Source organism: Musca vetustissima, unplaced genomic scaffold, assembly GCF_032173495.1.
Source record: "Musca vetustissima isolate MV318-11 ecotype Yass unplaced genomic scaffold, APGP_CSIRO_Mvet_v1 utg742, whole genome shotgun sequence".
NCBI lineage: Eukaryota > Metazoa > Arthropoda > Insecta > Diptera > Muscidae > Musca > Musca vetustissima.
In genome coordinates this window covers 115190-187278 of record NW_026880304.1, presented here as the reverse complement: position 1 = coordinate 187278, position 72089 = coordinate 115190, and the positions used below count along the sequence as shown (strand labels likewise).

The 72089-nt window shown below is 32.1% G+C and overlaps 1 protein-coding gene across 6 annotated transcripts; it reads left to right on the top strand.

Moving 5' to 3' along the window:
- Nucleotides 1-19895: 19895 nt before the first annotated feature.
- Nucleotides 19896-38896, top strand: LOC133325858 (homeotic protein antennapedia). 6 transcript variants are annotated; one of them, XM_061534564.1, is made up of 5 exons: nt 19896-20531; nt 21525-21563; nt 21833-21871; nt 22253-22469; nt 38641-38896. In XM_061534564.1, the coding sequence occupies exons 1-5, from the start codon at nt 19902-19904 to the stop codon at nt 38889-38891; spliced, it is 1176 nt and encodes a 391-aa protein (XP_061390548.1). In that variant the 5' UTR covers nt 19896-19901; the 3' UTR covers nt 38892-38896. The 6 variants fall into 6 exon arrangements, with proteins under 6 accessions (XP_061390548.1, XP_061390547.1, XP_061390550.1 ...); XM_061534563.1 differs by having other exon boundaries at nt 22253-22481; XM_061534566.1 differs by lacking the exon at nt 21525-21563.
- The last annotated feature ends 33193 nt before the right edge of the window (nt 38897-72089 follow it).

The window sequence follows — 72089 nt, the reverse complement described above, 5'->3', positions numbered from 1 at the left end:
GTGATATATTCAAAGAATATTAAGGTGGATTGTCATCGAATTCCAAAATTAGATTTTGTTAATGCCTATAATGGCACAATTTTTGTGAAAATATGAAGAGAAAAATTTTACAAAGGAAATTAAATTTTGATATGACATAGTCATAGAAAAAAGTTTAACACAACACAAGTTGAAGACCATGAAATTACAGTCTGATTTTGTAAAATTAAAAAAAAACAAATCCGAGTAGCAAGACAAATTTGTATTTAAAAATATTTGTTTTTTGTTCGTTGTAAAAAAATATATTTATCTTTAGTGTGATATATTCAAGGAATACTAGAGTAAATTGTCATTGGTAAAAATTAATTTCAAAATGATATTTGGCTATAGCCTTTCTGATAGATCCCTGTAGGCCTATTCTGTAACTTTTAACAACATTCGATATTGTTCAATTTTCTTTTGTTATTGTAAAAACAACAAAACAAACAAATGAAATTGTTGTAAAATAAACAATGTCGAATGTTGGTAAAAAATAACAGAATAGGCCTACTGAAAACCTTATTGTAGTTTCATAATTTTTGTGAAAATATGAAGAGAAATATTTTACTAAGAATTAATTAATTAAGCATTAATAATAGAAAGTTGAAGATTATAAATTTAAAAAATCAAATTTTAAAATTTGACTGCCATTTTCTGTAAATTCGAATTCTAACGAATTCAAACATTCATTCATTCTTGAAAAATATTTTATCTATTTTTGTATTATATTAAATATTTTTTAGTCCACACATTTTCAATTAAATATTTTTAGTCATTCACTCGAATTCTTGTATTAAAATATTGGGAATGCTTTTTTTATTTTTTTTATTTTAATGTCTTACAAAAAAACTGATTTTAAATTTTCATGGACACGATTATTTATAATTTTTGCAACCCACTTTAATATATCATTAAAATATATTTTACAAATGTATTTTTGCCTCAGTATTACCTACGTCATATATAAATTTATGTAAGGGATGATTTTTTTCTTCTTTTTCAACTGAAATTCTTGTTTGTTGTTGTTTATTTCGTACAGTTGGTATTGATTTCGAAAAAAATCGACATTCGTTTTAGTTGAAGTGTAAGCCGGTGGTAAAATGGCAAATGAAACCCTCCCTCCTTTCATGGAAAATGATTGTAAGTTGAAACTGAACTAAATTGGTATCGAATTACAAGAATGGCGTTGTAATTTACAAAAACAATTGCCACAATTGTAATGTGGTGTATCAGTCTTTGGAAGCCTGGTTCTTTTCCAAAGGCCTCTTAGAATATCTGTTAAAATTTTTGGTAAGACATCTTTGGAAATAGTCATCAAAAACTGTGCTGTTAAAGCTATGATAATTCTCCAAAAATAATTAGAAGTATTACACATCGGACTTTTTATAATATTTCAAGAAATATTGGATTAGAACTGTAATGGACCTACGTAAATGATTAAACAACACATTATTTAATTTAAACACTACTTAAAAATATCAAAAATTTCGTTTGAAATGCAAATTCAAACAAAAGAAGACCTATTCTTTCCAAGTTATTTTTGAAAACTCAAAACTTTGCATTAAAATCGTGCCAAAATATCAGGCAAAAAGGCAATTAGATTTCTTTATAACACATATTTCCGACTCTTCTTGATAAAATATAATCTGTCGTCCAAGATCAACTGAAATATACTGCTGTAGCACAATATTTGTCCATTGTTCATCTTTCCAGAAACGTCATTTTGCCGTATTTTGCATAGAGGCCCGAATGCTTATTCAATGAACAGAAGAAATCAAACCGGTCTGCCGATCATAACCAACGTTATGCCTTTGCTAATTGGGTCCTTTAAATCCATGTAAATCACATGAAATTCCATCGTAAAATCATCCTTATGAATCCAATTTCCTCAGCAAGCAAAATTGTCATAATTGACTCTAGGGAACCCCAAAAGTGTGACTGTTTTAATAACTGTTTAAAGTTTGCGATCACAATTGGCCACAGAGATCTAATGATCTAAAAACTTGCGGTTTTTTATTTATTATTATTATTATTTTGGAAGCCAACTGAATGATAAGTTGTACATCAACAATCCAGTTCTCCCCTCAATACCTCAAATATATCATACGTGAGTCTATTCAGGACATAGGTCATTTGTTGTTAAATTTTGCAGTGGTTGTAAAACCATTCTTCCTATTTCTATGTTTTAATTTAAAGCAAACCTAATTAACTAGCTACATTTATTTCCCTTGTGGCTGTCTTTTAACCCACAGAGTAGGAAGAAACCATCAAACAAGCAACCAACCAGCCAAGCACATTCCCACGTTACCATTTGCTGTTAGCTGTTTCGTTTCGTTTGGCTCTTATTTTTTCTTTCGTATTCATTACGAAAACGCAAACAAACAAGGTTGACATTTTATTTAATAAGCGTAATTTTGCATTAAGACAGATTACACATTACTTGTATGCCAACTAATGTAGCTTTTTTTCATTTTTTTAATGGGCGTATGTGTAGATGGCCAAAAGACTGGCCAACTCATTCACTATGTGTTTGTGTGTTTGAGTTGTATGGCCATGTATGGCATAGATTCGCATTACAACACAGCACAACATTACATTTCATTTAACTTCACTTCATCATGTTGCCAACTAAACAAATTTTATGAAAGTTGACATAACCAACACGATCACACACACTCACACATACATAAATGCAAAAAGGCATTGGCTGGACAGCCATCCTAGAGATTGTTGCGTCCCCCAACAAAACAAAAAAAAAAACACGTCAAGACCTCCCAGCCCCAACTACACAACATATATAGAGTTAAAAACAAACCTACTACTACTAAACATTAGCAACAACCACAGCCATGACATAACAACAACAGCAACTATATGTGTGTGTGTGTTTGTACTCCAAAAAACCCGGTAGTTAAGCTTAAATATCCATTTGCCTATGTAGTGGGGTTAAAAAACTGTCTAAAATACCCCATGGATTTTGGTGGGACCGTAGGTTTTTCTGGGAGTTTGCCCTGGTTGACTGGTTGGTGGCGGGCCATGATGGCTGGTTGGTTGCCTGCATACTTGGTTTGTTGGATGTTATGTAGGAGATGTTGTTTTTCTTTTGTGTTGACTGAATTAACATTGACGTGTGCTATTTTGTTGGACAGAGCCTTGGCCAAAAACTCAACTCAACTAACAAACTAGTCATACTTTGGCCTCTTCCGCTCTGATTATCTCTTGTTGTTGCTGTTGATGGTATGTAAATACATACAAACACACTTTTGTTTATATGTCGTCGGTGTTGTTGTTTGTGTACTCCGAGGAGAACATTACTTTTACATTACAATTTATTTTTTTTTCTCTGTGTTCTGTTTGGTTTTTGTAGGATCCCCAGTATAGAGTTGATGATTATATGTGTGTTGTATATAAAACAAAGTGCAAATGTGTGTGTGTGTAAAGTTTATTTTGTTGGTAAATGTAGGTTTACCACATCACATAACATAATTATCAAATTAGTGTGCAACCAATGGAGGCTAATGAGTTTGTGGTTAACACATTTGTAGCTTTAAAACCAAAACAGTTGAAGTTGGTTTGGTTACAGTTTTGTTGAGGGAATTTTGTTTACAGGTTGCTGCTGTTGTTGTTATTATTGTTTTATATTTTTTGTAACAAGTAATTAAAAGTTTTTTATTGTTTCAACAAATAGTAAGTTTATGGACTAATGTTAGATGATGTATTTATTACGGATATGAACTTCTAATAGGAGAAAATGTAGGCATGTTTGGATAACAAATTTTGTTATTTTGGGGAGTTTGGTCTTGACAACAAAATTTGGTATACTTTATTAGTTAGGATTTTCATTAGGTAGAAAATCTCCCTACCAAAATTAACTTAAGTTTTGGGAAACCCTGAAAATACTTCATATTAGGGGCGATATTTGGGCGCCATACCAAAACATGGGCTATATTGATAATTTTTGGTATGAAAATTTTACAGCCAATGAAAACCCAAAATATCAATTTGGAGCCTATTCGGGTGACAAACATGACCAAGCCCTTAAAACACTTATTAATACCCAAAATAATAAATTAAAGTCCCTTCGAATAAAAAACAATACAAAACCCTTAAAAATGATCGAGGACTGTCACCCAAACTTGGGCCAATAATGATAATTTTTGAAACAATGAATGTCTTCAAATATAAAAATATATTTTTTCTTAATTTAAAAAATATATTACAATTAAAAAAATATTACCCCTTCTTATTTTTTAATCCATAATAATTATTTTATTTATTTTTTTACTAAACAATGATTTTTTTCTTCTAAAATAAAAATATGTTTTTTATTTATTTAAAAAAAAATATTTTAACATTTTTCTTAATAGCAAATATATTTATCACCCCTTCTTTGAGAATTTTTTTATTATTTTTTTAATCTTTTCCCCCTGACATTCACTTAATCCCTTTTTGATATTCACATTCATTTATTTCATATTTATTTTTGTATTTCTCATATTTAATGTCAACATCATCAACAAAAAAAGCCTACTCAAAATATGTCAAATGCTTTGTGTTACAAAATCCAACAGCAACAACAACAAATAAGCCAACAATAAATAGAAACAAACAAACCGAATTATACATATAAATAAATAAAAGAACAGAAATGTCAAAAAATAGCGAAAAATAGTTGAAAGAAATTATAATATTCTTGGCACCATTTCATGAAACAAAACTGACAAATATTTTGTTGCATGTTTTCAGTTGAATACTTTGTTGTTGCTGTTTTTATTTTCTTAGTCAGGGTGTCAGTGACGTTGCTTTAGTTTTTATTTTTTATTTGCCTTCTCTTTGAGTAACTTCTTAAAGAAAAATAAAATAAAATTTTTGTACTCTGAACTGTCAGTTGCTATTGTTGTTGTAGTTGTTCACATGGCTGTGCTTTTTTCTTTTTTTTTTTTTTTTTTTTTTGCTTTTGCTCTCCATATTTAAAGACTTAAATAATTCATTTATAGAGTGTGTCAGTTTGCTGTATTGTTGGCTGTCTGTCTGTCCGTCCGTCCATTCGTTTCGTATTTTTTCTTTTCCTCTATAAACCACTCAGTGTATTGTTGTGTGTGTGTGTGTGAGTATATCTTAAGTCTAGAAGATTTGCTTATGCTTGTCTTACTGAAGGCTGACATTTCTGTGACAGGCCATGAGCAACCAAAAAACAAAAGCACTGAAGCAACATAACAACAAAGCAACACACAAGAAATTTTACGAAAAACAAAAACACAACTTTTGCTTTTTCCTTTTGTTTTGTTTTTCTTCCTCCATTTGTGATGACTGCTGCTACTAATGTTATTTCCTTTTTGGACTACCTTGATGTGTGTAGATGTGAGTCTGTGTGTGTGTCTATCCCCCATGAGGGGTAGAAAACAACAAATGACACTGTCACTGGAGGTATCGCCTTCCTCCCCCATCCCACCTTGTTGGGGGATAAGTAAAGATTTTGGTTAGCAAATCAAATGAATTGGAAAAGAATGAAAAAGTGTAGCTTAAATTAACAAAAATTCCATTTACGTCGTTCAATTCCTCTTGACGCGAAGGTTTTTTTGCAAACTTCTTATTCGTTTAACTTTGTTTGACAGATCTTCGAAAGTTGTTTATTCCATTTTTTCTATTGTGGGAATGAAAGGCAAATTGATGATTTGGTATTAAAATGCAACACATTAAAATAAAATCAGAAAAAACTCATGTCAGATCAACCGGAAGTCGGGGTTTAAAACACATATTGTCGGTCCACAGAGCGTAAATGACGCTCTTTATACCCTCCTGCATAGGAGGACATTTAAAATATCGGTCAAAATGTTGACTTATATTCATAATTTTTGGTATTCATTCACTTTTGATATTCATTCAATTTGGATGAAAAAATTTTGGAAACTCTTAAAAATACCAAAAATAGGGGATAGTGATATTTTGGCGCCATACCAAAAAACTTGAACCAATATTGATCATTTTTGGTAGGAAAATTTGACACCCAATGAGAATCCAAAATAATAAATTAGAGCCCCTTCAATTAAAAAGGTGTCCAAACCCCTTAAAACTGGTCGATGGTTGCCACAAAACTTGGGCCAATAATGAAAATTTTTGGTAAGAAGCTTTATTGCTAACCAATAAAAAAGGAACATTCGATTTCCAGTCAATTTAGTTCAAAAACTTGCAAAACTGTCAAAAATATCGAAATTTGGAATGTACCGACATATCGGCGGCTTATCTAGAATTGACGTGTAACAATCAACTATTGAACTAGAAATAAATAAATGAATGACCGTGTTCCTGTTCCGTAGCGAAACAAAAAAGAACGAACCGCTTCAGGAGCGAAATGGAACTAAAAGGAACTATGGAACTAAATGAACGAACTAGTTCCAATTCCGAAAATAATTGACGTGTACCAATTAACTATTGAATTAAAAGGAACTAAATTTTCCGTAGCCAGCCAATGAACAATATTGAACTACAGGGAACTAAATAAATGAAGTAGTTCCTTTTTTGGGGTGAACATAAAAAAATCAAACTGTTTCAGGAAAGAGATTGGTATAACTCTGGTATTGGTACATGCGGCAGATATTTCTGTGCTTTGTTTTCCACCTTACATTTCGAAATCAAATGTTCTACATATTGTATGACACTCAGGAACAAAACTTATCTAAGCAGTAGTGATAAATTTAAAAACAAATTGGTAAAGTCCTTCAAAGAAAGTTGTGAGTATGACAGCCTTTTATTTTCTACATTGAGGAGAAATTAGACGAATATAAAATAATATAAGTAAAATATTTAATAAAGTGTGGTGCATACTTTTAGGCCAACATATGCTATTAGAAAGGAAATTCTCTTTTATATGAAAATATACATAAAGATTGGAACTTATGGTGGATAATATTATTAGCCAATATAACAATTAGGTATAGCACTATACACAATAGGGGAAATCAAGCGATCTATGTAAAATATTCAATAAAAAGAAGTGCATACTTTTAGGCCCCATATGTTAGTAAGACGATAAGTGATCTTTGCCGGTTTATATTCGACATTTAATCCCTACGCTAAATTTTTGTATTGACCAACCAATATTCTTTTCTCACGTAAAATAAATATCCCAGGCTTTAATAGTTCGGTGATATAGCTGTCATCTCTGATTCCCACATTTCATTTTTCTCATCAGTTAAATTTTTTAATCCCAATTAAATAAATGAATGTAAAAATGTTTAATTACACACATAATTACCCAATATCACATTAATATTTATGTAGTATCGATATATCTACCACTGGCTACATGTCCTAATCTATCATTCATAACAATCTCGGATTCTGAGTTTTTTCACCTCATTTTGATTTCTGCTAGCAGCATATTGATGTGAATGTGACAATTAGATTTATTATCACAAAATGTTGTTTAACTCTGATGCACTGTCAAAGATAATATTGCGATGTTGTTGTCTCCTGCAGACAGATCAGCCTGGCCAATGATTACAGATCGCAAAAATTGTTGATGATGTTGATGATAATTTTCGTTGTATTTTTTAACTTTAACTGTCTTAAATGACTGCTGTTGTGTTGTTGTTGTAGTATTTCAGATTACGTTTGGTGTTTTTTGTTTGGCGTGTGATTTTCGTATTGTTTTCATAACTTTGTGCACACGCGTTATAAAAATACCCTTAAAGAAAGAAATCCCCCAGCCAGTAAGCTGTCTTTAAGGTACGCTTCTCGTTTTCTTACTTTTCATGTTCATATATTATTCCCAATGGTAATAATGTTACATCTTGTGTTTTGTCTAGCAAAATATCGCAAAAAAAAAACGCACACACATGGACTTGCAACGCATGAAACAAAAAGCTTGCAGCTATCTTTAAGATGCACGTCTTGATTCGTGGTGTTTTTTTCGCAAAAAGGCAACGAAATGAATAAAAATGAAATGCAGCAGCAGCAGGAGTAGAAGAAACTGAAAAAGTAAAACAAAAACAATCTAGACTTTGTTGCTTTTCCCCTGACGCAATCATTTAGTAAAGCTTAACTCTCGAAAAACGCTTAGCTAAAGAACCTTGCTCCATACAGTCCAGTCTTTGGCGAAACAACAGAGGCCAGCAACAAACTCTCTTTTCTGGCAAGCATTGCATTAATGCTAAAGTATATTAACTGTCAAACTTTGACAGCGCATACTGATTGTGTGAAGTGGTGTTGAACGAACTTTTAAACAGGTGCAAGCAGAGATTGTCTGCTATATTCTCAGCCAAACTCACTCCCATGGCTGTGGCAAACAGGCAGATTGGCTGGCACATATCGTAAGCGAGCTGCTAGTTAGTTACTCATACAATGTGCTGATGATGGTGTTGCTGCTATTGCTTGCTAGTGGCCACTAGTCAAACGTTCAAGTTCCTTGTTTTGTTGATTTTTAGTCTGTCATTTGTGGCAGTTTGAAAACTCTTTATGGTTATAAAAGTCGCCTTTTCGCTTTCATAGGCTGTGTGTGTGTTTGCGTCTGGAGTTTTTTTCCTTCTCCTTCTAGTTTTTTTCTGCAGTCCTTTGCCGTATGTCAATCTTCGATTGCCATTTGTTGGTGTCATTTACTATTTATAATTTAATACAATTATCAAATAAAAATCATGTATATTATTTCGCACAGTTTGATTTCAACATTGAGACCCGGGAATGATTGATTGTATTTACCATTTTTAAATGCTAATTTTTCTGTTCACTCTGTATTGGATATCCAGCCAATTAAAGGACTTTGGGAAAAAGGGAGCTAAGGAGTAGTGATAAATTTGGAGAAAAAAAGTGGTAAAGGCAAGGTGTTATTGTGTGAAACTTCTAAGGAAGTTGTGAATATTGAAGTTGTTTCCACATATAATGTCAATATAACTGTCAGTTTGAGTATGGGGAACAGTGAAGAGAAATTAGACGAACATAAAATAATATAATTAAAATATTTTATAAAGTGTGGTGCATACTTTTAGGCGACCAAATATTATTGGAATATAAAATGTTGATAATCTAAAATTTATGTAATATATATATATATATATATTCACAAGGCACAGTAGGAGACATAATTTCAAACAAAATTATTATTATATTAGTTATATGAGAACTTCAATATAAAGGGGTGTATTTATAATATTCACCAAAGTGTGTTGCATACTTTTAGGCAATGCTATTAAATTGATGTACAACTACAAATTCTTGTGTGATGAAAAAAATATGTTTCTCTCATTAAGTCACTTTAATAAATTATATTTATTTTTATTATAAATTATATTATATATTAAATACATTTTTTCCGTACTGCATACTTTTAGGCAAACATATTCTTACATTTCTTACTCGTTTTTTACCATTACTATTCAATTAATATATGAAAACTACTTGTCATAAATTGTCATAGCTTTATAATTATAACATTTTAATAAAACTCCCAACAAATCCTCTTTCAAAATTAAATATTGCAATGAAAAACGCTGACAGTTCCTCAAAAAAGCAATCATTGCAGCTATCCATCCATGCATTTACCTCTCAATTGATCACATTCGCTCGATCACATTACAAGCAATAGCTCAACCAAAGCAGCAAAAAACAATAGCTCTCCAAAACAAGATCGATAACCGGGTTGGTTATTTAGTTGCAATTTAAGCTTACGACAGGGCAGAGACACATATACGAACAGCTATGATGTGTTATTGTGTTTGCTGTCTGTTTTGTCCACACTCGCGCTACGGAAAGCGCCTTTCAATGGATGGATGCCTTCAGAGACAACAGATCCCTACTCGTATATAATAATGTAACTTCATCATGGCATATTGATTGGCACATGAGCACGTTTGCAATGACCAAGACACAAACAGACAGACGGACAAGAAACATGAAAATTTCCAAAACAGAATACAAAAGAACACGCCACATAAGAACGCTCGCGACACAGCAAAAAAAAAAGAAACAAAACATATAGCTTGGCCAGCCAGCCAGCACGAATGTGATTTGATTTGTGTGAGATCTTTTCATTAAAGGCCCAAAAACTCTTAGCTTGTTGAAGCAACATTCTTTTTATAGATATTAAGAAGTTAACGTTTTTTGTTCCGCAGAGTAAAAAATCGTTCAAACTCACACGCACACACAAAGCCAAAATAATACGTCATCATTGAAATAACATCATGATCCTTTAGCTTATACACCAACAACTTTAACATTATCTGCCAACCGACCGGACGGACAAATTTATTTAAGCGAAAGATCAACAACATCAACGTAAGAAGGAAAGAACGAAGAAGAAGAACAAAAAACGCGCCAGTTGAAAGAAACCTTAACAGCAATGCGTAAAAACACGCATTGCTTAAACAGCTTTACAATTTTTTTATTTAATTTTGGAGTGGCTGTGCCATTACAGCACACACAGTGTTTCGGTATTAAAAAAAGTTTATGGATTGCCTACATTTAGGCTGCAGGTGTAAAGCAGATGTTTAGATATAATTTTTTAGTTTTTAGTTACACATAAAAAGCCGAAAACATAAATCAGCTGTTTCCAAAATAGTTTTTATTTAATTTTTAATGCATACTTTTAGTCTGAAATATTAGTCAACAATCTCTTTTTTCAGAAAATTCGAAGAATTTTTTTTTATAAAAAATACCTTTCTTATATAATTACATTTATTATATTTTGTGTCGGCTTCATTGTATTAGCAAAAAAATCCTACTCTCAAAAATAACCACTGTAACCCCACATTCACTCTACTATGATCGCTCCCTAAACTATGACATTGATACACACAAACAAACAGCCTACAAGTTGTTTGATGCTATTTAATGGCTTTTTAAGTGTTCTATCAAAAGTTAAAGAAATAACAAAACGAATCCCCTTACCACAATAATAATAAGGCCTGCTTGTTTGCCTGGTGACCAATTGAAATGTTTGGGTGATTAAAAAAAAATATTTTTTTTCATACAACAGTTGGTTTTTTTATTAAAATAAATATATTGTTATAGTCGTTGGACGGTATCATGTGGTGACTAAGGCGCTGAAGAAGACAATGATTGCGTGCGAAAATGTTTGCCTTGCCTGCCTGATTATAGTAACTATAGAGCCAGCCAGCCTTCCTGGGCCATGCTATGTCACATATTTTCCTAATCGCCAATTCAGTCACTCACACAGTTCGTGTAGAATTTTCTTCTTTTGTTGTTGTAATTCTCGATGATTTTGTTAAATTGAACTTACACAATTAAGTGAGAACATTATTGAACGTTTTCATTAAAATCGCTTGAGAACTGAGGAAAAAAATTATCAACGAGTTTTGTTGATTTTGTGTTTGTGTTTTTTTTTCATTCCACAAAGTTTGAGCTGATTAAGCACACATTGCATGAATGTCATGTAATTATTGTTTGTTTTTTCTTTTTGTTGTTGGTTGATATTGGACAAAGGCGCCTTAAATTGAAATGAAATGTAAAAAAATGCGGATTTTGAAAATTTCAACATGCAATCGTTTTGCAAAAATTGTCAGCATCAAGAACAATTAATCGAGCTTAAATTAATAGATTTTTAATAAAATACTTTTATTGTAAATAATTTTTATAAACAAAAATAATATTTTTATTTTGTTTTTAATAGTTCCTTAAATATTTATAGTTTTCATTGTTAAAAAGGCTAAATTGGAATATTATATTTTATTCGTTTTTTGCGACACCATTTATAACGAGACTGAAAAGTTCTGTCCTAAATTTCATATCGTTTATAACGATATATCGCTCATAGCGATCAATTTCGACGGTTCCTTGGCACAAAAAAAAACAATTACCCCTTCCCAGAAACCAAGAATTTTTTCTTTGTAGCTTTCAGTTGTGTTTTAAGATTTCAACTGTAGTTTTATAGTCGAATTTCTTCATCAATTAAATTCATAATAAGAATTCTTAACCAGAAAATTCTCTATAATTATTTTTCTACTCAATATGAACATTTTTAATTCTTAAATTTTTAAAATATGTCTTATAACTTCAAACTAATAAGCCAAATTACTGAAATTTCATTGTAATAACATTTCCAACATTTTAAATTTTATTTCTTGATAAAAATTTATTTTTGTAACAATTTTTTATTTTCAAAAATTGCCCATAAATGGAAACATATGAATTATTAATTAGTATAACTTTATTCATATTCCCATTATTTTCACAACTTCCTTTTATTCCTTTTCTTACTAAAAATGATTTTTAATAATTAATTGTTATTCTCAAAATCTCCCAAGCGCGTCTGATAATAATTTATATAAATTAACAATTAATATTTAAATTGCTTTTTCCTCAAATTTCCTATTATGAAACGTTTTGTTAAAGAGAACCCATTTTTATTTACCGTCGGCGGCCATTATTTCATGCATGATTTGTAAATAGCCAAGACAATAACCCAAAATGCTATGCAAGTGTGCGTGGCTGGTTTTAACCCAACCCACTTTTAGTAGTCATACCTCATCAACAATACAACAACAAACAAGAGAATGAAATCCCGTATGTTTACGCTCTCATTAATTATTTTGAAATATATGACAACAACAATTTACCGTTCCCATGACAAGCTATCTCTTTTCAAATGGAACTGTTAATCTACTTGTTACAATAATAGCAAAAAGAAAGAACGAAAAAAAACAAACAAGTTATTAATAATGACAAAGCTTTAATTAAAACTTGGCTTAAATCATTATTACCCGAACAACAGCAACAACAACAAAATCAGTTGTCTTGTTTTTGCTTTGAATTTATAATAGAAATATGTACATCATCTCTTTGCCACCACACATTCCCTCCAAAAACACACAACAACGAGACATCAACAACAAATCATTTCGTTGTGAGCAAAAGAGATGGACTATCTGAGAATGACCATTCTGCGCCTCACACACTCTTTCATATGACATGTGAATGCTCACTCTCTTTAAGACAATCAATCATTCCTCATTCATTCGCATTCATAACGACGATAAACGATGGAACAATAACAACAAAAACAACAACAAACAATTCGTACAGAGTTAAATCAACCAACCAAACGAAACGAATGTGTATTTTGTTTTTGTATGACTGTGAGAAAATAAAACAACACATCAAAAAATCACACACATGTGCATGCATGTGTATAGTTTTATGAGAGCTTTGTTGTTGTTTCTTTGGCTTTTGTTTGCCTATGAGACTCATTGCTAATGTTTAACTAAGGCTATGAGCCAATGCAAAGTATGAATATTTGACATGGCCATTGTTAGACAAATAAGGCGTCGCAAAAGGGGAGGGGTTTTCTGGAGACAAAAATATTAAATTAAGATATCAATGGAATTTGTGAGATCTGTGTTTATGTGGGGAATAAATTATATGGTAATATGATGAAATGCTGTATGTTTTGAAGAGCTAAAGTTCAGATACAAAAAAATATATTTATTTTTCGTGGGATGAGGAATTTGGATACGAAACTAGTTCAGGAAATAATGAGATATAAGAAATATGAAGATAATGACCATAAAAAAACACTGCTCATATAATAGTAATAGTCGGAAAGGAGAAATTTTGTATATGAATGGTAAGGTGCGATTTCATAACTCACAACCTTAAAAGTGAATTTAAGGGGTATAAGAATACGATATATGAATAAGAATTGAAATCAACATAGATATTTCACAGTTTTATATAAGAGACTTTCTAGAGGATCTAGTAATATTTATTTATTTTAGAAAATATTAAAAAAAAAACTAAAATAATTTTTGTATATTTTAAATTTTCTTTAAAATCTCCAATTCTGCATCTTAAACATTATTATTGTTATCCATTACCACCTCCTCCCATTTCGCAAACATTCATTCTACGTTTATGATGACTTGCTTTAATTTTTCTGTTCTGTTTTTTTTTTCATCTCACTTCTGTTCCTGATTCTCTGTTTTTGCCTGGCTGTGACACTCAGACATCATTTGATTGAAGTCGAATGAACGATTACAAGTTTTACTACTACGTTTGTTTAGAGGCTCTAAAATGTTTGTATGTACGAGTACGATATTTTGCGATATGCTCTGTTTGAATGATGGTGACTGCTTTTCATTTCAGCGATTTTTTCACTCTCTGATACTATTCCGAGCAATTCCAAAACCGACTTGGCTCCCCGGTCTTTTGGTGTGTGTTTTGCTTTTTCACAAACATTTAACTATCAGCCATTTTGATTTACGACTTTAGTGTATTGTTGTGTAGAAGCGTAAAAACTCAGTGATGCGTCGTCGTCATCATCATCGTCATCGCCACCACTATTGTTGTTCATCGTCATAGCCAGACGCCACCAACTAACCATTCATCCAACCAACCAGCCATCCATCCGTCCATCTCTAGTCTTGTGTGAGTGTGGTGAGGGCAAGTTAATGGAATATACCGTTCATCTTCTATTATTTCTTTGAGGGTTTCTTATTCTGCCTTCTCACCACACATCTATTGTTAAATCTCTAACGTTTTCATTTTTTTCTTCTTGTGTTTCAAACATTTGCCTTTACTGACGTCTAGGGCCACATTGTATTTAACATTTATGCTTGGCTTGAAATAGAAATTTTTGACTTGCCTATAATTTTGTTGGTTTCCACACTCCACGGAGGAGGAAATCATTGAGAATTTCATTGTTTGTTGGGCGCCAAGATAAATTAAATTAGTTACTGAGTTAAGAAACTAATTTTATTTATTTTTTTTTTTGTTCCGCGTTGAGGTTAAAAAATATAATTATGAGACTTGAAAAACTCATACTTCCGTAAGAAAAATTAATTCAACTTTTTTGCTTTAGAATATTAAATGGCTTTGGAAATCATACTGTATATTACGTATACAGTAACCAATCCCATATGCCACCGTTTTTCAAAATTTAAAATGTTTCATGAATTATAATTTTTTTATCATATTTCTTATATATCTAAAATAATTTTAAATATAAATAAATACTGCTGTTTTAAATTTTAAAGAGTAAACAAATAGTTTCTTTAAAACAATCTGCATTAATCCCACTTTGTTAATTTCATTAAATATTTTTTGCTGTAAAAATATTATTTGTGACGAACGGAGATGTCGTTATTCGTATATTTGTTCTTTTCTTTATAACCATTTTTTATTATTTTTCGTAATTTTACCGCCACCAATTCGAAATTGTAGGCGTTCGCCGCCTTACATTCCCTGCCATGACCAGCTTGCTGTTCCATAACAAAAGGTTTCAATATTTTGCTAATTTTAGCTTGTGAGAACATTCACATATGTTGCTCATTTCGTTTGATTTCTTAAAGGTTGAAATTAAAGCGTTTATCGAACAAAAGAGGATTTTGTTACACACCACGTTACAGCAATTATCGATACAGTTCAACATAATGAAAACGCCCTCGAATGGAACTAAATTTTGATTTCAAAAATTTTTAATGTTAAGGGTAAAATATTAATTTCACGGACATTGGCCATGAAGTGTAGTTGTTGAAAATTTATTTTTTTATTTAATATTGAATTTGACTTACTTGGTTAAATTTTTTTCCTACAAAATTTTTGAATTTAATATTGAGATTTTTTTAAATCATAATGAATAAATATAAAAAAATAATAACTTAATCTGTCTTGACTGAATCAATCAATCACATCAGCTTTTTATTAATTAATATAATCACCTGTATGTTGTGTCATATTTTACAGCAATTGACTTTTAATTGTCTTACCTTATTAATTTGTCATTAAATAGTTAAAAGTGGATAAATTTTCTAATTAATCTTTGTTAAATAATTTTTATTCCATCTCAAATCCCCATATTTAGAATAGGCAGCATTTATTTAAAATTTAATTATCAAAAAAAAAAAATTCTAAAAATTCTTCGTTCAAACGCCTTTGATTTTTAAAATAACGCAGTCATATTTTTTAAAACAGATAAATAAAATATTTTATGTATTATTCGGTTTTAGCGAAAAATTATTTTACTCTCAAATAATTGTATAATTTCTTCGAAAAAGTAAAATAATTACAAAAATTTTTCCTTGAGTGTAACCATACCGCCACCTATACACACATAGCCAGCACACACCACCCAATTCCTCAACCACAGGCCAACCATTTAGTCGATTCATGAATGATATAACTGTGACATATTGACACTAGAGGGCAAAGTCTTTAACTTATTGCATACATCCCCTAAAGTATACTTTAGTTTTTGTTACTTTGTCATTAATGTAAAAACTCCATGGCTACGGATTTTATTTTGGGTGAAATAGACGATGTGTTATCTTAATTTTTCAACTCCAATGATTTTATGAAAGAAAGCAACAACAACAACAGAATATTGATATATCCATGGGAGAAGAAAAAATGTCCCCATCACTTTCACATTATAGTTATGACAATAGATATTCTTGTTATTTGCTACAACAACAAAAATATGAGAAATCGTTGGGTAGAATGACAAAGAGAACAAATTGAAAATCTTGGAAATTTGATAAAAAAAAACAATTTGACCAAATACAGAAATGTTAGAATTTGCATATATTCAAGATTTTTTAGATATCAGACTATACAACCACCTATACTAGGGCAATGTGTCGTATCCTATTTTTAGTTTCACAGAAACCAGGATGATATGTGAGGTCTTCTTATATTAGAGTTGGTAGTTCCGGAACGAACTAGTTCATTGGAACTACCCAAGAAAGTTCTATATCGTTCATTTTTCTGATCTCGTCCCAATATTTCATCTCGCCGTTAGTGATCTCGTCATTTTCACTGATCTCGTTCGATTCTCGATAGTTTTTCAGATGCTTTCACATTGCGAAAAAAAGTAAATAATAAAATTATTTATGAAAATAATGTAGATAAATAAAAAATATTTTGTGATTATCGTAGGCAGTGGAATTCTGTAGCATCTGAATATTCCACTAAATAGGAGTTAATTGAAATCAAAAAAGAACGTTGAAAGATAAATTCAGAGGAACTATCTAGGAGTCCGAAATGTATGGAGCAAAAGAACTATGTAAGGGAATTAGTTACATTAAAAAAGAACGTCGATGCAATCCGTGAACTATAGTGCCCAACTCTATCTTATATATAATATATGAACTGGATTCTTATTTTAGATAACATAACGGAAATTGACGAAATTTATATAAACAAATGTCTAGTAAATATTCTGTTGAACCCAAAGAGGATTTAAATATTTTCACGATTTCACATATTCATCTTTTATTTATTTATTTTTGCCTCAAAACGACTTATCCTAAATCGTTTTTCAATCTCAGTTAAATACAGCAAAAAAACAACCTCTTCCTTATTTCCCCTTCAAACATCGGCACATGACTGGGTATGGCACACATACACCTCCAGAAAAGCTGATAACTTTATGGATGGCAGACATTAGCCAGCATCCGTTTATACGCTCACCTACACCAACCCCGACAAACATAGATATTGTCGTCGTGATATGAATATTTGCAATCTTTGTATAAATGGAATGGCATGAATGAAAGAATGAGTGACCACCAAAATGAAACGTCGTCTATTCAATTGTGTGTGTGTGTGTCTGGCGTGTTCATTCTTTTATTGTCCATTTTTGTTGAAAAGTGGGAGAAAGAAATGAAAAGTATGATGAGGTTTAAATGCCTGGATGCCATTATTATTACCATTGTTTGCCTTGTGTAGGATCGGAGTTTGTTGGCTGATTGTTGTTGCTGACATTGTTGTTGTCGTCGTCGCATATTTGTTTCCGGTTCGGCATTGTTCTGCCATAACGGTATTCACAATAATTGAAACGGAAGCTTTGGTTTTTGGTTTTGTCATGTTTCCACATACCATGTCTCGATAGCAGAGAACAGCCGTAGTAATGTCCTACTCCTCTCCTCCGCACAAAACTTACCTTTGTAGATGTTATATGGTGTATTGTGGGATTGTGAGGAAGATAAAGAGAAAGTAGGAGATTTTTTTTAGATTTCTTCTATTTGGAAGGGTAAGAAAGAAAGGGGGATAGAGAAATTAAAGGAAATCTATAAAAACTATTAACACATAATTTTTATGTAAATATTTGAGCTTTTTTCTAAATTTATTTAAACATTTTCATTTCAACTTTATCGCTTTTTTAGCATCCTTCCAGTGGGCTTCTGCCCACATTTTTTAAATAATATTTTTTATTTTCTTTTTGAACGTTTCACCTTGGTAGAAATGAGAAATCCATTTAAATTTCATAAATTCCATTCATATGCTTCTGTTTGTCTGCCTGTCTGACTGTCAGTGTGTGTTCCTGTTCTCTGGTTATTGTGTGAACATTTTATGATTTATGAGGTCAAATGCCATGTTAATAAAAGGTCTGGAGAATGTAATCGAATGTGAGCGTAAGGATGTTTGGGGTTAATCATATAATAATTATAAATGATAATCGATTTGAAATAATTTAGTGAAGTGGGAAATCATAGGGTGTTGAATTCATTCTAATATTTGTCAAATCAAGGTTTCTATGAGAGTATGAGCGTCTAATACCCCAAAATATCTCAATTAGGGGAAAATGTCATTCTACTGGCAACACTACCTCAAATACCAGACTGAAATGTGAACTGCCTTAATATACAACAACTAGTGTGACCAACAATACTACAAACTTGGTTTTATGCCAAGACATCAACCCTCAAGCCTAACTTCGGGTAGTATTCAACCTTTGGCACATATGATGGCAACATTACTTAGACTACTGCTCAACCCTAATATAAATTTAGTGTAGCCAAATAAATAATTCAACATTAACAATTCACAATGAATGAAAATTACCATGGTTATTTTCTTGGATAAATAACGAAAATGTTGTCACAGAACTGAAAATAAAGATGGCAACCTTATATCAGTATTGATCTCTTCCTAAAGATGCAAATTACCAACTGAAATTTAAAACCTGACTTGACGTTTAGCTGAGAAAACAACCTTGGTTATATATTTCTCAAACTCCGTGATTTGAAATGTTGCCAGAATTAATCTTGAAAAATATCTATTAAAGACAATAACCTTTTCCAAAATTATCTTTACTAACATAAAATCATATTACACTGAAAGAATTTTAATATATTTTTATAAAGCTATATTTTATTGAATTTAATTGAACAAAAATGTTTTTATATTTGAATCTCTTTTCTAACATTTCCTTTCTTTTTTCTTTCTCTTTGCAGAGTTTCACAATCAAAACACCTCTTTTTTGGATAACTATATCACTGGAAAGCCTGAACATATTCTAAAACATAACTAATTTTTGGAAAGATTTTATTGCTATCCCGCCCTTAAATACAATTAGTTACAATTTTCTACAACTGCTGCTGATTTTCATTCACATTTCCTATTTTTCACTTGGGAGAATTTCTACGCAACTATCCAAAAGAAAAACAAACAACCATCATACAAGGACTAGACAAAGCCGAGCAACTAAAAGGAACATCGGATAAAACGTAATCATTTTTATACCTCAACACTTTTAAATTGTAAATTTTTGTACTTAAGTGTTAAAATTAAGGTAAGTATATATCATAATAACCCACAAGGATTGCTTATTAAAAATAATTTTATTTGCAGATTTACACAAGCCACTGAGAGAAATATTTAAAACTAAACAAAAAATCAACATCATAAATTATATTTTAAATATAAGATTGTATAGACAAGAAAAGAAAAACAAAAAAAAAAAACAATTAGCTTCAAGCAACTTTTCAAACTGCTAGTTTGTAAATTCTTGTGAAAACCCAACCGGAACAATAAGTAAAAACAAAAACAACTTGCTTTCTAGCAAAAGAAGTCATTAGCTCCTAAGTATCACCAAAAAAACTCCTACACAACTCACACACACAACACCACAAACCAACCAACCAAGCTTCAAGATGACTATGAGTACAAATAACTGCGAAAGTATGACGTCATACTTTACAAACACCTATATGGGTGCCGATATGCACCATGGTCACTATCCGGGTAACGGTGTAGCCGATCTCGATGCCCAACAAATGCATCACTACAGTCAGACACCAAATCATCAGGGCAATATGCCTTATCCACGTTTCCCGCCTTATGATCGTATGCCCTACTACAATGGCCAGGGTATGGACCAGCATGGTGTCTACTCCCGACCTGATAGTCCATCGAGTCAGGTGGGTGGCTGTGTGCCACCAACGCAGGCGAATGGTGCACAAATGATACCAACACAACAACAGGGTCCACCGCAGCAAACGTTAAACGATGCCCACCAACAACATCATCCGCAAGTGACGCAACAACAGGTCACACAACAGCAACAACAAATACCGGCGCATCAACAACATCCACAACAACAACAGCAGCAGCAACAACATCAGCCTGTCGTCTATGCCAGTTGTAAACTGCAAGCGGCTGTCGGCGGTTTGGGTATGGTACATGAGGGCGGTTCACCACCGTTGGCGGATCAAATGGTTGGCGGTCATCATATGAATCCACAAATGGCCATGCAACATCATATGCAGCATTCACAGGCTCAGGTGAGATGATGATGATAATAATGAACATTTTTTTGTTTATAGGTTATTTAATTAAAATAAAAATACAGAAGGGACAATAGGTGCGGGTACAACATCAATGGTTAAAATTCAGATTGGTAAAATATCGAAATAATTATATACGATACCATTGGATCTGAATTTCGTCTGGTAAAAAAATGTTCTGAAATAGATATCTTCAACTTCTGTAATACATATACTCAACAAACAAATTCTATGTGAAATTCTTCATATGAAATTTAATTTAGACAGTTAGTATTATTCTGTAATTCCGTATATGAACGAAAATTTCGAAAAATAATATGAAAATCTCATTCGAGATATGTTAACCCAACTTTTTGCACATATAATTTCCAAAAAAAAAAAAAAAAAAAAAAAATGAAAAGAAAAGAAAAAAATTGAGCTGAATCTCTTATGAAAGTAGGTCGCTACGACATTAGATTTCAAATCGATGTGCTCTATTCGAGCTGGGAAATATTGTTCTTGCTCGCTCAACAAAGGGAACTAGTTCATTCATTTAGTTCCATAATTACTTTTCGTTCAATGAACGGAAAGATCTATATGAACGACTGGATCAAAAGGAACTAAATGATCGGAAGCAAGAAATAAATAGATGAGCGAAGGAACCGGACCTAGTACTGAATAGGAATTAGGTCTTTAGGTTCTAGTTGAGCGAATGAGAGCAAAATGAACGATCCTGTACCGATCGTTCCTTTTGTAGAATAGTTTCGTTAAACATGTTCGTTTCGGAACGACATACTCTAGAGTTGGTCAATTTTTCGAACGCCTTATTTAAAAATAGTACAGACTTGAATCCCTCAAACTATTGAGAATTTCGATTTAAATAAGATCGGGTTCTACCTTTGTTCTGTATTATTTCTTTTTTCTGTTTCATTTTCGTGTCTGTTTTATTTTTTTTTATAAACTGCGAAATAAATTTACTCAAATCCCGATCTTCTTTGCATATTCTTTTAGTTGGGTTACAATGATGTCGTAGTACCCGATGTTACGGAGGTAAGAAAATGTCAAAAACAAAAAGTAAATAACAGCATGATTTTTTATGTATACAATCACTTGACTCTAGATTTTTGTGTTCTTATTTGGCGCCCAATGGATGCCTCGATAGGTTTTTTTATTTCAGTTCGAAATGTTGAAAAACATTTCAACCACGGAGTCAAGTTTTAAGTTTTTAATTCGACAAAATATATATCTAAAAAATATGTCTATAAATGTTTAAAATATCTATTCACATCGCGTTTCTTTTGTCTGCATATTTATTTTAGTTGGGTTACAATGATGTCGGAGTACCCGATGTTACGGAGGTAAGATAACATTTTCTTTTCGAACTATGTAAATAACCCGAAGTAGAAAAATATTATGTTTTTTTGTAGTGATTGGATTTTTGATTTCCTTAACATCGATTTGGTAGTCATATCATATATGTATTTAAAACTGATTCTAAAATATTTTCGAAAAAGAATATGCCTTTACTTGACATTTACTTTCGACTGGGAAGTTAATTTCCGTTCAGTTCGAAAAGAGTGAAAATACAACTGAAGGCTAACAAATCACGGAAATATTTATTTTGAATTTACTTTCTTTTTGTAGTTTAGCATTTTCTTTTTATTTGTAGTTATTGGAACACTTGTGTTTTTCATATTAATAACAGTAAAATATACTAATCAAACTCTTTTACAATATAGGTTCATCAAAATCATCACAACATGGGCATGTATGGTCAGCAGCAAACCGGCGTACCCCAAGTTGGCGGCCCACCTCAGGGTATGATGCATCAGGGCCAAGGGCCACCACAAATGCATCAAGGACACCCCGGCCAGCATACACCACCATCACAAAATCCAAATTCACAACCATCAGGGATGCCTTCGCCTCTGTATCCCTGGATGCGAAGTCAATTTGGTAAGTGTCAAGGAAAGTGATCGCCATTCCACACAAAGTAGTGGAATTTTTTTCTTCTTCTTCAAAGAGTAGATGTTTGAGTGTAGTTAGTGATGATTTTTTTTGGTTAGTTAGTTTTTTGATTTTTGTTGCTGGTAAACGGTTGCACAAAAAATAACAAAAAATGCGGAAAAATATGGGATGCCAAATTTTAGGTCATGGGGTTTTCGAGATTTTGGAGTCTTTAGAAAGGTCTTATAATGTGTATTAAAGCAGAAAAAATAATATAAATAAGATTATTTTATATAAATAGCTGAGTTGGAAAACCAAAACTGGATCAATAGGAACTAGGCGAACGTGAAAGGAAATGTACAACTGGAGCAAAAGGCACTAGATAAATGAATGAACCGTACCTAGTACCGATCGTTCCGTTTGCTGAATAGTTCCTTTGAACTAGTTGTTTCCGAAATGACACAAAATCAAAGTGGAATCTAAATGTGTCCCATTAAAGTGGCATTAAAATTATAGAAAAAATCGATGGAATTTCCAGAACAAGTAAGGAATGGTACCTGCAACCTGTCGCGCATCTAATCAATAAGGAGTATTTAAAAAATCTTATAAAATATTAAATTAAATGGAAGTGTTTCAGTATTTATTTGGGCATATCTTTCCTCCCGTTGATATTTTTCCTCCAATGGTCCATATTTTGCTAATCTTAGTTAAGAGAATATCTTCATTATGCTGCAATGCATTTATTATAAATTTATTTTTAATTACCATCCAATTTGGCATCCCTATATTTTTTCTAAACAATTTTTAAAAGTAGTATTTGATTTAAAAAATTGTTATTTGAATTAAAAAGTCGTAGTTTTGTTATATTTTTTGTAAATTAAACAATTTTAATTTTTAAAATCGAAAATGAAAAAAATATTTCTTCGCAAATTAAAATTTTGTTAGGAGAATTTTTTTAAGTGTAGTTATTTTTGATTTAAATAAGTAGTTTTGATTTTTATGTTTATATTTAAAATTTATTTTTTTTTAATTTTAAATATTTTTTCCTGATTTATATTAGCCGAGTTTACTTGCGGCAATTATTCACTTTTGAAGTTGCGTCATGCGTCTATACAAGGCAATTCGGTTTCGAAAATATTTCTTTTTTCATTTGATATCAATAGTTTTTTCACATTTAAATAAATATAAAATGTTTACGAAATTCACAAAACGAATTGCGACATATTTTTTCCAAACAAAAAAAATTAATAGGCATTTGCATTTGCCATTGTAGTGATTTTTCAGCTCCATTGTTTTTTTTTTCTAATTAGAATGATATATAGATCCATTAATGAAATACAATGGAAATGAAAATCTGCGGAATATAATGGAAATGAAAATGTGTATGTGGTTGATGTCTTTGCTAACACCAGCTAATATTGGTTAATTGAAATGCCACTGGGAGGTGTTAGTGTACATCACAGTGGTGTAGGTAATTAAAAAATGCTGATGGTACTAAATAGGATATATTCGAAGACATTTTGAAGAAAGGGGAAACAAATTTCAAACTTGAGGTTTATATGTTTATAATAGGCAACTTTTTGTCTTTTTATATATAAATTTTATTTTTATATTTTTTATATATTTTATATAATTTTTTGTATATTTTGGTATACATGTTTATAGGGAATGTTCCCCAAAATTCTCTATGATGTATGTCAAGGCATGTTTGTATTTTCTTCATAGCAGATTTATGCCTGACATATGTCAGTCATTGCAAAATTTCACATAACAACTGTCTGCAGCTCTTCCCTCTCCCTTTCTTTCAAAAGGCAAATACAAACACACACATGTATTGTCTACTTGCATTTTCCAGCAATTACATTAGTTACGCTCTAGTTTTAGACCAATATAATACATTGGTAAAATTTGCCTCCTTTTTTCTAAACATTGCCTATTTGGTTTTGTGTGGCTGTGTGTGTACGAGTGTATTTATTGTCATTATCCTTTTTAGAGTTAAATACCTTTAATCCTATTTTTACAAGAATGGGTTTTGTTACAATTTTCACTTTTATTGCCATTTGCAAAAGGAGGTAAGTGCGAGAGTGTGTGTGCGTTGGTATATTTTTGCAAATGTCAGGTATTCTGGTTGTCTGTGGTCGGTGTGTTTCATTATTTCGAAAAGTTGTTTTTTCTCAACTATTGATTGATTGGTGAAGGTCCATAAATTTTCTCGGCATTGTTGCTGTTGCTGCTGTTTTTTTCTTTTTCATTTTGCCACATCAAGGCTAAATGTAAAGACATTTATTTTAAGTCAAGGTTAAAAAGGATTCATTATTTTTATGTCTGTGTTCGGCTAGGGTTATGCTGTGTGATAGTGTGAAGGATTGTAGGTGGCTGCGGGATGGGTGGGCTGTATTGGTTTCACAAAGAATTTAATTAAATAATTTTAAATTATTTCCAGGGAGGAAAGAGAAAAATTAAGTAATTAAATAGACTAAAATGGGGAATAAGGATCTGCAACTGACCTGGAAAAATATAAATAAATTCTAGTAAAAGACAATAAATAATTAATCATGTTCCGATAGAACTACGACAATTAAGTAATCAAAAAATCAGTATGGAGAAATAAATTCAGTTGTCTCTAAATGTCCTGAATATAACAAAAAATATCTTGTAGAAGGCAAGAAATATATAAAAGAACGTTCTAAAATAATTTTACATTTTTTTAAATGAAATAATTAAAAAGTGTTGTATTTTTTCCGGTTCTGCAACAGGACAACGACTTTTCATTAATGCCTTAACATTTTTTATTAATTTTTCATCCAATTTAATAAGGCCCTTTTACAAAATTATTTAAAGTTTTCAATTTATTTTATGTAACTATGCATTTCCAATCCTTTATTAATAATATAATAATACATATATTCGAAAACTTCCTTCCTTCCTTGTCATCCCAATTTGTTTGTGTTGTCCCATATCATATCTGACCCCATATAACAATTTTTCCTACAATTCGTTATTAATGTCTCAACCGAATGATTGTCCATGCGACCATCCATGGCCCCCTTACATGCTTCTCTCCGATGGTCCCACAATTCTCCAAACATTCCTTTGGAATAGTTGTATACCTATTTTTTAGACAGGATTCTCATTTGTTTACTTTTTTGCGCCTTCCATTTGATTGCTGTATCTGTTTGTCTGTTTGTCTGATTCCATTTTTTTTATTTTGTTGTTCTCTATTTTCAGAGTTCAGGGATATGTCATTGTGTTGTTGCTGTTTATATTCCTTGCTCTCACTCTCCTTCTCTTTCTCTGCCATTTCTGTTTGTAGATTGAGATGTAAAGCAAAATTGATTACAGCCATTAGTTACACGTTATGTGCAATGGATGCCATCAATTTATTAATCTTTGGAACACGACGGTTCGCGTTTTTATATAGCTTTTTTTTTTTTTTGTATTTTTTGTTTGGTTTATACTTTACTCTCGCTGGCCGTTTTGCCTGTTATATTTGTTTGTTTGCTGGCTGGCTGGCCTGTTTGACTTTATCCTTTTGTCCATACAAATTCATTTATTCATTCATGTTTTTCTGCCAAGTTCGAGCGCTTATTCTCAAGTTTTAACTCACGCATTGTCCGCTGGAATGGATGCTGCGCTGAAGTGTAGATCGCTTGTGGCCCAAAAGAAAAAAATCAGCAAAGACGACAATAAAAAAAATCAAAAATATCCAAATGAACAACAAACTTAAAATTCATAAGTTTTTAATTGTAACCCAGTAAAGAATTTTGGAGCTGAAAAGCCCAGGGAATGAGCTGGGTTCAAACGCTGACAGAAATATTCAATTTTCAGTGGCTGCTGAAGCCTTTATCCAGATACCATTTCGGAATGTATCAGACTGGTAAACTTTACTATGGATGGTGTTTTAGTATGTTCGGCCGTTTGGACTTGAAAGAGTTTCCCTAATTGAATCGATCTGTATCTACTAAAGTAGATATTTTGTTAATCTTAGATATTCCGAAGATGTGGTCATTAGAGTCCACTTCATGATTTTCCTGGCGTTAATCCATCCCCACTTGGACATATGGCCATCTTTCTCTGTGATTGCAAACTGATGAATTGACCGTTTTTTTTAATTTACGCCAACGTAAATTCTTGAAAATATATTTTTTAAAAATATCCGCCTATAAAAATCCTTAAAAAATATTTTTTTAAAAAATCTACGGCTATAAAAATCCTTGAAAAAATATTTTTAATGTCATAATTTCTTCACTGTCGAACTTATCGACATTTACACTACTTTATGTGAAAAAAATGTAATGTATTACCTTGCTTCTACTTTCTTTGCTGGGTTATTGCAATAACAAAAAATCATACCATCTTCAAACCACAGGCTATCTGTAGCTTATATATTTTTGTTGAATTCACTTTTTTGGTTAATTTTTTGTTCATCTGAACAGTGTTTCACTTTATACGAAATTCTTATGAATTTCAGCATAGACGTTAACGGCCAAAAACGAATCACTATGACTGACTAAAAACCATGCCACAGTGTCTTTGTCGTTTATAACCACTTAACGCCTGTTTAAGTTGCCATGTATCCATTAAAATTATTAATGGCCGGCTATGGGTCTCCAATATCACCAAAATGAAAAAAAAAATAAAACGAAAAAAAATCGCAAAGAGATATACCAGCGTTGCTTTAGTTTTACAAACGTGACTAAGTTCTAAAATATGTTAAAAACAGCAACACCAACGACCAACACTAGCAATAAAAAAGAAGTAGTCATGGTACAGAACTGCTCATAAGGTGTATTTTTTCATCCTCTTTCTTTTCTTTGAACTATAAGGTCACGATTTTAAGTGAACGAAGAAAAAACTATTGCAAACTGAAACTCTTCCTAAATTGAGTTGTTCGTGTAAATAGTTTTTCCGCCAACAACAACAACAACGAATTTTATAAAAAAAAAATAAAATAATATACCCTGATCTCAAATTTAAACAGAAGGCAGATGTTGCTATTGTTATTACGCCGTGATATAACAATTTTAAATGTAATTTAAAAATTAACGGAAGTTTGAGAGATGAAATTGTAGGAAAGTGTGTGGAGAATTAGTCGGATCATAAGGTAATCAGTACCCAAAGCATAAGATATTAAGTGATCTTTTTTAGCTCTTCTTTAGATGCAGGTTTTATCTCTTCAATAATAGCGTAAAGTCGGCATTTATTGGGTCACTTCAATTTTGGGAAAACCCCATAGGTGGCAAGGTCTGGGGAAAATATAGGTCTAAAGAAAAATTTACAATCGAAGAAAACCGACGAATAACCTTCAAATTCCATCCAACTTTATAATATTGGCTTATTCGGCAGCTTCCACTAGGAATATTGGGTCATACCCTTGTAAGACACATCATCAATCAAAAATAATTGTCGAATAACCCTCAAATTCCACGGAACTTGATAGGATTGGCTCATTCGACAGGTTTCATTAGGAATATTGGGTCATTTACAAGGGTATGTACATGTTTTAAATATTATCTTATAATTAAAGCCTGTATTACAACCAATATTCACATTCTATATCCACTAATCTTCCAATAGTCTACCTCTCATTCAATCCGCAATTATTTCCCCCTTACCTTCCTCATTCTTTGAGCGTACTCGAAAATTTTGAAGATTATTATAAATATGCATTTTATAGACCGACTTCAGAAACTTTTTTCCTTTCTTCTTTTTTTGCTTTTTATTTTTCCCAACGATTCAAAGTCAACATTAAGTTTTTTAGTTGAAGTTTTCAACGCTCTGTAACAAAAACAATGCCACTGGCAATAAGCAGAAAAATAAAAAATTCTAAAACTTTACTGCTTTGTCAGTTTTTGTTGCTCTTCGTCACTTCTAAACTTTCCATTGGCTGCCACCCCGCCCCATGTTTATTCTCTCAGTTCTCTTTGATTCACTTTGGCCAGTAAAATATATTTCAAAACTTCATTGCTTTTTAAGGATTTTGGCCTTAACTACTTAAAGCTATTGTTTTGAACACAACCGCCCTCCTCCTCCCACCAAAAAAACATGCTGGCAGAACATTTCAACGTTTATATCAAGGATATTCTTGAACGACAACGACGACAACAACTACTTAAGGCAATGATTTTCTTCTGCTAAGCTTGAAAGTTTGAAGTTTGAAAGTACTGAAGAAGTATGAAAAGCTAGCATAAATGTAGACACTAGAAACTTTAGTTTAATATGATTTGAAAAAAAAAAGAAAAAAATATGAAAAAATCTTCCCAATATCGTTAGAAAATGTCATTGTTTTTGTTTTTCTTTATTTTTTTTATGAAAACATCAATCATTGTTTGGAGTTAGCATCATTACTATGTTGTTGTTGGCTTTGTTGAAAGTCTCAATATGATTACCCTCCGAAAATTCCGCCATTAACTTTAATGTTGATTGTCTCTTGTTAAGTCATGGTTTTTCCTCTGCTAGTTTCCGTTTCCTTTTAGTTTTGCTCATACTTAAGTAGCAAAAGGGGATCAAAAGATAATTTTCAAGTTGCGTGAAGATTTGCTGATAGTTTTTTATCTGCTACACTTTGCGGTTTCTTACTTATTTCGGGAGTGGGAGCAGTTGGAAGTTTATATTTTTTTATTGGAAAATTTTGGTTTTTGTCTTGAAATTTAATCATGAATTTCAAATAGTTTTTAGTTTGGTAAGGGTGGTAAGAGGACAATCTGTGAAATTTGAAAATTTTGTTTTTGCAAAATAGTCAGGCTGAATCCCAGTTGTTTTGTTGTTTTTATAAAAACAACTATTTATTAGAGGGGAATGTATGGCATATGGCCGAGGGATAAGGCAGAGACGACTATAGTTTCGGATCACGCCACTGATCCTCATCACGTTAAAATTTCAAAACATCTTGCCAATGAAAATGAAATTAGAAATTATTTTAAATTTATTTTTTTAGTATTTTTTCAATGCAATTTTTTCTATTTCTATTTTTTTTTTTTTAATTTTGATTAATTCTTATGAACTTCTCAACTATTTGTTCTTAATTTCAAAACATTCCATTACAATTTTGCTTTCTACTTGACACCCTTTCAATTAATTAATATTTTTCTCTATATGTCTAACCCTTTCAATGCAATTTTTCTTCATTTGTTTAATAAACAAAAATCATCAAAACTTGTCATTGCCCCCCCATCACCCACTATAGTAAAAAAATTAATTCTAAGCTAGGTAAGAGCTATACCAAACCTCTTTTTTCGATGATGATTACCAGCCATGCTGCTACTCAAAATGGCCGGGGAAAAGACTGAACGGGATGGTTGGTTGGTTACACAAACACAGTCAGCCATAGTTTTAAAAAATTTAGTTTAGTTGCCACTGCTTCTTTAGTCTTCTTATATGGTGTCCTGTAGTAGTTGTTGTTTTTTCTGTGTACGCTCTATTATTTTGTTTGTGCGCTTCACTGGACGCTTCGCAATGGGACATGGCTTCACATGGCATGTTTTAGTCAGCTGTCAAATGTTTTGACATGGGTTCCACAAGACAAGCTGAAAAATTCCAAAATGGTATTGTATTTTTTGGTATTATGGCATGTATGGGTGTATAAATGTGTATGTATGTGTGTGTGCGTGTTTTGGTATCTTAAAACTAGAATATTTCTCCAAATGAACGAATGATGAAAAACCATACAAATTAACAAAGATATGAAATGCAAAGTAAGAAGAAAAAAAAACGACCCTTTGAAGGGAAATATTTTCTCTCTCACACACAGATAATTTGGGTTTCCATTTGATTTTCTTCTGTTTCATTAAATCCTGATTTGATAAGAAAACCGAGACAGGAAAATTAGTAATTTTTAAAAAAAAAGAAAGAGCAGACAGAAAAACAGGTTGTTTTAACAAAATAAATCCCATTTCGGCCTGAGAAATTAAATTATAAACAACAATGACTAAGGTGATTTTTTTAAATCAAATAGCCGAATATTTGTCTTCCCTCCTACTCCTTCATTCAAAACAACAAAAAAATCTTAATTAAATTCAGGAATATTTCCTTTGTTTATTTATTAACAAAAATTTATGAAAATTAAAAAAGAGAGAACATATTTTTTTAGCTTAACACCAAATCCCTGGAAATGTCCTGCAAATGAAATTAACAATTTTTTGCAGTAAGGAATAAAAAACTGAGGGAAAATGAATTTATTTACCCAGCATATCACTTTGGGATGTCCTTTTGCATCCACCACCCCCACCATTTCCATGGTTGAACTTGATGGATATCACAACCCATATTGGTGTTTGTTTTTTTTTCTATTCTCTTTGTTTTTTGGTGTAAAAATTTCGTTTCGCTCTCGGATATGCTATGGTCAGACACTGTCAAGAGGCATCAAACCATTTTTGCATTTGTTACAATTTTTGTTCATCCTCCCTCCTGTTACAGTTACTCAAATAAAAAATTATATGACATGCGAGACAGGAGCGACCAACCTTTGGTAAAATTTAATTCGAATGGATTTTTTTGTTGTCTACAAAAGGAATTAATTTAGGAACATAATTTGTTTAAAAAAAATCATAGAAAATTGCTCAATATCTTCTCCTAACCTCAAACCATTTCAAATACTTTTTGGAGGGAACTTGCTTGTTAGGGTATTAAAAGAATGTGTGACCCGAGAATTTGTAAAGCCCCTATATATTAGTCCCAGACCTTTTTTTAGTATACCGATTATCATACCTATCGACTAGCAGAATTTATTTAGCCATGTGTGTTCGTCTGTCAGCTCATTATTACTAGTAATCAGCCCGCAGTTCTTGATCAATCGTCACGAAATTTTGCATATAGGTCCGATTTTGTCCCAAAAGGATAACTGTAACTTTGATAATTTTCATAAATGTCATATGACTTTTCCTCGGATTCTGCATTTGCGTCTTTAAACTTCATTTCACCATGTGCCTAATATTGTCCCTCTCAGAGTTCATAGATAAAATAGCCTTGGTTTGGTGTTAGGTTTTTGTGTGCTTTCCTTTTTTTGATTTCAAGTGAAATGAACAAAAACGAACACCCTTCAAAAAAGTATCTCACATAAAGTTAACATAACAGCTGAAATGTGTCAAAAAACTAAAATGAAAGTTTTTTTTGTAGCAATTTGGGAGGAAGTTGACTTTGGGGAATACAAAGAGTTGGGGAAATGAATGTAACAAAACCTAAACTACAAAAAAGTAGAAGAAAAAAAATTGAAATATATATGGAAAAATATTAGGCAAACCATACATGTGCATACACACACTCACTAGTTATATATCCTTAGAGTATAATATCCAAAAAAGGGGCAAATGAAAATAAATATTTGTATGAGCGAGAGTGTGTCTATGTGTGATCTTCCCCATTGTAGGTCTCAAAAGGTTAAAAGTGATTTGTTTTCCCCTGCTTTTTTCTGCATTGTTTTCTATTTTATTTATTTTTACATTTCATTTATTTAAATAATGAAATAACATTTCTCGCCAATGATTCCCTCTCATAGCTCATTTTTCACAATGTTCATTCGAGGTTTTTGTGCTTTGCTTATTATTTTGCAATCACAATTAAAAAAAATTCTTTATTAGTTTTTAATCGCTGTGGCAAGTGTTGTTTTCTGTCCACACAAAGATCGTCGACGTCGTTGTGGTCGTCGCCGTCATCATCATCAGTTTCATCGCTTCTTATTTCCTTGGAGTATCTGCTGACATTGTTACTAAATGATCTTGGTTTATACCCCTCTGCTTGCCGCTTTTTTTCGATCAAGTATCCGCCAAGTCAAAATGATTTTGCAGGTTTGGATTTTTTTTCTGTCTTCATACATTTCTTTGAAATTGAATGTTGCATCTTTTGTTTGCCGCCAAGTTGCCCATTTGCTGTAACTGAGTGTGTGTGTTTGTGTGTATGTTGATGACATTACAAATGCCACACACGAATTGTTATATTCTTTTGCGAAATGTTTTTTTCTTTTAGTTTTTGTTGTTGTTAGTTAATAATAAATTTTTACACATTAATAATGTCTGTTGTTACATGCAATTTAAAGGTTTGGGTGTTCTTTTTTTTTGCATTGGAATATTTGGGAGATTTCATGTGAAATTAGCATGACAAGTGAAAGTTCTTTTCGAAAAAAGCTTACAAAAGTCTTACAAAATTAATCCCAGATCTTTGTTCTTAGTTGAAAATTTATTAATGAAGAACCCAGTTATAATGAAGAACCCAGTTAACATCTAAAGGGAATTTCTCATATATGTGAATGGTATATCACTGTTGTAGGTCTGCATTGTTCTGCAGCAGTGACTAAGGAATTGTGATGACATTTCACTCATATTTATGTTCTATTTTTTATTTTAATTTCCGCAATTAATGTAAAAGAAAATTAGAAATTAAAAAAATATTGGTTCGAAAATAATTTTGCTTTCGAATATAAAATACAAAAATATCCCAGTTTGTTGTTTTTATAAAAAACAACTATTTATTAGTGGGGAATGTATGGCATTGTCCGCCGAAGGGTAAGGCAGGGAAGACTATAGTTTCGGATCTCGCCACTGATCCTCATCAGTTCCCTTAGTTTTTTGTTGGGATATTCTCCCCAGAAGCCTGACTATTTTGCAAAAACAAAATACAAATGGTATCCCAAATAACCCGCCAAACACTACTGAAAAATACAAAAATACTTTTTTTCTTAGAGCAAAGAATGAGTTTTATAAAGATTTTATGGAAGAGACATATGCTTTTATTCGGTAAAGGTGGTAGGGAGGATAGGAGAATAAAAAAGTCTATTTTGTTTTTTAGCTTAGATCAGGGATTTTCAGAAGGAGTATTATCTTGCTATGAACATTAGACTGATTTATCCAGCTCTTAAAAATCGGAGTATCTAAATTGAAACTTTGAGTATCTGCTTTCCCAGAAAGAGGGATTATCCTAGAGGGGCTACAATTATTTATAAACTATTGAAACACCAATGAAGGTTCGCCAAATTTTTTCTAACTATTGTCAACCTACAAAACCACACCACACCCTTCCTTTCCTTTTCTAATAAATAATATAGTTGAAGCAGTTCACTGCATACCGTTGCTTATTGTTTTAATAATTAAACTAATGATTGCCATTATGCGGGTGGTGATTTTGTTGTTGATATTTTTCTCTCTATTATTTTGTATTTGCTTTTTTTGGTGGAAAGATAGAAATTTGATAATATTTACCTTCAAGACGAATGACATTTATATGACATTGACAATGGCTACAGCTACACAACAACGGAAAAATTATAAATGTAATTATGGCGCCCAACATTAAAGAAAATGAAACAAAATGTCAATCGTGGGATTTTCATCAGACATTTTGTTTTGTATTTTTTTTAATTTCTTCTCTTTTCGGGTTTTGTTTTTCTGTTTGAATTACTTTGTGTTGCGGAAAATAAGGTTAATTATATGAAAGGTAACATTTTGAAATACAAAGAAATATATGAAAAAAAATTATTTCGTATTCTTTTGTAATATGGCCACGCCATTTAGTAATCAAGCAACAACAATAATTTCTTTTGTATACACAAAGAATATTTTTGTTGTTTTTTGTGGTACTGAGCTTTAACGAAAATTTCATGGATTCACATTTCCTGTGAGTGGGGGGAGAACCTTAGATTTCATTTTGCAGATGTTTTGTTGCCGGCTAGAGGTTTGGGGTTAATATGAGTTGTAATTCAAATTAGAGATTTTTCGGGTTTTTTGTTTCAATATTTTTGATATAAAGAAGAGTGGTTTCGAATTTGGGGCAATTTTTGTTAATGGCAATTTTCCTTTATAAGTTTTTGTATGGAACTTTGAATTAAGAGGATTAAAATTATTTATCCTTTGATTTAGAAGAAAATTAGGAAAATTGTGGGAAATATTTTTTTAATCGTCTAAAATTGCAATTGCTTTATTCTGTGAAAAATTTAAAACAAATCGGTCAACTACTAATTACATTGTCCCGATATTAAAATTTAACACCCTTGTCCACATTTTCATAGAATAAAAATGTTACAATTGTGGGACTAGGACTATTTTTTTAACGATAAGGAATCATTACACAAGAGTTTAGATAATAATTCCTTCTCTTTAAAAAAACGTAGTCATTGGCCTACTATGGCAATATTTTTATTCTTTGTTTTTTTTTACTTTTAATTTTAATATTTTCAAATTAAGATCGAGTTATTTACAAAACATCAAAGGCCGAGATATCATCTTTGATAGCTTTTGGTTTATATCAATACCAACCCTCAATTTGATATGCTGGTGGCTTGTTTCAGTTATTTGATTATTTTTCTGCCATTGAATTTTTTCCCCCAGCTACCTTCAAATGAAATGACTGACCGACTGTCTTAAATACACTTGATAAATTACGCAAAAAATCTTATGAAATCATAAAGAAAACATTATAAATATGAGTTTTACACCTTGGATTATATTGGCCCTTACCACCTAGTGTTTTGTCCCCCAGATTTTTGGTCTTCCTTGCTATATACGTTTTTGTTTTCATTTTGCTGGACCTTTTTTTCTTCTTCTCCAAGAAATGAATAAGACTTTGTCTTAAGGCAGGCAATTTGGGTTTGCCGTGTATATTTTGGTTTTGGGGGGTAGAGCCACCATAAGCGAAATTACATTTTAATGACTCTGGCTTAGGAGCAACTGGCCAGGCCAGACACAATGAGAGATGACCTGTGTGTTTGGTTGAAAAAAAAAAAACCAACCAAATCTAAAAATATAATAAATTTCCTTATGGCACAAGGCGCCTTTAACGCGTTAATCATTTTTTTATTTTTAAATATATTTTTGTTGTTGTTGGGTTTACTTTGTTGTGGCCTTCATTTTCTTCGCCCCTTTGCAAATGTTTCATTTCTTTCTTTCTGTTTTGGGTTTTGGTTAAAGACAAAGTGATAAATTTGATTAAATTGATATTGTTCATCAAACTTCAAACGTCAAACACCAGTCTGTAGCGGGAAAAAATGTTAGTAGATTTTTTTTAGAAGCGGCATTTTTTATTCTTCAAGTTTTTTTTACTGCTTTCAAAAATATTTTGAAATGAAAAATCACTTGAAAGGCATTAAACACTGGCGGGTAAAAAAACGTAATAATAACGAGGCAAAAAGTATTTATGTGATTCAATGCTCACGCATCAAATGTTATTATACATATATATGAAGCTTAAAAAAGAACCGTCAAATAGTTAAAGCAAAAAAAAAAAAAAAACTAGAAATAATAAAAATGATTCAGAATTAAATAGAGTTTTGCGTTATACACTTTTATTCAGGTTGTTGTTGCTTGCTGTTGTTACTCTGGTGTAATGTTGTTTTGTGTTTTTTTTTTTTCATTTTGATATGAAAGCATATTGTAATTAAATAGCGATTAGGCCACCATTTTGGTATAAAGGCCAACAACTACAACAAATTTCAGTAGTTTTCGAACCCCTCTCCGCCTCTGAATGACCAACCAACCGACCACCATCACTTCCATTTCTTTAATATCCAAATACCATTCTCCATATTAATTTGACTGACAGACCGCCCGACCAACCGGCCAGGCATTTGTTGGGGCCCAATGTTAGAGAGTAACCACTAACATTTTGTTGTTTTTGTTGTTATTACTGTTGATGATGATATGAAAGGTAAATGGGTGCGTTTGCTTTGGTCTGAATGTTGTTGTAGCAAAACTTAAACTCAAAGGAAATCATTAAAAATAATTACATTTTATGGGGTTTTGCTATATAAATTAATATTACTTTTTAATTATGGTTGAATTAAAGAATAAAGAAAGGAAGAGAAGGGAAGGGAAAGAAATGAGAAAAAAATTAAAAAGAAAAAGAGAAATATATGTAAAGGCTAAATAGTAAAGACTCTGATCGCACTATTTTAGCAGAAATCAGGATCAACAGGTAAAAGATTTCTCCCTGACCATAGGGATTGTCAACTCAACCCACTAATATTAGGACTATTATCAGAAAATTTACCAACAGAAGAGAGCCCAGAGAGGGCTTTACAAATTGCCACATGAGAGTCGTTACAATCTGGTCAATACTTGCGAAAAAAATGTAAGTGTGTGAGTATGAAAGGACTTACACAAACTTTTCTCAGAGTAACTAGTTCCTATGATTGAGCAGAAATGTCCTATAGACAGTCATACGAGATTCTATAGACCAGTAATGCACAAAATAGTACGATAGCGGTTAGCCATCACCGCGTATTCTCTTTTATCTTTTTTTGGTCAAACAATACTGCTATAGACAATCAATACAATTCAATACTGCTATAGACAATCAGTTTTTATAAACAAAAGGAGAGAGTGCCAGGATCAAAAGAGAGTCTCCACTAGAAAACCAATAAATGTAGGAGAATATAGTAGTTACAGCAAAGGGGAGTCCTCAGAAGTTACTGAAGGATATTTTTATAGACTGAATATTATGGGATTCCTTACAGACGAACTGTAATCTGAAGGGAGGCTTTATGAAGTATTATAGCCTATGAAAGTGATGCTCATCCATGGAAACAGGTTACCCTGACTAAGCAGTCTACCACTGCGTTTTCTATTTCTTTAGGTGTTTCATATGGAGTTTTAAAATGCTCTGGTCTTTGGTTAGACAGATCACCATGTTTTACGCTCTTTTTCTCAAATTACACTCAAAAGGGGCACACGTGCGGGGGTTTTCTGGTCTTTTTAAAACTGGGTAGACAGAGCACCATGTTGTACGCTCTTTTTCACAAATTACACTCAAAAGGAGCACGCGTGCGGGGTTTTCCTGATGCGAATTTAAAACATCGCCAGGCAGAGACTAAAAAAATTGTGTTCTCTCATGTTAATCATTTTGGGAGTCAATGATTTTTCAGTTGTGTATGAAAGTAAAAAGATAATAAGGTTAGCCGAGAGCAGGCGTGCGGGTAAATGGCTGAACTAGATTTAAAACATGTTATTTTTATGCTAATGCTGATCATTTTTTAATTTCATAATTTTTGGCAGATTTTTTTTCTCGTACTTTTTTAATTTTATAAACATTATTTTTACTAATTGTCTGCATTATTTATATCATCGAAGTAGTGCATTTTCAAAGGAGTATCATAGAAAAATTTTATAGGAATTCAGGACAATGATTATCTGACTTCTCCCGTAGTTACATGAGATTCTGGGACTTCTCCCATTAATTAACACAATTTTAATTGGCAATTGTGAAATATTGAAAATTTCTTTTATTTAGTGAATATTTTATAGATGGTCAAAATATTGTTGAACCGTATGGTCATTGAAATGTTTCTTTTTTTTGCCAAATGTTATATTTACCACATCATAAATCTTTTGCGAAAATCACATCAAATAAAAATATATGTTTTTTTTATAAGGACTCATGTGATGTGGATGATGGTGTTCATCATTTTCATTATGTGACACTTGCATACAGAAATCTTGATTGATTACAAATGTCTAAGAAACCGTGCAAAGTGCATATAGCATTTCTAGGTAGCAGACCTAGAGGCAGCATCCCATGTCATCCACATCAAATCACAACCATTACAAATCCGCGTGGTGGAATGGTAACAGTTTTAATAAATGTCTTAAGGCTATGCATATAATTAGTTAAAGTTTTTGATTTGAATGTGGAGAGGGAGGGATGTTGAAGGTCTTCCCTCCTTAACAGCAGCACCACCACCACCAGCATATTATTATTATTCTTGTTATTCAGGCAGCGTGTTTGATGTTTTAAACGAAAAAAAAAATTAAAAACAAAATGCACGCTCCCTGCATTTGAGGAGGATGATGACTGTGTTATAATCCACATATGATTTTATATGGTGTGCTGCTGCTTCTTCCACTTTGTTTTTTGATAATAAGCATAAAATACCATTTTGGATTACAAGAAAGATGAAAAAGACAAAACGAAAGAGAAAATAAAGAAGCCCCATATTATTTTTTTCTTTCAAAAAAGCAACACATGTTGAGAATTTGACAAGTATAAATATGATTGGAGGCCATAGACTCCAGAAATGGAGAACAAAAAAAATTGAAATTTTTTTGTTACTTTTTTGGTTGTTGGTATAATATTTTGAGATTTTTTTTCAAATACATTTTTTTCTTTGGCATGTTTTTTTGGTAGTGTAATTGTTATATAATATAAAATTTTAAAGCAAATAAAATAATTTTCGGTATTTTTTTCAATTTCTCCCCCACAGAACGCAAACGTGGCCGTCAAACCTATACTCGCTATCAAACTTTGGAACTGGAGAAAGAATTTCATTTCAATCGTTATCTGACACGCAGAAGACGTATTGAAATTGCCCATGCCCTGTGCTTGACGGAGAGACAAATTAAAATCTGGTTCCAAAATCGCCGCATGAAGTGGAAAAAGGAGAACAAGACCAAGGGAGAACCCGGTTCAGGTGGTGAAGGTGATGAGATTACACCACCAAATAGTCCACAATAAAACTGCAGAGAAATTCAGTAGAAATTGGAAGCTGGAAATCTTATTTACTCTACATCTTGACAAAGAAAAAACCATAGGCAAAATTTAAAAAAGAAAAACAAATTTCTTTTGATTTGGAAATGAGAAAATTTATTTATTTTGTTTTGTAAAAAAAATATAAGCACACAATTTGGTTAAACATAATTTATGGTCAATACTCTTGATTTTTGAAATTTTAAATTCCTTAAAATATTAAAAACAATGATTGGAAAAAAATTACAGAAAAGGCAGATATTATTTTATAATGCGTTTTTTATAAAATTTTTGTTTTTGTTTTAGATATATAAACATAAACAATTTTAATATTCTAAAACAAAAAAATACAATTTTACTTAAGAACAAATATTAGATCAATATCTGCTTATGGCTTTCTTTGTTATTTTTTTATTATTATTCTCCTTTACCAAAACTATTTCCTACAATTTCAATATTTTTCATAACTTTGTGTTTCCTTTCTTACTAAAATTTTGTAAAAATATTCATTTAATTTAAAAAATTATAAAAAATAAATAATAACAGTAAAGTAAACTCAAACAAAACCAACTCATGTGACCTCAAATTTGTATAAGTTATTTAATGATAATTATACTAAACAAAAAAATAAGAAAAAAAGAAAAACATACACACAAAACAACAAAAAAAATTGTAATAATTTTTATTTATAATATAGCTATAAGTAAACTATTACATAAATAATAAAAAAACAAAACACAACAAACACCCACTTAGGCTTAGATTTAATCTTAGTGAAAGATGATAAAACAAGTTACTTATAACAAAAACAAACAAACAAACGAAAAACAGTTGCAATGTATAAACAAACAGAAAATAATAATAATTAATTAATAATGGTGTATTAAAACAAAAACAAATCTATTTATATTTATAAAAAAAAGAACTAAATCATAATTTAAACAAAAACAAATTGTAATGTATTAATATTTAAAAAGAAAAAATATATATATTATTAATTACCACAAAAATTTAACAAAAAAGAGCATGCAAAACAATAAAAGAAGGCGGCATGCACTTTTGTAAAATTTACACATTAAAACACATACACAAGCAAACCACACCACAACATACACACAATAAGTTAAATTAAAAAAAAGATTATACATTTAGACAAAGATATACCAAACGATATACAATAATAATTATTAAATAAATTTATTATAAAAAAATAAAAACAAAAAAAAACTTTTTTCTTTTCTTCAAAACACACATACATACAACAAATATTTTCTCCCCCAAACAAAGAAACAATTTAGCACAAAGAAAATAATTTTTGTTTGGTTCTTGAATTGGCTTTATATATTCTTAGATCCTGTTTCGATATCCACACATATATTTTAAGGAAGAAAATAAACAAAATGAACAAAAACAAACAAAAAAAGTATGATGAAAAAGTATATTACCAGGATATTATGTATACCGAATTAGACAAGTTAATCTCATTAAAAATCCAAAACAAAAAAGGAAATTTCCACATTCTTAATGAATGTTTTTCGTTTTGTATTATTTTTATATTTTTTTCATTACATTTCAATTTTATTTTTTAATTTTAACATTGTTTTTGTCTTTAGTTTCTAAAGATATTTTTTAATTTAGAAATATCTTGTTTTCTATTCAATACCAAAGTTTAAATAAATTTTCTATTTGTAGAAAATTTGTAAATAAAATTTAAACAAATCTACATTTGCCAGTAATATTAAATATTTTCAAATGCTGTTCTTAAGAGGGGTACAATGTTAAAAACAAGAATTTAAGTCCATTTAAATATTGAACACAATTTCTCGACATATATTGGACAAATGGCATGAACTTATTTGCACAAACAAATTTTCAGTGTTGTCTACATTAGAATATTTATTCATATCAGGTAATTTGAAGTTATTTTTAGCAGCCGGTTGTGATTTGCAGACCATCCACCATAATATTGAGGATATATTAAATATATGTGGTAATAAATTAAAAAAATGTCGAACTCAAATTCTCATAAAATACTTAGACGATTTAGACTTTAGACGATTTTTTTGGAATTGAAAATGGTATATATCCATCCATGCTTCAGAAAATTTCCCATAAACATTTTTAATAAATGTGGCATTCATTTTGCTTACAGCGTTTGTTGATATTAACCGTGGTTTGGATCAAGACTGAATCAGACTCTTTAAAAATGGTGAAGATTAGTCCAGATTTACATACCACTCTCATATATATTTTCGTTTGATTTGTAAATTGTGTACTATGACCGCTCTGACTGGCCGATCAAAAGGTACATATGAGTCGTTTATTTTGAAAGTGGCTTAAGTCAATTTTTTATATCATTTTGATGACAAATGCTGTGTATCACAGATTTCCCTTGCTACCCTTTTCCATCAGCTCTCTTCAGTATTCTATAAAAGAAGCTGAGGACTTTAGCTATTCTACAGAAGAAGAAGATGTCTTCACCTCTTCAATAGCAGTAGCCCAGGTCTTCAGCTATTCAACAGAAGAAGCTCAAGCCTACAGATCATATATAGAAGAAGCTCAGGTCTTCAGTTATTCTATAGAAGAGGCCAGGTCTTCAGCTCTTTTATATAAGAATTTTAAGTCAGCTCTTCTTTAGAAGAAGCTGATATGGAAAAAGCACAGGTCTCTACCTTTTCTATATTGAGAATTGGACCTTCAGTTATTTTCTGGAAATAATTGAAGTTTTCGGCTCGTATATAGAAGAAGCTCATGTCTTGAAATGGAAAAACACAGGTGTCTACCTTTTCTATATTGAGAATGGGACATTCAATTATTTTCTGGAAATAACTGACGTTTTCGGCTTTAATATAGAAGAAGCTCATATCATGAGCTCTTCCTTAGAAGAAGCTCGGGCCTTCAGCTCTTCTATAGAAGAAGCTCAGGTCTTCAGCTCTTCTATAGAAGAAGCTCAGGTCTTCAGCTCTTCTATAGAAGAAGCTCAGGTCTTCAGCTCTTCTATAGAAGAAGCTCAGGTCTTAAGCTCTTCTATAGAAGAAGCTCAGGTCTTCAACTCTTCAATAGAAGAAGCTCAAGTCATATTTTTTGACGGGTTTGGCAATGCTTTGCTTTTCCAAAAAAATAATCCTCTCTGCGCTTCCAAGGAAGTGTAAGGAAGGCCACGGGATAAAACACAAACGTTTTTGGAAGGCTTCCAGAACTGTTATCCGATAACGTCCGAGATTATTAAGCAAGTGAAACCGGAAAATCCAAAATACTATTTTTTTGACACGTTTCCAAACCCCCCAATATATCAAAATTTAGGATATCCCGTTATATGGGGGATACCTTAAAAACTAGGCCTATATTGACCATTTGTAACCAAATTGTTAAAATACTGCCAATTCTCTTAAATACCGTCCTCAAAATCCCGAAAATTTGAAGTATCGATATATGGGACTATACCAACCGATTTTCAATACCAATCTTCCTAGGAGTAGTAGCATTGTAAATGTAAAATTCAAATGGGCATGATTAAATGTTCTGATCATATGGGGCCATTATGGGGTCTTCTGTATTTGTATATGGTCTTCTGTGATTATTTGAAAACATAATGACAATTTAAATATATACTGAATCTTATAGTGGTAGATATGTACATGCTATTTAATTAATGTATTTATTTATAAAAAAATTAACGGACCACCCGAATATGGGACTTTTTTGGGAATATCATACATATAGCCACATTTTTCCAATAGAAGGGGTTTTTTGCAGGCATTTAAGTTTGTTTTTAAGCGGCATACAAATACAATTGATTAAGAACGGAAAATAATAATGAGATGGATTTGCATTTTCTTATATCGGAAATTCAGTTAATTTTTTCGCACCTAAATGCAAAAAATGAAGTTCAACATTGATCTGTCAATTCCCTATGTTTATGATATCTGCTGATCCAATACCACAACCGGCCTGAATTTCAGCCTTCTTACAGAAACGCATGTATCTGTATGTCATACCTGGTTGCCTAACGTTTCATTCAACAACGTGCATTCTCAAATATTTATTTGTACATCTTTTAAGACACAGCATTGAAAAATATTATTTTATTCGGCAAAATTGAAAGATTTTTGTATGTTATATACAAAATATGTAATTTTTCATTTTAAATTCCAACAAACAATAAAAAGGATGAATTTTAATTTAATAAAACCAATAAAAATGTAATAAATGTGATTGTTTCCTTAAAATAAAATAAAAAACAAACCAATATTATGATATGGCTATTGAATTTTGTTCTATTGTAATTGTGATGTAGTAAAACAATTGGAATTAAATCATGAAAAAAAAAATAAAAACAACTAAACAAAAATCTATAAAAAAATTGGTAAACCCCATTAATAACAAATATTGATTTTCAAAATTATTATCAGAAAATAAATTAACAAACATAAATTGATTTTTCAATAAAATTTAAAAAAGATTTGGCACCAGAAAAAAACTAATGTGAAATCCTCCCGAAAATACGTAAATCTTTAGGCCTATTTCTATAAGAAAATATCAATAATGAAAATAAAAAACAACAAATTATAAAGCATTTTACAAAAAAATAAAAAAGAAAACAAAACAAAATGAATAAATAGTAAACACTCTAAATGTATTTACATACAAAAATAAATTTAAACAAAATGAACAAATATTTGTAATATTATTTAACAGATAAAGAAAAACAAAACTACAAATAAACCTATTATTGTAAATATAATTTTTAGAATAAAGAAAATAAAAAGAATAAAAATATTAAAATATAATCAAAGTGTTTCATGAACCATGGGCGGACAAATTTTAGTTTTTTTCAAAATAATTAAAACTAGGGCGAACTTATAGAATTGAATTCCGCCAGGTTTTTATACTTGTCATTTTTATACCCTACACAACTATGTTGTCAGGGTATTATAGCTTTGTGCAGCCCCAAAAGTTTGCAACGCCGCGAAATATTGGTCCTAGACCCACCTTTAAGTATACCGATCGTCATATCCGACTAGCTGAGTCGATCTAGACATGTGTGTCCGTCCGTCCGTCTGTCTGTCCATTATAATTTGTAAACACGATACAGGCTACAGTTATGGACCAATCTTCACGAAATTTTGCATGTAGGATGGGTTCTGGCCAATGAAGACCCCTATTGTTTTTGGAAAAGATCGGTTAATATTTAGGGGATGAAATGGACCAAAAACTTTATTTTTGTCGGTTTTTCTGGTCGCTCCAGAGGCCGCAATTATGGCCCAAACACCGCGAATTTTTGCATGGAGAAGGGGATCGGGCCAAAGAATAAGCATGCCTGTTTTGATAAAGATCGGTCAATATTTAGCGGGTCAAATGGACCCTAACTTTTGTGTGAAAAATGACAAAATTTGTATTCTATAGCGTATATATTTACCTTTGAAGGACATAGACCCGAGAAATTGATAGTATATCAAAGAGGAGTGGTTGACCTTTAAATTGATACCAATTATATTGTCGTAGGTACTCGGATGCGGGACTTACACTTAAATATTTACAGGTGATTACGAATTCATATATTATTTAGTAAATCATTATCACACTGGAGGGCGGAATTAAAGCGCTGATCGCTTTGAAATGTTCCATGAGGTTCCAGTTATGGCCCAGGACAACGCCTAAAATGTTAGGTGATGATCAGAAAATATTTTTCGGATGAAATGGACCGAAAACGCAATTATTTGTACTTTTCGAGTCGAAAGCCGAACATCACAACACAACCCACGGTGAAGGGAATCTGTACATGTAATTAGAGGTGCTGTACTGATTATTAGTAACATTTGCTGACCTCTAGCCAGTCAAAAGTGTGCGAATATCGCGAAATATTGCCCAATCTCAGAATATAGAACCACAGAAAGTTAGATTTTCATGGAAGTTGTGTAGGGTATCGTATGGTCGGCCCCGTCCGACTATACTGCTACGCTCACTAGTTAAATTTATCATTCCGTTTGCAACACCTCGAAATATTCACCGGAAACGTCAATATATAGGGGAGAGGGGGGCACCTTTGAAGGTGGTGCACCTTTGAACAGCGGTCATAAAATCTTGGTTTAAATTTTTTCCGACCCGCGACCACATTTTTGTATATGACAATCTTGTTCTATATCTGCGTAAACCACTTTGGCTAGCTTCTTCAGTTGTCGACAAATTTTGCATGGGTGACCAGGTTTTCGCAGTGTCATTGTAAACTTTTATTCTTTTGGTTGTAAGGGCGCAGGAAGAATTCAGTGATAGTTTTCTTTCGTTAAACAAATGTTTTCCTTTCCAACAATTATTTCAAACATAACTAATGTATTTTCTTTCATACATATTTTCTACAAAAAACAGTTATTCGCCCATGTGCTGCATTTCGAGTTTGCTCGAATGTGAAACATTTTCCCAAATTTTGTGTGCTCCATTCCAAATTCCCACAAAAATATTGGGAATATAATTCGAGCACATATAGCCTTGTGGATTGAAAACGAAATGAGATCGTACGTGTTTATCTGAGCACGTACAAGTTGAAAAAGAACGCTGAAGTAATATTTAACGTGTTTTTACAATATTTATTTAAAAAATACAGTATTTACATTAGTTTTTATAGTAAAATTAAAGAAAATAAAAAAGGGCTCCTCCTGGTCTGCAGCTGTCCACAGCTTGCACACACTTTGTCTTCCAGGACTTTCATTACTCTCCACAATATTTTACACATTGTTGTGCGATCAACGCTTATTTTTAAATCATTAGCCTCTACCCTCTGAAATCCACCAACAGCCAGGAATCTTAAGGTAGCTGCTAACTGCAGGCTTTCGGGAATGGTACCCTTGTGTATGAAAGGACCAACTTCTCTCAAAATATCCATAAATGCTTTTTTAACACGTTCCAGTATCATTAGACTTTTTCTGGTAGAAACCAGGGCAATTAATAAGCCAGCAGGCATATTTTTTCTTAATTTTGTTTTTAAACAAATTGCAAATTCCAATGAAACATATGTTTTTTTATTGACCACATTTCGTAACATATTGAACACAGCTATGTTTTCGAGCCGCACTTTCGCTCGAAATTGAGCCCACCATTTTGCACAACATGGGAATTTAAAAAAGTATGGGAATTCAAAAACTCTCGAAACATGTCACATGGGCGATTATAAATTTCCGTAAAATACCACAGGTGGGGCACCTTTGAACATACCCAGTAAACTCCATTAAAAAACTGAATTTTTAACGTTTGGCTTCGATTTCTCAAAAATTTCAAATGGACTAATAAGATTAGCTTTATTTTTCACCATATAAATTCTTGTTTTTAAGTCGTTTTATGTTTTAAGGGGACCCCCCTATTCTCGGGGTCAAAATTTGTTGACTTAATTCCAATCTAAACTAATTCAAGAATGTCCCTGCAAAATTTCAAGTAAAAATCTCAAGAACTCTTGAAGATATAGCCGATTTATTGTGTCAGCATCAAGTGACGGCTGAAGGGCTTCTCAAACTTTAAACGCGTTTTTCTCTAAACATTTTTTTGCGAATGGCGGGCACGATAACTCAAAAACTAATAACCCAATCGATTTCAAATTTTTACACGTTTCTCTGTGAGTGTATAGCTATCGTATGAACTAGGATAAAGCCAATCGGTGAAGATCTTCCTTATTTTTTAACTTGGTTTTTGTTAAAAAATCGGCGATTTTCCAAAAATATTTTTTCAAAGGTCCGCCATTTTGTTAATTTTAGAGCGAAGTCAATAATCCTAGTTCATACGAGAGCCAGACATGTACTCTTTCTAACACCGTTGGAATTTTCGGATTCCGATGTTCCAGTGAGGAGTTATCATGCCCGCCATCAAAAATAAGGACTTTTCTTTTTCTTTTTTTCAACAAAATTTTTTTGTAAATTATTTTTCTTCCTCTTTAAATCTTCAAATATATATGTGCAAAGTTACAAACCTTAACAAGCATTGGTATTCATTTACCAGCCCATTTAAAACTTAAAAATAAAAAATCGAGAATGGGGGGGGGGAGGGGGTTCCCTTAATAAATTTTGATCAGAATTTTTTAATTTTCGAATATTTTTGTATATATTTTTAATGCATGAATGCATTTCTGATATATATGAATACAATACGTATATATTTGAACATAAACACTGTAAAAAAACATGCCGTTAAAAAATACCAAGCTTTGTTCAAAGGTGCCCCGCTGGGGGGCTGATTCTTGCAAAATTTCGCCACATTAGCACTTCTAGTAAATATCAATTTGAAAGTGAATAACTTCTCTTATATATTCTGACAACTTCTGCGGATTACATCTTCCCGGTTTCAAACTTTACGCCATAGAATTAATATTTTGCCATTTTTCAAAGAAGTCTACACAACCATGGTTAGTGGTGTTCGGGTCATTATTGTGGCATCGAAAACGACTAGAAAACGGAAAAATTAATTTTAAATAAATTTATCAGGATGGACAGCTGAATAATAAGTTCATAGAGGGTGAGAAATATTTTTGCAGATATTTTTCAACATAGGTCTCAGTTTAGGTATTTTCATGGTGCCAGGGGCATTTTCCAACAGAAACTATTATAACTGGGGAAAAAACTTTTCTTTCGCAGAAAATCTTCAAGAATGGACATACAAATAAAGGTCACGCCCTAGTTTTTGATTGGTAATGGCTTCAATATTTTCAATATAGACTCCATATAAAGGTCAGTTCTATTCTTCAGGATATTGCAGTTCCTATTCCGTTTTTATGCCCTACACATATCTTGATTAGCTCGGTTAAACTAGCTATGTGTGTCCGTTCGCTTAGGACCCAGTTATGGACCAATCGTCAAGATATTGTTCATTTAATATTTATGGTACCAAAACTTAATTTTTGTTTCTTTTTCCGGTAGCTCTAGAGTCCATAATTATGACCCGAATATTATGAAATTGTACGCGGGGATGGGACGAAATTCGTTTAGCCCAATAATAAATACCAAATACGTAAGCAATTATTCTCTTTTCATTTTCTTGGAAAATCATGCGGATATTTTATTATATTTTAACTCTCCAAGCATTTCGAGCTGTGTTATTATTTATCGACATTAATTTTGTAGGTAACTAAAACATTATTGATTATATAACTTTTTAGTATTGTATTAATCTGTACTTTTTTCCCATTTCAGAATATCAAATTTAAACTGAATCGTTTGACCTACATTAATTAAATCCTTGCCGACATTCAGTGTTTAATAATACAAAAATTCTTTTTTGGAAAATCAATTGCTGTCTATCTACGAGCATCCAATTATATTATAATTTATGTACGAAAAATTAATGCCAACATTAATTTTCACATATCCGTGAATGTGAAATATTTGTGAGTGAACACCACACTATCCCCCACCAACCTTTGGCTAGCAATCTAACATCAGTTAGTTAAATCACTGCATCAGACGACGGCGGTGAGACATACGAAGTCGTAGTCGAAAAACAAGCGACAAGTTTTTTTTTTTGTTTAATTGTGAAATGATTTAATTAAATTTCCTATCGTTCTACATCGTTTATTTAAACAAGAATTTTAAATTAATTTCAGCAGACCGAAAATTTTAACAAATTCTTTAACAAATCTAACATGAAAGGCAAAGATGCGATTGTGATGGATGTGGATGTGGATGCATGATGAATACGAGTATCAACATTGAAATGTTGACAACGACACAACTGGATTCCCTACAACGTGTGATTTGTTGAGCTAAATTAATTGATATCATTAGAAAATAATTTAATACAATAAATAATAATTTTATTGTAAAGTTGTTGTTTGTGTTGTGAAAAAATTAATTATGTCTTAATAATAATCAGATTCTGTTTGTAATATATTAAATCAATTATCTGTAACATTTTATATAAACAACTAATTTTATAAATATATGTATATATTTATTAGCATACAATTATATATTACTTTCGACAATTAAAAGGTGTTTATATATTTATTGATATGAAATAGTAATAGAAATAATTAATATTTTAAATAGTTATATAGACTTGTTTTTTTTTAAATTTTCGAAGAAATTGTCTGTTGATGTTAAATTTTATAACTTTTCGTCCGGTAGATGGATATCAGAGGATACAGATCAACTTGTTGATATATATACCAAACGGTTGGTTTGATTATATTTCGAGTTGGTTGCCGATTTGACTGGTGCCGGATATAGAAAAATCGCCTCCAGGAAAAAAAATTATTTGCAAAACTTTTTCTAGCGAATCCAACATTAATAGAAACAAATATTTTAAACAGAAATAGGTTGATAGCGACCTAATAAGGAGGGACATATTTTCAAAAATAGTTTTCTTGATATGTGATATGTATGATGTGAGAAACTTCATTATCCATCATCATAGAACTTTAATTTTCTAGGTTCAGTACCCTACCAATAATTCGTATTTACTGGCTAATATTCAAAATATGTATCCATTTCTGTGTTTCGCCAGTGCTAAAATTACACCGATGTCTATATAACAACAATCCACAACTGTAACAACACCTTCTATACTGCGAAATACACTAGGAAAATGTACATTACATTATTATTTTCGTTATATTTAAGACATATATCCACCTAAAACTTTATTTAAAATATCTACATTATCTAAACATCACGATAAATCAAATTTCAGAAAAAAATGAGTTATTCTTCTATTTTAACTTTTAGACATATATAAACGAAATCACTTCTTGTGTACATCTAGACACCTTTTAGATTATAATAAGGATAAGGACCTGGATTTGTCCTTATCAAGCAACGAGAACTCGAATTGACCATGCTGTGGTAAACGGAAGGCATTCGTCCAGTGTTTTAGACGTTCGATCGATACGAGGAGCGAATATCGATTCCGACCATTACCTTGTGGCAGCCAAGGTTCGCACCCGTCTTAATGTAGCAGCAAAGGTGCGATCTAATGTAACACGGAAACTCGACGTCGAAAAACTGTAAACACAACAGGTAGCAGAGGCCTACTCTGCTCAACTTACCCGCCTGCTTGACGAAAGCACTTATAGTCCCGATAACTGTATAAAAGCACAATGACAAAGAATTGCCACTCCCTGCAAACTGCAGCAAAAGCAACACTTGGGTACCAAAAACCACCATCACGAAAGCCATGGTGCGATCAGGAGCAAGCTTAAAAATAATAAAGCAGGCTGAAAATAATAAAGCCGATGGGTTACAAGCCGAACTAGTCAAGACTGGTGGTCAGATGCTGGTAAGTATCATGCACCAGCTGATTAGTACAATTTGGCTAGAGGAATGCATGCCCAATGATTGGAACCTCAGCATCTTGTGCCCCGTGCACAAAAAAGGTGACAAGACGAGAGGAGAGAGGAATAACTCTCCTTTCCATCGTATATAAAGTGCTATCCAGTGTGCTGTGTGAGCGACTGAAGCCAATGGCCAATGACATTATTGGACCATACCAATGCGGCTTCAGACCTGGCAAATCCACCATTGACCAGATTTTTACTCTGCGCCAAATCCTGAAAAAAAAACACAAAAAACATATCGACACATTCCACCTATTCGTCGACTATAAAGCCGCATTCGACAGTCCTATCCGTTCAGAGCTGTTTAAAGCCATGTTTGCGTTTGTCATTCTTGGAAAATTAATTCGGCTGTGCAGGATAATTTTAACTAGCATAAGGTCAACAGTTAAAGTCGGAAAGGACCTCTCGGAGCCTTTGGGGCCATATGGCGTAAACAACTTGCGTAAAATCAAAGAGTCAAAAAATATATGCAGCATCAGTTTGTGGATTACAAAAAGCTGATGAAGTTTTAAAACACTTAAAAATTCTTGCACTGTTATTTCGATAAAAAAAGGATAAACGCACCCATCCGAATTTTTCCTAATGTATTGTTGAGTTGAGTTTCAGTATTTCCGTTTTTTTAAATATATGATTTAACTTTTACATTGCAATTTAATTTTTTTGTGTGTATTCACTGCTGATCTGGTTACACCTATTTCAATTTATTTTCTTTTCTCGGCAAATAAGAAGGAGAAAAAAACTCAAACTCACTCTGTCTCTTATGATTTGTCGGCATAAGCTATTCCCTTCGTAGCACATTATAACAGACTATCATGCATAGGTCATAAACATTTTTATATAATAAAGAGACAACATTTTCATGGGACGGGTTGGTAAACATATGAGATGGACATACAGATGTATATTCGTACATTCATATGTGAGTGTATTTAAATGCATTTATGAAAAATGTCTTCTGAAATTTTTCATTTCATTTCGTGTAGTGTCACACACTTTGCAGTTAACAGCAGCCAAACGGCAAATTGAAAACGAAATGAGCAGCCGTCGAAAGATGTCATAGTGTTCTGGACACGAGTATATTAAAATTCTCAGAGCTTTGAAATTTTGACAATGTGTATTGTCACTACTCTTAGGATGTTTGGTAATGAAATGAAATATGGGTCCGTGTGATGTTTTCTAACTGCAGAAATTTGAAGAGAAATTGTTGAATTTTTTGAATATAGTCCACGTTTTGACATAGCACTCAAAAAAATGTCTTTTCTCATTTTATGAATTTCGATAGTCATATGAAAATGTTCTCATCGGATTTGTCTATAATTCGGTAATTTTGGTTTTCAGGAGATATGCGATATACCTGTGATATGCGAGGTCGGGCCAAAAAAATCGTAATTTAGCTGTTTAATGGGGTTTGTTTGTGACCCGGACAAACTTATCGACGATTTAGCTTGATGTAGACTACAAAGTGAGGCTATCGGGAGTAATACTTTTCTCACAGGTCACACATCGGTGTCAGCATTCCTTCCGACGTCTATGAATTGGATGACACTTGTAGCACGATCCATCGTAAATTGTAATGATGCCTCTTCGAGTGATCTTACATAAGGTAGTTCTGTTCTCTTCGCTTTTCGGAATGCTTGTCTGAAAAATTGGACCTCAAATCTAGATTTCGAACAGAGGATATTTATTTACCGGCTGCAAACGTAGTAATGTCTCGGATATTCCTTTCTGATACCCGAACAATAGAAGTGATGGAGAGTTTCCTGAAACGATCCCTGGCGAAATATGTGAATTTTGTCATACTGGATTTCCTATAGGTTAGGAAATTTAGGAAATCGTAATTGATGAAAATGCTGATAAAATTTGGAAAGGTATTTTTTATCCAAGACAAACCCTATTGGAATTGGTTCAGTTTCAGACTGTATCATCGGCAGGCGTCGATAGATAGGTTTATATCGATTTTTTTGTTTAAGTAAATGTGTAACTGGTATATTTAGACCCAAAATCATCCAGTAGTCTCTTATTCTATGTTCATTACAATGTTCTCATATTTTCTCTTCCCAATTTCAAAGTGCAAGTCGTAATACCGTGCCAATTTCATAATGGCAACAACATCAACATCATTGAAATGTTAAAAAAGAGATATACATTCAGATACTTCGGTTGTCGACTCACAGTTGGTATCTTTATTAATTGAATGTGTTTTAGTTCACAATAAAAATATAAATTCTTGTTTGTATTTTCCGTTCAATCGTACAATTGTGAATAAATATGAAATGAACTTTGTTGTCGAGTTGTTTGTTGTTGTTTGTTTTTGTCTTCCTTCATTTTTTACGGATTGATGTTCATGCCAATTTTTGTGTTGTCGATGACGATGGCGGTGGTGTTGGTGTCGCTGCTGTTAAATAATCTTGTCTCGTTGTTGCATGCAACAACATTTGATATTCTAAGAATATCACCATGTTTTGAATGGAGATATCTCTCGGTAATGTTGCCTTTCATTTACAGTAGTTTGTGTTCGGTGGCGATTTGTGAAATATACGATCAAGCTTTAGGCTTTTTTGTACTCTCTCACTCCCTCTCCAGACGACCAGTCAAGCCAGCAGCCTACCAACCGACAGACCAACAGACTAGCCCAGCAACCAATCATAGGAACACCATAATAAATTCATTATAATACCGATTGATTAATGACTTATTATGATGTCAGATTATTGAGATCGTTTCGTTATCTGCCCCATAAGAAGGACATAACAGCAATCAATTCGTTTTATGTTGTTTAAGACATTTGTACATAATTTGTCGTTGTTAAAAATCTTTGAAAGAGAAAGAAAAAAATCTCAGAAGTAATAAGTATGAAAGATTTTAAATATTACACCAGTTGGAGTATTGCTGCAATTCAAAATCACTTATAAAGACAGCCAAAGGACTGGCGTAATTGGTCCATATAAGCGATATGTCGTTGTAAACGATATCAAAATAAAGGCAGAATGTTTCTCGATATGTCGTTATAAGTGATTTCGATTGTATTTTTTGTTGTCCGTCTGGCAATAATTCATGATGCACCCTGCTAATGCATCCAAAGAAAACCGTGAATTACACATTCACATTTGACCGGATTTGGGGTTTGGACTTAGACGTTTCTATTGGGATGGTTTGGTTTTCATTGGGATGATTGGGCTTTGGCTATGACCTTTTTGATATAATCTGGATCGCCGTTGATGATTTTTTAAAATATCATGAGCGATGTTCATGCAATGTTTATTTTGAAGATTTCAGATGAGTTTTTCAACTGTTTGGCTCTAATTTCCTGATGTAGTGTATGTAAATGTTTGACATAACTTTATAATTATTTTACTTTTTTGAAGTCGATACGAATACCATAGGTTTATGTACTGAATTTGAAATCCGATTATTATGATCAAGAAAAGACTCTTGCGTGAAAATTGATGAACATTTTTCATTAGCCCTATAAGATGACCAGCGGAAGTTGCTACAGGCTTTATTCAACTTTATTTTCAAAAAGATCGCTGTTTTGTGGCTGTGGGCCAGAGATCCAAATTTTTTTGCCATAATTAGAGCAGTGAATTTATAAAATTAAAAAATATTATATATAAGGGGTTTGGAGACACTGATTGGGGTTCTGCAATTTTGTATACCCTTCACTAGACTGTAGGGCATTATGCCATTGTGCATATGTTTGTAACAGGCAAAAGAAAACGACCCATGTTTCTTTTGAGAATATGTATAGAATCACCTTCTGAGTCGATTTATGCATGTGCGTCCGTCTGTCTGTCCATGATAAATTGTAAACAAATTACATGTCGCATTTATTTGGCCCAAGGACGAACCCTATGAATTTGAAGAACTCGGTTCATATTTAGATAGAGCTCCCATATATATGCTTGTCCGATTCCACAATAGCTCACGCAAGTCACAATATCATACCGATTGAGACAAAAGTTTGTACAGCGCAAGTAAAGGTTGTCGCCTGTGAAGTTTTGTTGAAATCGGTCCAGATTTAGATATAGCTCCCATATATTTTATGTAAATAGTGCACCAAACTGCCCAATGACTCTCCGACTGATGCATCGTTTTTCCCAGGGTACAAAATTAAGTACAGTTGACGTATGCAGAGTTTTGTTGAAATCGGTTCAGATTTAGATATAGCTCCTACATATATTTTCATTTGAATTTATGTAAATTGCTTATCAAACATCCAAAGTTTGTTTGATTGAGGTAAACACATATTTAATCTCATCCGATGTTGTGATTCTTCAAAAAAAAAAAAAAAAAAAAATACTACGTCTGTTACTATAAAAATCGTAGTAGCATCTCGTGTATGTACCTAAAGTGCTGAAGGGTGTCTTATAGTCCGCCCAGTTCGACTTTTCTACTTTCCTTGCTGGTTTTAATTGAATTAATCTAATGTGGGCTAAGCTAGTTTTGTGTCCCCATGGTCACTAATTACACGGATGTAATCAGATTAAAAAAAAAAAACAATTAAAATTGATAAATATTTAATTTCGTAGCAGTATTTAAAATCAAGAAATACTGAATTTTATATTACTAGCATAAAACAATACAGTTACTTATATGGAAAAGGTATGAATTGAACATAACCTAAAGAGTGGACCAAAATAAATAATTTTTGGTAAGACGAAACTAATATCTTTGAATTTTCTCGTCAACATGTTTTATTATTAAACGTCAATTATATGTATACCCTCAGCCTTATGACCAATGAGGGTATATACACTTTTAAACGGCAAAACTGTGGCTCATCGAAATATTTGTTTAACATTTGTTTAAGATCACTCTTCTGGGACCTCCTCCATCAATTTTTATCGAACTTTCAATATCGTAATATCTTCACGTTTCCTAGGTTATGTACGAATATGCGATCCATCGGTCCACTTCTTATGGTACCTCACCCACGAAGGGTCAAAACTTGAAAACATGTACATTTCATATGAAGCGAATATAAAAATATAATATAAACATTTTATCGAAACTTTGTACAGAAATGACACCAATCTGTCCACAAAATGGTCCAAATTTGGTTGAAAATTAATACTAATATTATATTATCATACGAACTGACTACCACATTTGAACGAAACTTTGCAAAACCTAATATTTTAACTATGAGTGTGTGTGTTGAAAGATGAACATAATTAGTTCATTCCTGGTCCCCCTGGGGTCAAAATTTTGAAAACTTGTACATGCCATATAAAACGAACCGAAAATCCAGTTTCATTAAAATTTTGCACAACGTAATATTTTTACCGTACTTAGAATATTTCCGAAAATCGCTTTTGGAAAGTTTAAATACGATTTTTATAATAATCTATCTATGTATATATGTATGTATATATAAAATGAATTGCTGTTCGTTAGTCTCGCTAAAACTCGAGAACGGCTGAACGGATTTTTCATATCTTAGTCTTAAAATGTTCGTGGAGCTTCAGGGAAGGTTTAAAAGGTGAGAAAAAATCGAAAACCGCGAAAATTTTACGAAAAAATATAATGCAGATTATTTGCATTTCCACGAAATTAGTATCGAGCTATTATGATTCCACCAAGTCGTAGTTGTTATTTTGACATATTTTAGGCGAAAATTGTTAGCGTATCATTTATTTAAGCCTTCTTTTGTCAATTATTGAAAATTTTGAAAATATTTTTTTTTAATTGGATTGACATTGTATTGAAAAAATTTTGTGAGAATTCAAAAAATAATTGAGAAGTATCATTGAATTTACACGTTTTCCATAGAATGTCCGTACATTTGGGACAAATGCAAGGATGAAAATCAGAAGACATCCAGAATAGAAGTCTATTCTGGATGTCTTCTGATCCATGCCTTAAGTCATTTTCTTAAAATAATAAAAATAGTTCCATAGGGACTTTTTATTCCATAAAGTACCTAAAATGTTGCTATGGCACAGGAAATCAGGTGGCACTATTATATGGTGGTTATTTGCCCATTCGTTGGTTAGTATCTTTGAACTTATAAACTTAACACCGCATATATCCGACACCAATAATGTGTATCACAGAGAAAACTAATATATGTGCGATGATGTTTTCTGTGCAAAATTCTATCATATATGATATGAACTTATATAAAAAAACATGATGTACCTATTCGTATGTCAACTACCGATAAATTAAATTAGGAGATCTAATAACATGTAAATATGTTGTTAAGATCGAACTTTTCATACCTTTTCATATGTATATTTCTTAAATCTGTCGGGACATTTATAGGAGTACAATGTTACAACACTATTAGATAGTAGGTTGTCCATGTTCTTTAACAATAATGTTCAAAATTATAGACACACAGGCTGGAAAAAAGGGGCGTAAGAACTTCAACATACCGAAAATTAAACTGGAAATATGTATGGCTCCCTTTTAATATGATAGGCCAACTCTAGGCCAAAATTCGGTCAAAGTCTTCACAATTCCGAAAATGGCGTGGAAGCTGTGTAGGAGCTTGGGCCTAAATTGAAATATTTCCTTAAAAATGTGTGTTACCCCCAAATATCCCATTATGGTATATTACAGCTACTACAATGGGAATGTATATATATTAATTTTTGGAAGGACGATTTGACACCACATGAGAAAATATCAAACAATGGGGGGATACCATTATATGGGGCTGCACGGAAACTTTTACCAATATTGATCATTTTTGGTAAAGAGGTTTTGATCATCCAAAATAAAACATTACAGTCACTTTGGTTGAAACACTGAAATAAACTCCCAAAAATATCGAATATTTTGAGTAACGTTATATGGGAGCTATCTCAAAGAGTAGACTAATATAGATAATTTTAGTAGGATTCATTCTTCCAAATAACAACCACATGCCAAATTACAGCCAATTAGATTTAAAAACGTGTCCAAATACCCCACAGCATCAAAAGTGTGGGGTACTATTAGATGGGAGATATTTGGAAGCTTGGGCGATTTTCTGTTCAAAAAGTATTCCTAATATTAAATTAGAAGCAATTCTGATGAACATTTTCAATATCAAAAATATCTTATAAGTATTAGAAATGTATGTGCAAATTTTTTTTCCACGAATTCAACAATTCTTAACCTTATATCCACCGAAACTTTGGATGACAACATGACTCCCTCATTAACATCAAATTTTAGATATTCAGTACTGTAATGTTACTTTAAATCCGATTTGATAAATACGAAGGTATTACAAGAATCTGTACAATCCACCTTATGGTGGAGGGTATAAAAACAAACGTGAAATTCCGAAAATTATACATCAACAATACTGCTTTGTTAATATTTTATTCATCAGTTCCGTACGTTTAATTATACATGTCAATGTTATACAAAATATTTGAAAAACAAATATTTTGACAAAAAATATGAAATTTTGATTTTTACCTCGTGTTATTTTTTAAACAGTGACACAGAATTATATATTACTCTCTCAAATCTCTAGATTTGAATTATATAATTTTTTCCTTACTACCCGAAATATACTATTTGTCAAACAAAATGTAATTCCTGGCCCTGGGTGCAGCGGTAAGTTTGTAGTTTGAACAAATAATCGATTACTTCCTTTGAAAAAAAAAAATAAAAATTTCCAATTAGTTTATAAACCGCAACAGGATAATAATGATGCATTTTCAATTGACCGTTATACACACACAAACGGAACAAAGATATCATCTAACTAACTTATGTGCTATGCTGTAATCTAATATTTAGAAAACACTTTAATCCGACGGCCATATGTGCTAAAAACAACTCAATTTTCATCTAAACATTACATTTTCGTGATAATTGTAAGCACGCACACACTCACACCCATCAATTTACGATACTGATTAATTATGTTGTCGAAGTTGTTGAGCATTTATCGACTTATGTAGATATACTTTTCTAGGGAAAATATCAAGCAGTATTTGGGAATTATCTGATCGGGCACACAATGATCCTCATCTAACAACCAATAGCATTTTCGTTAATTGTTTATTTTCAGTTTTTTTTTCACTTCTTTTCAATTGGAAAGATTGCTTGACTGATCTTGTAATGATCGATTGTGTGAACCTGCTGGTTATCTGTGCGTACGTTTGTCTATTTTTGTCCGTCCGTCTGTCTGCCTTTATTTTGAACCATAGTACATCTGCATATAAGGTCCGATGGTCGTGCCGTCCATGTGATGATGATCACTTGTTCATCTTCATCACTGACATTAGTTCAAGTGGTATCGAGTCAACGACAGATATCTTCCTTTTTTGACTGCCTTCCTACCTAACTCCCTCCTCCTTCATTTGTGCTTCTCTCCTTCTTCAACATTTTCCACTTTTTCTCCACAGCTTCTTCTTCTTGGTTTTTAGCTGAGCATTGATTAATGATTTATGAGAATTCAGTGTCGTGTTGTGTTTTGTATATACAACAATAATTTATTTTTCTCTGAATCAACATCAATGGATTACTTAATTATAATTTAAAAGAAGAAGAAGAAGAAAAAATAAGAACTTTGTTTTAGGTTTTGATGTTTCTTGGTGGCTTTATTGTTTGCGCCAATGTAAACTTCGACAAGAGGCTATGCAGTAGAATTTACTACTTATATTTAAACAGAACATATTTATATAGTTAGAAATTAACAATAATATATATTCAACCAAATATGATGTTCATTAACAAATCAATAGAATATCTTTCCATGGTAAAAAATTAATTAGTTCTCACTGGGCAGTCGCAATTATTTCACAATTAAAAATTGCCTTAAACACTAGTTAGACAATTTTGGGACATACACACTATACTCTTTTTGTAATGTGATTTGTTTGTAGTAAAAAAAATAAAAAATGGAAAAAATAGTAGTACTTTACTTTATTTTTTTTTTTTTTTGTAAAAAGTGTCAGTTGGAAACACCAACTGACATTATACCTTCAGCCTATGTTTTGCGGATGTCTGGAGTTTATTATTTATATTGTGCGGTACTAAATAGATTGGAACGTCTCATCTAAGTACAGGAAAAATATTAAGTTGTGCAAAGTTTTGATAGAATTTGATATTGGGTTCGCTTCATATAAGTTTTCAAAATGTTGACCCTTTGTGAGGAGGTACTAGATCGAGAGGACCCTTAATTTCCATCTTTCGCATTGCATTACCTTAATTAAAAATCGCCAGAAGGAGTGGGTCGATATTATCCATCTTCAAACTTGATCTAAGTGTGGAAAAAATATTAAAATGTGCAAAGTTTGAATGGAATCGGTTACTCCCTTTGAGAGTTATTGTGCGCCCGGGCCAGGCGCATTTTTGACGTTTCAAAGTGCATATACCCTCATTTGTCATAAGGCTGAGGGTATAAAAATCGCACACAATTATATTATCATTCTTATTTTTATTATATAGGAATTTGGAAAACCTTTTTTCAATTATCGGTTTCAAACAATTTAATTTTGTATTTTGATTTAATTCGAACCTACACTAATTCATGAATGTCCCTATAAATTTTCGATTTATTGTGTAAGCATCAAGTGACAGCAAGAGGGCTTGACTTGCGAATGACGGGCACGATAACAGAAAAACTAATAACCCAATCGATTTCAAATTTTTTCTCTGTGAGTGAATAGTATACTCTTTCTAACACCGTTGGAATTTTCGGATTCCGATGTTCCAGTGAGGAGTTATCATGCCCGCCATCAAAAATAAGGACTTTTCTTTGATCACTAAAAACAACAACAACAACAAAACAGCAACAATTTTTTGTAAATTATTTTTCTTCTTTTTTTAAATCTTGTGGGGTAGGAGTTCCCTTAAATTACATAAAAGTTATTTATGTCGGTCTTCTAATCGGTAGATCTTTTAGTGAAAAAAACATATAGAGGAAACATTTCGTGAAGAACATATAGAGAAACAATATATGAACATTACATTTTGAAAATTTGCACAAATATTGGCAGTCCTTCCAGGATGTTCACTTATGATGCACAGAAATAATATTTCAAAAACTTTGGAAGATATAACCGATTTATGCTGGAAACGCTAGGTGGCAGCAAAAGTGCTTTACAAGCTGAATTCATTGTTTTTACGATTGGCGGGTACGATAAAATATTTCGATCTCGTGTTCGCTTTATTCTGGCTGGGTAAACTTTAATGTACAAAAATGAATAAAAACAGGGTGAGGCAACCTAGGTTTTTTATTTGTTTTTTTTTTCGATTTGTGACTAAGCCATTAATTTTACGGTCTTCATGCCAAAGTAAAAATGAAAGCCTACATAGTGAGCATTACGTTCCGTATGTACCATTTTTCGAAAATATAGCTGAATCTACTTTCAAATGATGCTGAAATTTTGAAGCTAGTTTTTTTAATTGTTCTTCTAGTTTCAATGCGCAGTCAGGAATTTCCAAACATCAATTACAGGATTGAGACTCTGAGTATTTTGGGTATGTTACATGCACAGCTTCACAGTAATATCCGTACCAAAAAAAAAAAAAAAAAAAACCAAAATTTCCAATGCTTTTGAAGATATCGCGGATTTAATTGAATTTTCTATGGATCATTTCTGTTTTAATAAATAACCTGATACGGATTTTGAACTTTTGTGAAAACAGAACTTTAAAAACTTCAGAAAGATGTATCCACTTTATCTCAAGAATAGTGTGAGTTACTTCATACATGGTTCTTAATGGACCGCATTGAAATAGGTATAGATAGATGTATTATTTTAATGTGTATACCGAAATCGGATTTTTTTGATGGCGGGCATAACTGCTCACTGAAACATCGAAATCCAAAAATTCAACGGTGTTAGAATGGGTACATGTCTCTCGTATGAACAAGGATTATTGACTTCGCTCAAAAATTAACAAAATGGCAGACCTTGGAAAAAATATTTTTGGAATATCGCCTATTTTTTTACCACAAACCAAGTTAAAAAATAGGGAAGATCTTGACCGATTGGATTTAGTTCATACGATAGCTATACGCTCACAGAGAAACGTCCCAAAATTTGGAATCGATCGGATTATTAGTTTTTGAGTTATCGCACAATAAATCGGCTACATCTTCAAGAGTTGTTGAGATTTTCACTTGAAATTTCATAGAGATATTCTTGAATTAGTGTAGATTCGAATTAAATCAAAATACAAAATTATATTTTTTGAGGCTCCGGAATCGGGGTTCGCCAATTTTGTTGGAATAGAACCGCAGTGCAATCTGAAAATAAATTCGACTTCAACTGTAGCAATATTTGTTGACCCTGACTCAGTTAGCTAATAAGAATATTACATTTTTAAAAAATCCTAATATTAATTTTGTCTATTAAATGCGCTAAGAATTTTTACGACTAATATTACAAAGTATAAACAATTCCGCTGCTGAAATCTGAACGCAGCAGATCTTAATTTCAATATTTGGAAAGGCTCTTAATAGACCACATATTAACATTTTAGTTGTTTTTCTCTTCACATTTTTTTATAACTTTGTATTGAAGAATCTTCAAATGGACCCATAGATACTATTCTTCAAATTTACCTCTAAAGTGTGTATGAATGAATTAAAACCGACGAATACAAATCAAACGTGTGAGCAAGTTGTGTGTGTGTCGGTGTTCGGGTAAATGTGGCCAAAATGAAAAATTGCACTGCCATTAAACTAAATGACTGAAATGGCAAACGAAACAACGACAAAATAGAAATTCAGACATAATTACTAAGGACATTAGTATACATTACCAACGACAACAGTAACATCAACGGCAACAACAAAAACATTGAATTCGGTAAATACTGAAAAATAAAGTGCATACGTACATACATATCTTTACATACGAACAGGAAACAAAGCTACAATATCCAGCAATATCCTTGGCCACATTTGATGGCAATCGCCACAAATGAACCTTTAATAGAATATTAACTTTGGCCCAACAATGAGTATGAAGCAAAAAACAAAAGTAAACAAACCCAAAAAGAAGAAGGAAATAAAAAACGACAAAATAAAATTTAATATCGTTTGTGGTTTTTTGAGTTATTTGTTGATAAAATTTCATGAAGAAAAACAATTGCAAAGAAGTTACTGTCGCCTACAGCTCCTTTTGTGAACAGGTATGCAAGTATTTCGATGTTCGAAAGAGGAAGTTTAGATATTTCAAGAGAATATCGAAAATTCTATTTCGTAAATATTGTTGTTTCAAAATCCAAAAGAGAGAAAACTGAACATAGAGTAGGGAAATTCAAAAATTATCTTACCACCACATTCAAATATTTTTTTAAATACTCACTCACACATATCCATCGTTTACAGGCATCAGTTTTCGAATATTGTTTAGCTCAAAATTCGAAATAGTCAATCAGTTGTCAAAGAGTCCTGCTAGAGGCCACGTCGTTTTCATTTTCAGGGCATGCGCATCAAGAGCACCCATCAAAATTCTCATTTCCGTCGAAAGTGTACAACCCTTGTGTTGGGCATAGTGGATTAATGCAACAATCGGCATCTCTTTCTAGTGTGTATGGTTGTTGGCTTACACACCCCTTGTAAACCCATATTACCCAGTTGTGTGTGTGCGGCTCATTCACCAACTCTCTGTGTGTGTTGTTCTCTCTCGCTCACTTGTCGTCACAGAAAAAGAAACACTTGCTATCTGGCCGGCCAAAGAGCACAACACACAATGACATCGTACAAAACTCCGCCTACAAATTTCGAAATACTTGAATGAATTCCAATATGGCTGATTGTAGTGTATGGCGCATATGGTATGGCTGAGTGTGTAGGAGAGTACAACAGAGAGCGCCATCATTTCCATTGAAATATGAAGTACCAACACTTGCACACCCACGTGAACTCCCAACGGCATTAATACAGCAAACAGTAGCTATCCGTCGCATTTCGTTTTTGAAGAGAAATGAGATTTGTTACAGCGCTATGGATGCTAGCAAATGTTAAAAGGGGATCCCCAATTTGATTTTCGTTTTGTGTGTGTGTTTTTTTGGTTGTGATACAAAAACAACATCAACCAACATGTGTGAGAAATGTGTGTGAGTTTCATTGCCGCTGGGAATCTTTGATGGAGCATTTGCCCACCCTACACCCTCGTAAAAATAACGAAAAATTTTGGGTATACTTCCATCTGCCACCTTGTTTATTTTTTTCTTCGTGAGGGTGAAATTTGAAACTGTCAGCCAGCGCACGCCTCATTTACTTTGACATTTGTATAATGTAAAAAGAAAGAACGAAAAAAAATAAATAAAATAATATTCACAGAATAAAAATAATGAACTCTGTGCGTCTGTGTCATTTGCCTATCCGATGGCTATTTTCATTTAGCGCCATGCTATGCGCTGTACAATAAATTATTGAGTGTTGACATTGATTTGAATATCTTCATATTCGATTTAACTATTTAACTATTTTAAATTATATTGGACGAAATATATAATTTGGAAAATAATGTTATTTGAAAATGAGGCATTTACACTCACAATGATATTATGAACTTCATCGATGTTAATCTTAAAATAATTATAAATCTGTCTTAAAATAAAAAAAATTCAATAGTTTTAAAGGTTCCGTAGATATCAAACATAAACATACATAAATTGTTTATATTTTAAAAGAGAAGTCGAGGTTTTGGGTTTAAAATATTTCATTGTCTGATATAATAGTTGTAGGAAAGGCGAATAAATGACAAATATGTTAGATATTCAAAAAAGTATTTTCTATTTTTATTGTGAGTCCAAATTAACATAATCTGCACTAAAATAAATGCGAAAATTAAGAAAATCGCAAAAAGTCTAGCAGCATTGGGCAGCGGCAAGTGTGATTCTCAAACTTTGAAAGTGTTTTTAATTGTATGGGACTAAGCAATTACGAGATTTACTAAATTAAAAAAATTAGATTTTAAAAAATATTCATATATTTGTTATTTTTAAATGTTGAAATATGCAAATTAAATGAAAATAATCTTTGCATTCGACCAAATGTGTAATATTTTTCTAGTCTTAGGTTATAAATCCGTTTCCATTGTGATTTTTGTTCCCAGGGTCCATTATTCGACCCTCTGGTTCAATCGTTCGCATTTAAGATCATTTATTCAGCTGTTGATTTACTGTTGTCGTTCTTTTAATAGTTTATCGCTCTCCGAATCACTCAGTTGATAGTTTGCGATCTTTTGATTATTATAAATTCAATATATTCAAAATGTGGATGCCTTCTTCGTTACATGCATTAGCTATGGTATAGACATGGAAGCCTCAGCCATGATGAATACGAACAAAACGTTTTAGACAATTTGGAGTCGATTTCGAAATGTTTTAATAGATTGTTGGATTTATTGACTATGAAAAGGTAGTTCCCGTTTTGATCCGTAGTAATTGTTTTAAACTTAAATCTAGGCCAAAAATATGGAATATCGGTCCAATACCAATGTATAATTTATAACATTATGAAACGGATATGATACATATATTGTACAAACTAATATGTTAATATATCTTCGGGGAGGTAAAAATTTATAAAGATTGTGAGCCCAATATGGAGTAAAACATGTATTTAATTTGATGTAAACATTGCACATAGTTCAATTTTTAATGGATCTATATTCGGAAATGGAAACTATCGGTCCTTGCTCATAATAAATTGAACAAAAAAAAAAAAAAAAAAAAAACATTTTAGTAGGGCAATAGAATATAGCAACTCTGATACATGAACTCATACCTCGCAGATCTGTATAAAATAGCATACAAATTTGAGGATTAATATATATTTATGAGACGGAAAAACGACATGACTATGTTGTGAGGATATTTTGCCCCGAAGTTTTTAAGCCTCATCTAGTCGAAATGTGATCGGTATACTAGTTATATTTCGACTAGCAGAATAGAACTAAAACAGACCGTATTTATAGGCTAATAGTCGCCAATTACATGTAGGCTTGTTAAATAATTAAGGGATCAAATGGACCAACAAAAAATATTTTTTTGCGAATATCTCACAATTTTAGACAGGGAATGGGACCTGACAATGAATATGGCTGTTCTGATTATGCTCGGTCAATATTTAGTGTGTCAGATGGAGGAAGACTTTAAAAATACAAATTTTGATTATTATGACGTATATTATTCCTCGGAGAAGATATTATTCGGAATAGTTCCCAGTGTATGATAACGGAATGGTCGACATTTAATTGGAGGTTAACGGACGGATATATACATATATATGTTATAAGACTACATATCCTTATATTATTTAATATTAACATTACCACGCTTAGTGTTACGAAATTTTGTTTACGAATGAAGCACAAGCATGACATTTTTTTAGTTTGCAATGATGATAGGTTAATGAATGAATTTTAATTTGAGTTTGTTTTAATCTAATCGCACCATATTTATGATACGAACACCACGAAATTTTACATAACTGATCGGTGTGATCATTTTAAAACCTACATGAAAACAGGGTTGAGAAACATAAGAAATTAGGTTTACTATATATTTATTTAACGTTTAAATTTATCTTGATGTATGTGGTCGGTAAGTTATTAGAGGCCCGAATATAGAAAAAATATGGTAAAAATTCGGATTTATATCCACTAAAAAATTTTGAGTACAGTTCGAGTTTTGGTTGGCCTCGTTCGACTATACTGCCCCGCATATTGTTTTTTTCTTCTCTTTTTAGGCTTCAACTTTTTACGGCCAATATTACACACAGGAAACAAATTGTTTTGGAGCTTAACTTACTGTTTTTGCAACGCTCGAATAATATTTTGGGGATGTTAGTCCATCAATTTAATTTCTGATTGAAATATATCTATAGAGGCCAGATTTATGATCCGAATATCTCGAAATTTTACATGGGGAGGGATTTGGGCAACGAACCAAAAAGCAATGCATGAATATCTCCCAGTTCATTTTCACCAAAACCTTTGTGTAAAATATTAGGTTGGGGAAAAATCCTTTATTTTTATATGAACTATGGGACCTTATTTAACATGCTTCGGAATGTCTCATTTGCCATTTTAAATGAATTTCTCAATCATTTCTTCCATTTTATCGACAATTTGACGACCGGCCTACTAGTGTGAGGTGCATCTTTAACATCAAAAATTCCTGAACGAAACCAAAATTACATATAATTGGCTGTTACAGTATCGGAACCATAAACACCATTCACAATTTTAGCCGCTTGGCTTACATTTTCGACTTTGTCAAAGAAAAACTGTAAAATGTAACGCCCTTTGTTTACTTCCACTTTTAACAACCTGTATCTCACAACTGAATGCACCAAACAAAAAAAAGCAAAATATATTTTTTACTGCGAAATGTCACCCCTTCAACGAGCATAAATCTGAAATTGTTTGATCAATACCTTCCGAGAAATCTATCAGCCATCTGCCGAAAAAATAATGTTTCTTTCTTTTTCTCCAACCAAATATTACAAAATTTGGTCATTATGACGCACGTGTTCACTCCGTAAAGACGTGATCCGCAAAAGTTTTTATCTGATATGAATTAAAAATTATATACAATAAAATGTTAAAATTAATACTTTTTGAATATGTTTCATTGAAAACGCGTTTTAGGAAGCACTTTCGCCGTCACTTTGTTGTTCTGCCATACATAGGATATCATCATGTGTTTGTAAATCTTTCACTTGGCATTGAACAAATAAAGCTCTAGAAGATTTGTTTTTGTTAGATTTCTTGTCGGGAACCGCTTTAAATATTTCATTATATAAAACATAATGTAATATACCAATAGTATAAAAATATCAACACTAAATAAAGTTCCGAATTTCGTATTCACATCCGCAAACTTCTCCGAACGACATTATTGATTTTTTAGAAAATTTTTAGAAAAAGTGGAAAGCAATTTATTTAATGCTTAATGGAGGAAGCGGGCGACATACATCGCGTCACTTTTTTTGATTAGATATACATTATTGGAAAAGTACTGTAGATGTAGGCTTAAACATAACATGCTATAGTATGGTTATAACAATCTCATAATTCCAAAATATCTCCCTGAATTTAGGTAGTGTGTAGAGGTAATTTTCATTTTTATAATTGCACGTAAACAATATTATTCTCTTAACTATGTGATAAAAGATAGTCTTTCACCTCTTAAATTATTAGAGGTTTACTTCATATTTTATACAGGTGAATTAAAATTTCCATTTTTTGTATATGCTAGTCTGAATAAAAGAACCAGAAAATTAAAATTTCGCAGTTTCTTGGTTAATTGTGCTCCACACCTCCTATGTTCTGTTTTACCACTAAAAAAACCATTATCACTTAGTTGACCCTTTAACCATTTTAACATATCTATATTTCGAATTGAAAATATTAGACGTTGGAAATGCAGTACCTTGTGCAATCTAAAACAATGTTAAAATTTTTATTAACAACTCAAAAAAATATTTTCCCCGTTAAAACTACATGAATTGTTGACAAGCTTTATCTCAAAGAATAAGTTGACAAATTGGCGCTCATAATTTAATATGTGGTTTAAAGTGCTAATGATAGTGGTGGTGGTGGTTATTTTTTTTTTTTTTAATTTAACATTGACACGAGCAGTACTACCATTGACAATAGCAGCTTCTAAAATTTCCACATCTTTAACATGTAATCCAATGTAATTTCTTACATTAAAACTACCTAACTACCCACTTGTAGTACCACTATGAGTGTATGTATGTTTGTCTGTAAATTATATAAAAAGTCCTGCAAAATTGTCTTGTAGCTGTAGAACAACACCAACAATTGAGAATGACTACAAGAGAGACAACATTGAATCTAATGAGGAAACACTTAACAGTTTTAAGACTGCGAGGTTTTCTTTTTTTGACAAATTCATTCTCATCACCCACACACACCCATAAAATGGTATATGTATGCATGTGAACGCTGTTAATGGCTATGATTTTTATTGCATAAAATAAATCCTACCAACAACAACAACAACATAAAATAAAAACAGGCACTATCCAAGAGCTACCACACACAAACATTCACACACATCCGCCCACCCACAAATACATAGCCAATAAAGGCAATGGACAAAACTAGCCAACTAACTTTAGTTTGGTGTTCTCTTTATTACCATGGGTAACAACAGAGTCATCATGATAAGTCTATATAGTACATCAATGAATGGTAAAGATGTACATAAGTATGTGAGTTTTTGTGTGTGTGTGCGCGCATGAGAACATTGATGTAAGGATATGAGAACAATATTGCACTTTTACACAATATTCACACAGCATTAATGTATTGTGGAAATAAATACACACTTAAAACATATGAAACTAGTTGAGTGCCAGAGTTCCTGAGTGTAGTTAGCATGACTGTCGTCGACTAAATAATGAACTATAAAAATATATATTGTATGTCTCAATTCAACGGAGGACTAAGCAATAACGAGATTTACTCAATAATAAATTTGAATTTGAATATATCAATATTTAAAAATTATTCATATATTTGTTATTTTTTAATTGCTATACAAATTTTTACATTCGATGAAGTGTTGCACATTTTACCAGTTTAGGTCATAAGTCCATGTCAAAACTATAGGTCCATTATTCAACCATCAGGGTTGTTCCGGATTGATTTCAACATCTCTTAGCAATGTAAGGTTACGATTTTTCGTGTCGGAGTTCTAATTTTAGAATATTCCTTGTAGAATATTCTGAGATCAAACAATCTCGTCTTGTGGCATTTGCTTTACCGTTTTCCAGAAAATAAGGACGAAAACTATGTATAAAGACTCGAGAAAAAGAGAGGGTATTCTTTCAAAAATGTTTGTCGTTCGATTGAACGAAAGAAATGCCATCTAAAAGTCGCCAATGACATTCATCTCTATAAGGAATTTTCCTCCATAAAAGGAACCGGTCCATTTTTGTTTTTTATTTACATCTTCTCAACAAAATGACGGTAGTTTCGTATTCCCAGTTTTTTGGTAGCTGACGTACAGCTGTGCAGAAGGTGATCAATATGGGTCCATGTTTTAACATAACCCCAGTATTAAAGTTTTGTTTTATTTTCGGGTTTAGCCACTTCAAAATAGCTGTAATCTGGCATTCCCGTTTCTTGGAGGCTATTTTAGAATAACCTCAAAATAAAGGTTCGGTCCCCTTTTCAGTATTTAAAAAAGTACTGCAATTTGCAATCCCGTTTTTTTGCGTCTATGACATACGTCTATGCAGCAAACAAACAATTTTTGACTTATCATTTTTCAGAAGTATATAGATATAAATCCATGTTTTGACCTAGTCCCCATATAAAGGTCTCGCTCCATTTCCGGTATTTTTTTAAGGTTTTAAATGCACAAGTAGCTGAAATTCAAGATTTCTGGGTGAATAAAATACTTCTTCCCAGAAGATTTTCAAAGTAGATCAATGTTTATTTTTTTAAACCCTCCACCATGGAGGTATATTAATTTTGCCATTCCCTTTGCAACACATCGAAATATTCACCGGATATCCCGTAAAGTATATATGTTTTTTATCAGAATAAAGTTTTATATAGATTTGCACATATCTGTCTGTTGATAGAGATCGCAATATTTGAGATAGAGCTTTGCTATTTTGTACTGGAATTGCTATTACTTCTAGGATTGTATTGTAAATGGGGTCAACTTTTGGCATAGCCCTAAATATTCGGTATTATAGTGATTTTTGACACGTCTTTCAACCGAATTGGTAATTGTAATTTCCTACGATTGGTTGTCATTGGGTATCAAATCTTTCTACTGAAAATTATCAATATTGGGCCAGTTTTTAGGGTAGCCCCCATATAAAGGTACTCCCGATTTTATGGTATTTTGGGAGTTCAAGATTCCCTTTGGCTATAATATCTGCCTACGAAAAATTTCAATTATCAATAATATTCCTTGTTTTGATGGTTTTGGGCATATGCTTCTATCTAATTGGTTGCAATTTGTTATTTTGGGTTGTGGTATGTTAGTAAATATACCTGCTAAAAATTATCAAATTGGTCCAGCCTTTAGGAAAGCCCCATATAACGCTATACCCCGACAATTGGTATTATGGGGAGCTTAAGCACGTGTTTGATATAATTAAGGAGCAATTTAAATTTTGGACTCTAATTGAGTAGAAATAGTCCCTAAAAAATAATTATCAAAATTATACCATGTTTTCCCCTATGATGGTAACCCCCTTTATTCGGTGTTTTGGGGGGTTTTGTGCACGGTTTTTAACCAAATTGGCTCTAATTTGATCATGTGCACATGGGGTGTCGAATCTTCCTACTAAAAATTATTAATATTGGATAATTTTTAAGTAACATAAGCCGGGTAACCCCCATGTAATGATACACCGATATTTTTGGTGTTTGGAAATGTTTTTCCACCAAATTGTTTTTCATTTGATTTTCACATTTCTATGGGGTATCAATTCTTCCCATCAAATATTTTCAATGTCAGTTTACGTTTAAAAGTACCTATGTTGACATAGCCTTCATATAACGGTAGCCCCACTTTGTCAGTATTTTGAAGATTTTTGCTTGTTTTCCTCCTGATTTTACCACATAACGCAGTAACATAATCCTCATATACATGTCCCGATAGGCATAAAGAGTTTTGAATGAACATCACTTGTCGGGTATAAAAAATTTCGGCCCGGCCAAACTTAACGACGTTTTTGCTTGTTTAAATATAATAATGATGCTCTCCCAGCCTTCTAACCGTAACAAGGTACTTTATTTTCGTATCAGGAAACTACCAGGGCCATATAAAAGTCCTGATTTTCTAATAATTTTTTAAAATCTCACTACATGGTCGAGGCTATAATCACTTCGGGCCGTCCGAACTTAACGCCTTTTTTGAATTTTTACTATAGCTTCTAACGATTATAGCTTTTAGCGATATTTTGTGGCATGAAATATAAAAATATTCGAATTCTCAGAGTAAATGTCCACATGTTTCCCAAGAAAATAAGGAACATCAATGCTTCTTAATTTCTAGTAATATTTCCCTATGGTGAATAGTATAGAAAATTCGGCCCCGATGGGCTTAATGACATTCTTATACGTTTTTAAACAATATTTTTCCAAAAGAATTTACTATCGTTTTAAATTTAAGAGAATTTTTAAAGGTTCTATCAATATTGGGACCTTTGTTAATATTTTCTGAGATCAGTATTGAGCCGGTCTTGCTTCGACATCTTAAAATCTAAATGTATGTGGTTTGAGACAAATAAAATCTTCATTTTTATAGTGTGTCCATTATTCTTGAAAACGGAACAGAACCAACATCCTGCATAACATCAAATAGTTTGAGCTTGAACACACATACACAGTAAAAATTCGGTATGGTTTGAGTGTTTTTGAAACAAATCGACAGAAATTTCATTAAATGAGAGCGATATTAAATTTAATGATGGAACAGTATTTCAGTTTTTTGTTTGTTTGTTGCTGTTGCCGCTGCTGCCTGCTGCTGTTGTTGTTCTTGTTGTCGGTTTTGTTTCACTTGTTTGTTTCCTTTGGTTGGAAGTGTTAGTCCTCAAACCCCTGGCCAACCAACATCCTGCAAGATGAGATTTTTACAATAATGATGGGGGGTTAATGGTGGCATGTGCGTGTGTGTGTTGGAAGCTACCGGAGAAAATAACTGTAATAACCGGGAGTGTGAATAGACAAGGAGTAGCCATGACTAACGAAAATACATATTTTGCGAAGAGTGTAGGTGGACTTTTCTACTAGAAAGATAAGCGACAGGTAAAGTGTTGAACTACGTTAACATGCCTTCCATGCTAAAATTCTATTAAAATGTTTTAACTTTTTGGTAAAAAAAACAAAATAATTCAAATTGAATTTCGAAATATTTCTTAAAATATATTGTAATTCCTCAAAGTGGTGCCTTCTTCG

Excerpts from the sequence above, each read along its gene's own strand:
- LOC133325858 (XM_061534563.1), top strand. The coding sequence starts at position 19,902 with ATGACTATGAGTACAAATAACTGCGAAAGTATGACGTCATACTTTACA. Across the intron at positions 21,564-21,832 it reads TAGTACCCGATGTTACGGAG|TTGGGTTACAATGATGTCGG; the intron begins GTAAGAAAATGT and ends TATTTATTTTAG. Across the intron at positions 22,482-38,640 it reads TCAATTTGGTAAGTGTCAAG|AACGCAAACGTGGCCGTCAA; the intron begins GAAAGTGATCGC and ends TCTCCCCCACAG.